The sequence below is a fragment of the Quercus robur genome, chromosome 7 (genome assembly GCF_932294415.1).
Source record: "Quercus robur chromosome 7, dhQueRobu3.1, whole genome shotgun sequence".
NCBI lineage: Eukaryota > Viridiplantae > Streptophyta > Magnoliopsida > Fagales > Fagaceae > Quercus > Quercus robur.
Genome location: NC_065540.1, coordinates 26,246,283 through 26,318,371, shown reverse-complemented (window position 1 = coordinate 26,318,371; position 72,089 = coordinate 26,246,283). Strand labels below are relative to the sequence as shown.

Sequence of the window (72,089 nt, the reverse complement as noted above, 5' to 3'; positions counted from 1 at the left end):
GTGTGTGTGAATAATCTATTGTAAATCTTAAGAGTGTTTGGTTTATTGACATTAAGGGTGTTTGGTTTTACATTGTAAATCTTTGATGAATTGGTATAATTTGGTGTTATACTTGATACTAATTTGATGAAAAATTAAGTAGCTTGAAGAAGTTGAGAAAAGAGAAGAGCCTAAGAAAGGGAGGAAATACATTCTTGAAAAGCATTGGATAAAGCTTGAAGATGTGAGCACAATTGTATATTTATTCTATTTACTGGTTCTTTTGTAATATTTATTAAACCAAATGTAAGAGCACATTATGATTATTGTAATATATTACTTCATAATATTTGTATTTATCTCATTTTTAATGATTTAATGGGTAATATTTTGATAGTTTCATCATAATTACATGTTTCGTCTTCGATTAGAGCCAATTTAGCTTTCAATAATTGAAATTTGAGAAATGTTTAAACCTGAACATGTTAACATTTGATTTAAAACAATCTCGTGCATCACACGAGTTAGTGACTAATTTATATGAAAAATTATCCTCTAGCCTATTGACACATACCACAAATCATGATCACTAGTCTTAGTGAAATGATGTACTGCTACCTATTTCTCATTTGGTTTATCACTGCGATCTTTGCACACTCCTTCATTAAATCATGCTTAAAATCTCTGCCAAAAATCCAAAACCCTCCGAGCCCACCAGCCTTATACTTCAAAACCCAAGACATTAGTTTTTGATGGTGTCTAAAAATAACCAACTCCTTGTTCGTCCATAGAGGTCGTCCATAGAAGGGATAAGAGACTAGCCACTCGTCCTTAGTCTGCAAGGGATACAAAGACTAGCTGCTTGTCCTTCGTCCATAGAGATCTCTGGATGAGATCTCCTACTGATGAACAACCTCCCGTCTAGCATTGCTTAGGACGAGCCTAACAACGGTTCTGATATGAAAAGGTAACTACTATAGCGGTTATGATGTTATACTCTCCGGACTCCATGAAAATTAGGGAAGTTATCCAACGGGTAACAGTTTCCTAAACCTATAAAAGGGCACGAATCTCCGACAAAAAGAGGTTAAGTACTTCCAGACACCATTTCTTTAAGTAAGAATCCTTTGTTTCAAAAGAAAAGACTAACTTTACCATCAAAGGGTTTGTGGCCGGTCAACCCATGGTCTCCTCTAATCTCTAGTTTCTTATCTTTCAGGCCCTCAACATCATCACTATCCGTGCTGTTCATTTCACTGATTCCTTGATCGTTATTAGTTGGCGCCGCCTGTGGGGAGAGATTGTTTTATAGTTTTCTTCTCCATGACAAAAGGTTGATGGTACAGACCAGATCGAGGGCTACTAGCCCAGGCCATCAGGGAAGCAAAGATGCTTCAAGCAACCCTCATCGCGATCGCCAATCTGCACCGGTCATACAGACATCATCTGTCCAACATGTGTAATCTATGGCGGCCGCAATGGTAGAGTTGACTCACCAAAATCAAGAGTTAGGAATGGAAATTAATCTAAGGGGGCAGACACGTGAAGAACGTGAAGGAGGAGGACAAACACAGAGTTCTGATGATAGAGAGAATACTGAGATTGAAAGTCAGTTAAGAGGCACTACTTCACGAATGGTACCACATTTGAAAGAAGAGATTGACCAAATGAAGAGATTCATGGAGGAAATGAAAGAGACTATGAGGAGGGCGAATCCGATAGAAGATTTGGTCCACAGAATTGATTCCCCCTTTACGGCTTCCATCAACAGTCACCTTCTACCATCAAAGTTCAAGTTGCCTTCCCTAGATTCGTATGATGGAACACGCGATCCGTTTGATCACATTGCCACCTTTAAGACCACCATGCATCTTCAAGGGGTTCCCAACAAAATAATGTGTAGAGCCTTCCCTACTACCCTCAAGGGCCCAGCATGAGTTTGGTTCAGCAAAATACCCCCGAATTCGGTAAGTTCTTTTGAAGAGCTGAGCAAGTTGTTTGTTAATAATTTCATTGGAGGACAAAGACATAAGCGTTCCTTGTCTAGCTTATTGACCATTGAGCAGGGAGAGAACGAGAGCCTACGGTCGTTCATCACCCGTTTCAATAGAGAAGCCCTGAGTGTGGACAAGGTAGATGATAAGCTCCTACTGGCGGCCTTCCATAATGGGGTAAATTCGGATTTGTTTATACGTAAACTCTATGAAAAAGAACCTCAGTCTATGGCTGAACTCGTCCATTCGGCTCAAAATTTTATGAATGCAGAAGATGCAATCATTGCTAAGAAGAGGAAGAGATCTGAGAGAGTAGAGGCAAACCCCAGTCCCCATCCTGGTTCATGTCCAAAGAAAGGACAGACGGAAGAAAGGAAAGACCGAGATAATAAGAAGCCAGGCTCTTCAGCGCGGAACCAGCAATATACCCCTTTGAACGTGCCACTTGAGCAGGTCCTTATGCAAATCAAGGATGATCCTTCCTTGAAATGGCCAGAGAAAATGAAGGGAGATCCCAATAAGCGCAATAGAAACAAGTATTGTCGCTTCCATAGGGATCACGATCATGATACAGACGAGTGTTTTGATTTAAAGCAGCAAATTGAAAATCTCATAAGGTAAGGGAAGTTGAGGAATTTTCTTGGACGAGACCATAGGGACGAGAAATTGAAAGGGAAGATGGAAGAATCATCGCGACCACCGCTTGGAGAAATAAGAGTCATTATAGGGGGAAGTTCGACAGGCCAGTCGTCTAAGTCCAAGAAAGCATACTTAAAGGTGGTGTAGAGCGTCCAACTTTCTGGACGATCACTAAGGGCAAGGTCCACAGACGAGCAAGTGATCACCTTTACGGACGAAGATGCTGAGAGAATTCATCACCCTCACAATGATGCTATCGTCATCTCCTTGCGTATTGCCGATTACACAACCAGAAGAGTGCTAGTGGACAACGGAAGCTCGGCAGACATTTTATATTACCCAGCTTTTCAGTAGATGAGGTTAGGACGAGACCAGCTCCATCCAGTGAACTCCCCCCTGGTAGGTTTTGGTGGAATGAAGGTACAGCCTGTGGGCACTATTTCATTATCAGTGGTAGTGGGGGCATACTAGCGACAAATCACCAAGGACGTGAACTTCCTTGTGGTAGATTCTTCATCCTCCTACAACGCCATAATCAGAAGGTCAACTTTAAATAGTTGGAAGGCTATTACGTCCACCTACCACCTATTAGTCAAGTTTCCGACAGAACATGGAGTAGGACAAGTGCAAGAAGACCAACTAGCAGCAAGAGAATGTTACCTGGCCATGTTGGCCATGGACGAACAAGTTCAAGCCATGAATATTGAAGAAAAGAGAATTGTAGCAGAGCCTATCGAAGCATTGGAAGATATTTCCTTGGATGAAAATAACCCTGAGAGGTGTACCAGGGTCGGAGCAGATCTAGAAGAGAAGGCTAAGAAGGACCTCATCCAATTCTTGAAGAAAAATATTGATGTGTTTACATGGAGTCATGAGGACATGTCGGGTATAGATCCTAGTGTTATTACCCACCGTCTGAATGTATGTCCTTTCTCCAAGCCAGTGCGACAAAAGAAGAGGGTGTTTGCCCCTGAGAGAGATGATGCTATCAAAGACGAGGTTCAAAAGTTGATGGTGGCGAAGTTTATTCGAGAAGTGTACTATCCGGATTGGTTGGCCAATGAAGTAATGGTTAAGAAGGCAAACGGCAAGTGGAGAATGTGCGTAGATTTCACCAACTTAAATAAGGCTTGCCCCAAGGATAGTTACCCACTGCCACGCATTGACTAGTTGGTAGATTCCACTACGGGCCACAAATTACTTAGCTTCATGGATGCTTTCTCTGGATACAATTAGATAAGGATGGACGAGGCAGACCAAGATAAAACATCCTTTGTCACCAGTCAAGGCTTATTCTATTATAAGATGATGCCCTTTGGCTTAAAGAATGTAGGGGCGACATATCAGAGATTAGTCAACCACATGTTTCGTCCGTAGATTGGGCGAAATGTGGAAGTCTATGTAGATGACATGCTGGTGAAAAGTCAAGACGAGGGAAGGCATCTAGACGACCTGCAGGAGACATTTGACACACTGAGACAGTACCGCATGAAGCTGAATCCTAGTAAATGTGCTTTTGGAGTATCATCAAGGAAGTTCCTTGGATTTATGGTCTCCTACAGGGGAATTGAGGCGAATCCTGATAAAATTCAGGGAATAATGGACATGAAGCCCCCGCAAAATACCAAAGAAATCCAATCTCTCATTGGACGAGTTGCTGCACTAAACAGGTTTGTCTCTAAAGCCACTAACAAGTGTTTGCCATTTTTTAAGGTTCTTAAAAAAGCATTCGAATGGACCGACGAGTGTCAAAGAGCTTTCGAAGATTTGAAGGCCTACCTTACCACGGCTCCTTTGTTGAGTTCGTCCGTTGTGGGAGAGGAATTGTATTTATACTTAGCAGTAACTCTGCATGCCGTGAGTTTAGCATTGATAAGAGAAGAAGACAAAGTGCAAAGGCCAGTGTATTATACAAGTAAGGCATTAAGGGAAGCAGAAGGACGATATCCACAAATGGAGAAATTAACCTTCGCATTGATAACCGCTTCCAGGAAGCTGAGGCATTATTTCCAAGCACATGTCATTAATGTCATGACAGATCACCCACTCAAGAAGGCAATGAATAGACTAGAAGCTGTAGGATGATTGATCTAGTTGGCTGTAGAGCTCAGTGAGTTTGACATTAGATATCAGCCAAGGCATGACATAAAAGCTCAAGCCCTAGCAGATTTCATTGCGGATTTACTCCAAGTCATGATGAGACGGAAGACATTAAAAGATGGGTCGTCCATGTGGATGGTTCGTCTACACGGCATGCAGGTGGAATTGGTGTGGTCCTACAATCCCTAGAAGGAGACAAATTGAAACATAAGGTTCGTTTGCAATACCAAGCAACAAACAATGAAGTCGAGTATGAAGCCCTTCTCAAATGGCTAGAATTCGCTAAGTCTGTGGACGCCAAATATATACTCGTCCTGGGTGATTCTCAGTTGATCATGGGGCAAGTGAATGAGATGTATGAAGCTAAGGAAGAACAGATGAGGAAATACCTTAGTAGGGTGATGCGCCTTATGAAAAGATTTGAAAAAGCTGACTTCGTTCAAATCCCTAGGGAGGAGAATGTGGAAGTTGATACCATAGCAAAGGAAGCCTCAGCAAATGAATTTATGGATGAATTTGATGAAACTCAGTATATGCCAAGTATAGATATCCCAGAAGTACAACAGGTGGAGAGCAGAGGAAATTGGATGACCCCGATTGTATCATACTTGAAAGACAGATGACTCCCAAAAGAGAAGGACGAAGCCAGGAAGTTGAGAGTAAGATCGGCTAGGTACGTTCTAATGGACGAGGTGCTATACAAAAGAGGTTTTTCTCAACCTTATCTTAGATGCTTAGCTCTAGACGAAGCAAACTACGTATTGAGAGAAGTTCATGAAGGAGCCTACGGCAATCACTCAGGACCTAGGTCACTTGTCCACAAGGTCGTCCGTGCGGGGTATTGTTGGCCAAACATGCAAGCTGATGCTAAGGCATACGTCAAGGTTTGCGACCAATGCCAACGGTTTAGCAATATCCCCAGACAACTATCAGAGTACCTCACCCCGATGATGGCATCGTGGCCCTTTGCACAATGGGGACTAGACATTTTGGGTCCCTTCCCGTTGGGCACAAGGCAGATGAAGTTTCTAGTGGTGGACATCGATTACTTCGCCAAATGGGTGGAAGCTGAACCGTTAGCAAGTATCACACAACAGAATGTTAAAAATTTCGTATGGAAGAACATTGTGTGTAGATTTGGAGTGCCCAAGGTATTGGTGTCTAATAACGAACGACAATTTGACAATGCACTCTTCAGGGACTTCTGCGTACACTTTGGAATTCAGAATCATTATTCCTCACCCGCTCATCCCCAAGCAAATGGCCAGGCTGAAGTAGCAAACCGATCCTTGTTGAAAATCATCAAGACTCGGCTTGAGGGGGCAAAGGGGGTATAGCCAGATGAGTTGCCTGGTGTTGTATGGGCGTACAGGATGACAGTGAGAACCCCTACGGGGGAAACTCCTTTTAAGCTAGCTTATGGAAGCGAAGCAGTCATACCTTCAGAAGTACATATGGCCAATCACAGGGTGATGATGTATCAAGATAAGGACAATGAGGAGCAATTCCGTTTGAACCTCGATCTAATAGACGAGGTAAGGACAGATGCAGAGCACAGGACAGCAAAGTACAAGAACCTCATGACTAGGCAATATGATGCAATGGTGAAGCCAAGGCGTTTCAACATAGGAGATCTTGTCCTGAGAAAGGTCTCTTTGGCAACCAAAAACCCAGCTCATGGGAAATTGGGCTCAAATTGGGAAGGACCCTATAGAGTTATCAACTGTAAAAGGCAAGGATCCTACTACTTGGAGGCCCTGGACGAGAGGAAATTGGAACATCCTTAGAATGTGGAGCACCTGAGGAGGTATTATTAGTAAAAGTGAGCCTGGACAAAGTATTACTATGGACGAGCTTGGACCTTGTCTGTTTACTTACGTTCTACTTATGTTTAATGCTGTTTGTGTTTGATACTACTACTTTATTATTTATGTTGTGTTGTGATTATGAACGAAGTTATGGAGTTTGTACTTATTAAATAAAAAGAAAGGCATTAACATGTATATGCCTTATCTGTAAACAATATTTATGTTATGTACAAAATGTTGTGTAAATTTCTAATCTCCATGCTAATTTTGTTCGAACTAACTCACAACAAGGCCGAAAAGCCCAAGATGAGGAAATTCTCCGGATGCGGAGATGTAACCTCAATGAACTAGGGAAATGTATGCACGTCCAAGTATAGATGAGAAAACTTTCCCCAAGAAATGGCACGTCCACAAAACGTTTGTCCCTGAAACAGACGGGATGAAACATAGTACACGTCCACACATGGACAGATAAATGCAAAGGCAAGATGTTTTGACTTATTGATTAAAGTATTCTAAAGCAATCCTGTTTATGGACGAATGCAAAGTTGTCTTATTTGCATGAAAAATGAAAAACCAGCAAAGTTTCAGGACGAGTGATATTGATAATCAGTGTTTCACCAAGACGAGTTTTATCTTAAAATTCAAGTACTTTCTAAGGTATTACTTTCATGGATGAGTAGAAATTTAAAACGAAACCACAAATAACTTTCGTCCATGTTATAACAGAAAAACAAGTAAAGCAATTGTTTAAGGGTGGACGACCAACGTCCAAACACCCTTGAAAAGTAGAGTTTCTTGTTGATAACTTGTCTGAAAACTATGGATGAGATTAATATAAAATTACAATAACGAGTCCTAAGATCAAAGACCAAACAAAAAAGTAAAAGGTCGTCTTTAGGCTGGAGGGGCGCCAGTGTTCTGGTCATCCTGGGGTGGCTGGGTTGTAGCATCATCCTCTATGTTGACATCTTCTGAGCTCGTCTGGAGGAGGGAACTGGTAGGAGCACCACTAAGATTAAGTTTGATAGAACTGAAGTCAATATTGGGGAAGTTCTCCACAGCGTCCAGCCTGAAGTCCTCAAACCCAGCTGCATAGTTGGTATCCAATAGGTCCGTAAACTGCTTGGACGCCTTAAACTCTGCAACTGTGTCTTCCTTGGCTTTCTTTAGAAGAGCACTCAACTCGTCATTCTTCTTTTGTAAGTGGTCAAGACGAGTGTCCTTCTCCACAACATCAGTCTTCAGTTCTTCAATTTGATTTTGCAGCTCCTTTGCCCTTTCATTGGCCTTAACAGCTGCCTTAGCCCACCGTTTGCTCTCGCCCTTCATTTCTTTGATTCTCCTCTCCAACAAGACCCTCGTCTTGTCTAGATTAGTTGCTTGCCTGGACGCAGCAATGAACTTGGACATAGTTTGAATCAAGGTTTTTGTTAGAGATCTTGTCAAAAAGGACAAGACAAAAAAGAAAAAGAAAGGAAAAGCATACATACTTTAAAAAGGTCATGAACCCCAGAATGCTCAAAGTCCTTCAAAGACATGATATAGCAGGCAGTCACGTCCGCATTAGTTACAGCCATCCCAAATATTTCCCAAGCTAGATCCTCGTTCCCAATAAGGTGTTGAGGTACTTGATGGGAAGGCTGAGACGAGGAAGGCGCCTTAACTGTGGACGGGGCTTGCATAGGAGAGTCCTTGGGTTCTGAATCAAGGATCTGGACGTCCTCAGGCTCATGAACAGGAATAGGTGTGGATTGGACGTCCTTAGGCTTAGACGACTTGTGTTTAACCTTTTTCTCCCTACGCCTGCTTGGAAGGTTCCCCAAGTCAACCCCTAGGGACAAGTTCTTTCTTTTATCACCCACTGACGGATGAGATTGAGGTGGTGCCTCCTGCCCAACTGCCTCATTTACAACTTCTTTGCCTTTGTTCTCCTTCATTGTAGCTATTCCTGAAAAGAAAAATGTTAAAAAAAAAAATGAGAAGGGAAAGGAGAGATGATCAGGAAAGCTTACGTCTGTGGATGGTGAGCTCGTGTGCAAGGGCTTCAGTAGACGGGTTAGGACCTAAACCCCAGGTGGTAAGACGTTGGAGACTAACCAGAGAATGGAAAGCCCTGTCAGTATACAGACAAACCTTTTGAATTCGCTCAATGTAAAACCTGTTTAAGTGAGGTTGCCTAGCACCTATAAAAAGAAAAAAAAAAAAAAAAAAGAGAAAACATTGTTAGACAGCTGTCTACAAGAGTAAATACAATGCAAAACGAAGCGACACCTATAAGCATACCTTCAGGACGAAGGTTTCCTAACTCTCTTGTATAGGGAGGAAATGGGTCTTGAGAAACCTCGAGGGGGCGTCCAGCCCAGAAACCTGAGACGAAGAAAAAATCCGTCTTCCAGGTCCTATCCGAGGAAACTATAGACTTAATTAACCTATAATCCTTCCCTCTGGCTGTGAATTGATAAAAGCCAAGGGACTGGTTAATCTCAGAAGGCTTGTAACAATAAAGGAACTCATCCACGGTAAGAGGACGGTTCCCCTTAAATACCTCCCTCCACAAAACTTGCATGGAGACAATTAACCTCCATGCATTGGGGTTAAGTTGACAAACACCTATACCTAACCTGGTAAGTAATTCTCTGGCAAAAGCGTTCAAAGGTAACCTAAGTCCACCTAAAAGATAGGCTTCATAAATACCTATCCCAAAATGTGGCTGATAGCACCGCTCCCCACGAACTGCTAACCTAGGTTTAAGGTCGTCTGGGATTTGGTACCACTTCTTAAGTAAATCTAATCTCTTATCATCCGTCTTGGATTCTATTCCTATAGCACAACTGTACACTACCTCAACCTCGTCCTGAACTACGGATGAAGGAGCACTTGTACCAGCCTGGGATCCAGACTCGGTCCTCATCTTAAGTCCTTAGAGAACCTCTAAAGGAACCCTAGAGACACCGGACACATACTCGTCTGTGGTGTTTCCTCCATTACTACTACTGCTATTACTACTATCACTAGAGCCACTAAAACTACTTGGGTCATGATACTCGTTTATGGCCTTGCCCAAACTATTACTAGACGAGGAAAGAACAGTCTCAAACATTTTTAAGAAAACTTAAAATCTGAGGACGAGAATTAAAGAAATACCTAAAATCTAGACGAGGAAACTAAGGACGAGAGGATACTTCTAGACGAGGCGCTAAGACGAGGATGCTTAAGGAAGGAAATCTCAGAAATGTGAAGGGTACTAGAGGAATTCTACTATTTATAGGCTGTAAACTTAGGTATAGGAAACGACTCAACCAACCAAAATACGACACGTGGCATACTCCTCGAAAAAATAACTAGATGTGTCAATTTGTCAATAAAATTGTGACACATGGCACGCCCAGTTGCAAGCATTAAATGCACATTATGAAAATAGCTTAAAATTATCCTAGAGACGACCCATGGACAAGGGGGCAACTGATGGTGTCTAAAAATAACCAACTCCTTGTTCATCCATAGAGGTCGTCCATAGAAGGGATAAGAGACTGGCCACTCGTCCTTAGTCCGCAAGGGATACAAAGACTAGCTGCTCGTCCTTCGTCCATAGAGATCTCTAGATGAGATCTCTTACTGATGAATAACCTCCCATCCAGCATTGCTTAGGATGAGCCTAACAACGGTTCTGATATGAAAAGGTAACTGCTTAGGTATAGGGTAACCGTTTCCTAAACCTATAAAAGGGCACGAATCTTTGACAAAAAGAGGTTAAGTACTTCCAGACACCATTTCTTTAAGTTAAGAATCCTTTGTTTCAAAAGAAAAGGCTAACTTTACCATCGAAGGGTTTGTGGCCGATCAACCCCGGTCTCCTCTGATCTCTAGTTTCTTATCTTTTAGGCCCTCAACATCATCACTATCCGTGCTGTTCAATTCACTGATTCCTTGATCGTTATCAACCACAACACCAACCTAGAGATTCTGTCTATGAAAAACCAAGCTATCCATGCCTTCGTGCAGGTATGTCCTACTAACCCTTCATCTAACTGGATCCTATCTGCCATATACGCTAGCCCAGATTTAGCTTCTCGCACTGAACTTTGGGAGGACCTCGCCTCCTTTGCCTTTTCTCATACCCTCCCTTGGCTTCTTGCAAGCGATTTTAATGAAACACTACACCACCATGAATCACTCAACAACTCCCCCCCCCCCCCCCCCAAACTGCAGATGTATGTCCATGTTCAATGATTTTCTAACTAATTGCAGCCTTATGGACCTCGGCTACTGTGGCCCAAGGTTCACTTAAATCAACAAGAGAGATAATGGCCTGGTTATAAAGCGCTTCGACAGAGCTCTTGCTAACCCCCAATGGAAACTCCTGTTTAATGACTCTTATGTTCGACACCTCACTAGAACCTCCTCTGATCACCATCCCATCCTCCTTCACATTACTCCCCTGTTAACCCATTCCCTCAGTGAATAACCTTTCAGGCTTGAAACCATTTGGTTCAACGACCTTGCCTTCCCAACCATCATCCAAAATTCTTGGAATAACCACTCCCACAATATCACCCAGGCTATGGAGGAATTCACGCACCGCGTCAAACATTGGAACGCTAACTCTTTTGGAAATATTTTCCCTAAGAAGAAGCGTCTTCTCGCTCAACTGAGTGGCATCCAAAAATCTCTATGCAACCGCCACTGCTCCTTTTTAAAAAACCTTGAAAACAAACTGCTAAGTGACTACAACCAGATTTTTTGGCTTGAAGAAGAATTCTGGGCCATGAAATCTTGCATTGAATGGACCCTCTTAGATGATCGCAATACCAACTTCTTCCATCTCTCCACCATTTGCCATTGTCACTACAATAGAATTTGGTGCCTAAAAGACTTAACCAAAAATTGGACCCATGAACCCCAAATCATCAAAAGCATGGTTCTAACACACTTTGCTACGTTGTTCACATATGCTCCTTGCTCCTTTACACCTACCTTGCCCAATCAACCACAACTCCCTTTCGACTGACATCCAACTCACTTTGAATAGAGACATAACCAACCTTGAGATCAAGCAGGCCATATTCTCCTTTAAACCCTACAAGGCTAGGCTCCGATGGCTTCCACCCTATCTTTTTTCAAAGATATTGGAACATTGTTGGTCCCTCTGTCATCTCTCTCATCAAAACCATCTTCCAATCAAAGAATGTGCCGAAAATCCTAAACTCAACGCTCATATGCCTAATTCCGAAAACAGAAAGACCCGAAACAGTTCACCAATTTTGTCCGATTGGCCTCTACAACACGTTATACAAAACAATAACGAAAATCCTGGTTCAAAAACTCAAAGCTTTCCTTCCGGACCTCATCCATCCGTTTCAAGCCAATTTCATCCCAGGAAGGAAAGCTAGTGACAACGTCATTTTAACACAAGAGATCATGCATACCATATCCACCTCCAAGCAAGAACGGCCTCATGGCCCTAAAAATCGATCTCAAAAAAGCATTTGATAGGATGGAATGGAGTTTTATTTACCAAGAAAGGGACAAAGCCATAGCCGAAGAAGTATGCAAACTGCTGGAGGCAGATTTCATTAAGTAAGTCTACTACCCCGAATGGTTGGCCAACGTGGTCATGGTTAAAAAAGCAAACGACAACTAGAGAATGTGCGTGGACTTCACCGACCTAGAAAAAGCATGCCCAAAGAAGAACTGTCCATTCCCACGCATTGACCTCCTCGTAAACTCTTCGACTGGCCATCAATTACTAAGTTTCATGGACACCTTCTCCAAATACAATCAGATCAGGTTGGATGAAGCAGGCCAAGAGAAAACCCCATTTGTCATGAGCCAAGGACTCTTCTGCTACAAAGTCATGCTGTTTGGATTAAAAAACGTGGGGGCGATGTACCAAAGGCTTATGAACAAGATGTTCGCACAGGAGATTAGACAAAATGTAGAAGTATACGTAGATAACATGCTCGTAAAGAGCACATGGAAGTTAGCCATTTCGACGACCTTTGAGAAACATTTGATACCCTTTGCTCTACAATATGAAGCTCAACCCTAGTAAGTGTGTGTTCGGCATGGCGTCAGGGAAGTTCCTGGGCATTATGGTGTCACAGCACGGGGTGGAAGCTAATCCCAACAAGGTTCGAGCTATAATGGAAATGGCTCCTCAGAAGAACATCAAGGAGGTGCAAAGCCTGAATGACAGGGTTGCAGCCTTTAACCGTTTTGTCTCTAGGGCAACGGATAATTGTCTACCTTTCTTCAAGGTGGTAAGAAAGGCTTTTGAGTGCACTGACAAGTGCTAGGGGGCATTTGAAGAATTGAAGGCGTACCTCACGTCCCTACCATTACTCAGTCTGTCCAAGCCAAGTGAAGAGCTCTCCCTCTACTTAGCTATATCCCCAATAGCCGTTAGTTCTGCTCTTATATGGGAGGAAGATTGAGTATAGTTACCCATATACTATACTAGTCGGGCACTCCGGGGAGCTGAAGGGAGATATCCCCCAATGGAGAAGCTAGCATTCGCACTGATCACAGTTGCCTGGAACTTAGGCCGTACTTCCAAGCACACACCATAGTAGTCCAAACAGAGAAGTTGTTGTGAAAGATGATGAACAACCCGGAAGCAACAAGACGACTGGTTTTATGGGAGATTGAGCTCGACGAGTTCGATTTCTAATACCAACCTAAGACTATAATCAAAGCACAGGCTTTAGCTGATTTCATTATCGAATTCACAACAGGAAAAGACGAAGAGGAGAAATCGATGGCATGGATGATATGGACAGACGATTCGTCTAACTAACGGGCCGAGGGAGCTAAGGTCCTGCTATGGTTACTAAAGGGAGATACAATAGAATGTGCGGTCTGCCTCCAGTTCTCAACGACCAACAATGAAGCTGAATATGAAGCAGTCCTCTCAGGCCTTGACTTAGCTAAAGCAACGGGAGCTAGGTCAGCTGTTATACACTGCGATTCACAAGTTATGGTTGGACACATTAATGGCGACTACGAGGCGAAAGGGGAACAGATGAAAGAATACTTGAGCATGTCAAAAGCAAGATGAATGAGGAATTCTCGGTTAAGTTTGCACAAATCCCAAGGGAAGAGAATAAACAGGCAGACCGTTTTGCCAAAGTAGCATCCACTGAGTATACGGACGTCCCTAGTCAGGTACTATCCTTCATCCAATATTCCCCTACCATTGACAAAATGGAAGTACAGGTTATCCCCCTAAGAATCGACTGGATGACATTGATTATATCCTACCTCAGGGATGGGACATTGCCAGAAGATCGCAATGTGTCTCGTAGGTTGAAGGTACAATCTTCATGTTTCGTCATAATGGGAGATGTCCTTTACAAAGAGGTTTCTCTCGTCTGTATCTGAGATGCTTGATCCCTGACGAAGCAAACTATGTCATCAGAGAAGTACATGAAGGAATATGCGGGAACTATTAGGGGCACGCTTACTAGTTCACAAGTTGATACGAGTTGGATACTATTGGCCCACTATGAAGAAGGACGCCCAGTCCTAAGTGAAGGCGTGTGACAAGTGCCAACGCTTCAGCAACATCATACAACAACCGATTGAGGAACTTACATTGATGAGCGCCTCCTGGCCTTTCGTCTAATGGGGATTGGATATAGTTGGGCCCTTCCCCATCGCCGTATGGTAGCTCAAGTTCCTTATAGGTGAGATCGACTACTTCACCAAATAGGTCCAGGCAGAACCATTGGCCACTATCACAAAGAAGAATGTTCGAAACTTCATCTGGAAAAGAATCATTTGCCGCTTCAGAATCCCTAGGGTCATCGTCTCTGACAATAGAAAGCAATTCGACAATGATGCATACAAAGATTTCTGTTAACAATTGGGGATCAAGAATCATTACTCCTCTCTTGCTCACCCTCAAGTCAATGGAAAAGTTGAAGTTACAAACTGATCCCTACTCAAGATGATCAAGACTCGGCTTGAAGGGGCAAAGGGCATATGGCCAAATGAGTTGCTCGGTGTCTTGTGGGCATATAGGACAATGGTTTGCACACCTATAGGAGAGACACCTTTCCGCCTCGTATACGGACACGAGGCCGTCATCTCGGCAGAATTGGGACTGACCAACCATCGAGTATCCCACTATGATGAAGGTAGGAACGAGGAAGGGATGCGCTTGCAGTTAGATCTTCTTGACGAAGTCAGAGCAATGACAGATTAGAGGATGGCTTGTTATCAGGACCTTATGGCAAAGCATTACAACACTAAGGTCAGGCCTTGTTATTTTCAGGTTAGGAACCTGGTCTTAAGGAAGGTAACAATAGCCATTAGAAATCCCTTACAGGGTAAGCTGGGCCCTAATTAGGAGGGATCTTACAAGATCGCCAACTACCATAGGAAGGGGACTTACTACTTGAAAACCCTTGACGGGTAGAGACTCCATCACTCGTGGAACACCGAGCACTTAAGGGAGTACTACCAGTAGTAGTCGGATGCAGCTTATTTTATCGCTTTCTTTTTGTTTTTCCATTTTTATATCAAAGGTTGAATGTCAAAAGATGTTAAGACTTTAAGGATGTCGAGTTTCTTTCTAGCTCTTTTTATTATTAATAAGATTTGGATGCATTATCAAAAAATGTTTCTCTACTCTCTACCCTTCAGTAGGCCATTAAAACCATGCTAAGTCCTACCTCTAGGGTTGACGGATGACCAAGGATACCAATGGGTACCTGGTCTTAGAAATTTTTCCAAGTCCTACCTATAGGGTTAATGGACAACCAAGGATACCAACGGGTATCTAGTCTTAGAAATTTTGCCAATTCCTAACTACGGGGTGGACAAACGACCAAGGATACCAATGGGTACCTGGTTTTAGAAATTTTACTAAGTCTTACCTACGGGGTGGACGGACGACCAAGGATACCGACAGGTACCTAGTCTTAAAGTCCTGCCTACAGGGTAGACTGATGACCAATGATACCGAAGGGTACCTAGTCTTAAAAATTTTACTAAGTCCTACCTGCAAGGTGGACAGGGGACCAAGGATGCCGACGAGTACCTGGTCCCAAAATTATGTTAAGCCCTACCTACGGGGTAGACAGATAGAATAAAATGACGATAGTACCAATACAACAGAGGCATGCACACGGGTAAAATAAAGACAAAATATAACAAGTATTGGTAACGGATAAACAATAAATATAGCCCAAACGAGTATATGTTTTTACATAAAAACCTCAAAAGAAAGGGGCATTAATTACTGTCTTACAAATAATTCTACAAAAACTTAAATACAAAAGGGGAGGAAAAATCAAGACAAAGGGGCATTAGGAGCGGTTGGGTCCACAGCGGGCAGGCCTTCAACAGTAGTCGGGTTCTCAATGGACAAGACCACAATAGCATTAGGATCATCAAGGGCAGGTTGGGCGATGACCACACCGTCAGTGTCCTGTTCAACCGTATGAACGGAGTCAAAGGTCTCATCACTGACGGTGTTGCCTCCTCCAGGCATCGGCAGGATTGTGTTGTCTATTACGATCTAAGAAAAGTCGAGATTAGGATAAGTAGCTTTCACTTGCTTCAAGAAATCCTCGAACCAGTCACCATAGTAGACATCACACGCATCAAAGAAGGGTTGAGAAATACGGAACTCTGCCATGGCGTCGGCTCTAGCTTTCTCCATCTGCTCATGAAGAGCAGCCAACTCTGTCGCCAAGTTAGTCTTCACTTTCTCTGCCTCCTCAAGCCGACTAGTCTCCACCACAAGCACCTTAGTCTTGGCCATCAACTCCTAATTGAGGGTACGGATGGCCTTCGAGTACTGTGCTCACTCCTTGTTCTCGATCTCCTAACACTTACGGAACTGTCGGATCACCCCCTCGTTGGCCATACACCTATCTTGAAGGGCCTTCATATGCACCAACACCTGAAACAAAGCATGACGGTTAAAATAAAGAGTAAAAATATAATTGAAGTACAATGTAAGTGATAGGGACATACCCTTGATAGGTCGTAGAGGCCAGAAGCCCCCAAGTCCTCCGAAGTGTGTTCGGCATATGGATCCAAATTCGTCTCCTTGATGATTGAGGTGACCATCTTAATAGCGTAATCCTTGTGAGTAACCAGCCTTGGGATGGGGTCGGGAGCGACGGGTCTTTTCCTAGTCATTAAACCCTTCCCGGCTCCTTAACGAGAGGGGGAAGAGGGGGCAACGGAGCTTTCTGCTGTTGCTTTCTAATAAGTGGACCTGTTCTCTTCTTCGGCGAACAGTCATCCTTGGCACCATTCTTTCTCTTAAGTGTGGCTTTAAGGGCCACGTTAGGAGTCGATCTCGATGCCTGCTTTTGCTGCTCATGAGCAGTAGCTGCTTTCCTCACCAACACTCTCTGCCTGCCTATGTCCATCTCTAAAAAGGCAATAGGGTGAGTTAGAAGGACGAATGAAATAAAAACAGAAGTGCATAGACAAACGAAGGAACTTACGGTGGCGAGAAGAAGCGTGCAACTGTCGGGCTATGGGCGTCGGCTCTAGACCACCACAAAATGCGTGAAGGGTATCAAGGGTGCCAGGTCCTTCCACTTCCTTTGTTCCAGAGGAATTGCCCAAACTCTCTTAAGGATATTCTCTTGTTTGTCAGTTATCTCGAGACAGACTTGAGGTGAAAGACAAAAAGAGTAGAAGGTTAGATACACAATTTAAGTTGACAGGGCAACAAGAAAGGGACACTAATGACTCACTAGATTCCTTAACAATACCCTAAGTATTATCAAACCCATCAGGCATGCCATCCCACTTTTCGGGCTTGCACACCCATTCCATCCCCTTAACAAAGAAATACCTATTCTTCTAATTTCTATTGGAATCTGGCATACCGGACACTAATCTAAGCAACGACTTCCTAGCCAGATAGTGATAGATGCCTTTTGATGAAGTGATTTGTTGGGACTTGTAACAATAAAAGAACTCGTCAAGCGTAAGTTGACGGTTCCCTTCACTTAGTTGACCCCATATCACCTCGGCACCTATGAAGATCCTCTAGGCATTTGGGGTGATCTGGCTGACAGATAAGCCGAGGTAGTTGGCAAGCTGACGGTGCAACTTCGTCAGTGGCAATCTCAACCCAGTGGTGAACTTGGCATTGTACATCCCCACGTCTGTCGTTTTCCCTGAGTAACATTTCTCAAACTTACCTGGCAAACGGAGGGGAATGTTGTCTGGGATTTGGTGATGGTTATGAAGGGTGTTAAAGACTTTCCTAGTCATGGTTAGGTAAAAGTCGTTTACCGTCCATATACTTAGTAGAATGAAGGGCCTAGTACCACTACTGTCTACTCAACCTACCAACCCATCATTATCCTCTTCAGTCCCCCGGTTATCTTCATCTTCTTCATCATCATCTCCTCCTCCCTCTTTGTCGTCTCCTTCCTTCCTTTCGTTACCCTCTTCTCCTTCATCTTTCTCGTAGCCCTCTTCCCCTCAACAGGAGAATGGGCGAACGGTTCCCTTGTTGAGGACCAGGTTAAATTCTCCTCGAGCTCACGCCCTGATGGATTGACCTCATTGTAGACCGTGCCCTCACGGATTGACGACGACTATTCACTTTTTGCTTCCCTACCACCTGACATCTATTCACCTACAAGCGACAAAGGAACCTATTTGACTGGTCTCTAAACAAGCAACGACAGATAGGAAAATAAATAAAAATAGAGGACAAGGTGAAGAAACTTATTGTATGACGATTATACGAAGTGACGGTTGTACAAAATGACAATTACTCAAAAATGACAGCGCGACACAGTAGCTTTGATCTCCAAAGACTCTCAAATAGCATAAAGCAAATTAGAAAAGAATGATAGAAGAATGAAAGACTATTTATAGAGAGAAGGGGCGCGGTATACAAAGTGACGCTTATGATTAGAAACGAGACCAACCAACAGGTGCCATGTGTCACCTACCATTTAAACTTGGGGCCGCCTATGCCATTTAATGACAATGTCTCCAATAAAGAACTTAATTAATGGTCATAAATACTCAGGTACTCCGCGACTTGTCAGCAAAAGCTAACGGTATCACGGAGTAAGGGGCAGCTGATAGGGGTATTTTAGGCAGATTCAGTACTCCTGGACACGTCATGCAAAGAAACCGACTATGCCTACGGGCCCGTCAGTTTCACAGACATAAACGGAAGGACTAGAGTGATGGCACAAAGAGGATGGGGCCACACTGAACCCTGACGGGGTAAAATGTCTGACAGGCAAATCGAAGGCCAACGGGGAGGATCGAGAGCTGATGGGTCTAGCATGACTTTACTTAACCCTCACGAAAATTCACACAAGGAAACATCTTGCTAATCATGCAAGATTTCAAAGTTGTGATTTACAAATATGTATTTTGTTGGCTTTTATTCCGTGCCAAATTTGATTGTAATTATATTCAATCTTTTGTACCTTGTATTTATTGTGGGATTTGATTGTATGGGTTGTGTGTTAGAAAGAGAGAGTGTGAAGACTTAAGCAATTGAAACCAGAAGAGTTCTCGCAGGTAGCTGCGACTAAGCATCTCGCGAAGAGAAGCATGTGCCTTGCATATGACTGGAATGCGAAGAGTCAGTACAAATGGAGACAGTTGTGTTTTGCGAGTAGCTCGCAGGTAAGGCTTTCCCGCGAAATACCTGCGAAACATTTTGTTTTGCCAGTCTATGCTATTTGATACACACTTTCTGTACCCACACTATACATACCCACATTACCCACAAATGTTGAGGAGTGCTTCTGAGAGAAAACCCTAGCCTCAAACTTTGAGAGATAGAGATTATCATACCCATATAGCTCTACACATATGCTTGTGGATTTCCTCAACTCTTACCTCTCCATTTCCATACCATTGAGAGGTTAATAGCCCAAACACTTACCACATCCTTTTAGAGTGTCAAGTGAGGATTTGGTGCTGCTGGGAAGCATTGGAAGAAGCCAGGATTTGGCGGATGCAATCTGGTGGATTGCGAGATCTGGAGAGCTAGATAAGACACGATTCTGAGAAGCCTTGTTGGAGTAGGAGCTTGGAGGGCTTAGGTACAACGGGTAGATTAGGCTTGGAGGGTCTCTTGCTAACCCATGTATCCCAACTGATTGTCTAATGGATCGATTATCGCTTGGAGGGCGGCAAAGAGGTTTTTCACCGAGTTCTTTGATTTCCTCTTCGATAACATATCGGCATGTTATCTTGTGTTTGCTTCTCTCTTCCCTACTCCTTTACATTCCATTTTACTGTTGTGTTGTCTTGATTATGGATTAGAGTAGCTTGTTTGTTTATCCGCTCGTATTTACACTATTCTGCACTTAGACCTAAGTTAGTGTAAAATCTATCGAGTCGTAACTTTAATTTAGGGGTCTAAACAGCTCTTGTGTTTTTAACACATTTTTGAGCTTTCAATTGGTATCAGAGCCCGGTCATAGGTTCGAGTCGTTGGAGCTGCATTGTGAGGGAAGGATTGTGAAGGATTTCAGAATTTGCTCCAATACCAATGGGCTTGGTCTCCGATCGAATGCTATAAAAGATTTGTGCCCCCACATCCTTCACCAATTGGTCGTTGGATGGATTGGTAAGGCACATGGTCTGTCAATTGGTATCAGAGTCGGTACACTTGATTTGGTTTCATTACCTAAATGTGATCCTGGACCCCTTGTGTGTTTTGCCATGGATAATGCTTTGTATGCTTCTATGAATGTTATTGATTGTAACATGCCATGTGTTTGTGAAAATGCTTTTATGAGTGTTTATCCTCATGATTGTGATGACATGTTACATGAATCTATGAGTGTTGTTGATATTCCTAGCATCAAACTCTTGAAGAAAGATGCTAAGAAGTTTCAAAAGAAGTTGAGCAAGTTATTTTGTGAAAACGATGATTTGATTGCTAAGATCAATGAATCCAACAAATTGATTGAGAAATATAAGAATCTTGCTGAAATTTCTCATGAAAAGCTGAAAGAGTTTGAATGTTTGAATATGGACTTGGATGCTAAACTTGTTTTTTCTAACAAACTTGTTAATGATCTTAAATCTGAAAATGAATCTCTTAAGATGCATGCCAAGTATTTGATTGCTGAACCTGTTGCTAAAATGAAAGAAAATATATGTTGCAATCATGTTGTGGTACCCGATTGTGTGCCTATTGTGTGTTCTACCTTAAAGGACAAATCGGTGTACATTCCTCCACACAAAAGAAATCAAAAAGTGAAGAGAAAGGCTCTTAAGCCTAAGCCTCTGTTTAGGTCCCATCCTAGGGAATTGATTGGATCCAGGTTTGTTCCTACTTGCCACCATTGTGGTGTGATTGGTCACATAAGACCCCAATGCCCCAAGTTAAAGAGAGAACAAATTCATGTTGCTAGATCCCTTCTCAAAAGGCCCAGTGGACCTAAACACATTGTTTGTCACCATTGTGGTGCCTTTGGTCATCTAAAACCTCATTGCTCTAAGTTTCAAGCTCTTAAAAGAATTAAAAGAAAAGAGAAACTTGAGCTTCTTAGAAGTTATGCTAAAAAGGATAAACCGGATTTGAGTAATAATAGCATGTTGTTAAAGAAAGTGTTTAATGCTCTTAACTCCTTGTCTATGTGCATCTCCGGTTCTCATTCTCCCAACCCTCATCTCACTTCTCATGAGACACTCATTCCGAACAATCGTTGTGTTTGGATGAGGAAGGGTTCCTATGGTTGAACTTTTACTCTTTTGGTCTTTGATCTAATTCTTTCAATCCATGTTGGACCCCTCATGCATTAGATGCTTCATTGTTATGCATTTGTGCATCTTGCATCTCTTTATATGCATTGTTTTTTTTGTTGTTTTTTGCATTTGATCTTACTTTTCTTGTTCTATTTTTGAGTGTGTTCAAAAAATTCAAAAACCATAAAAATTGAAAAATCTTCAAAAAGTTTGATCGTTGGTGTTGTGTATATCACATATGAGTTTGGCCTTGTACCTTCGTACTAATGGCGTAGTGCATTTACAAGCTTAGCTTGTTCTGTATGCACATATATCTTTGTGGGAGAAATCTTGATATCTATGTGTGATTGTTGTAAATAGATCTTCAAGCTTGTCATGAATGATTGGTCAATAATCTTGATGGTCTTGATACTTGCATAGACTTGTGTCTATATCTCTTCCCACTTTATTTTTATGTTTTTGCTATAGAGCTCACCAAATGTAAATCTCCAAATGAAAAGAGATAATGAGCTGCAAAAGTCTGTCGCACATGCTAGTATTTGACTAGAAAAAAGGGAAAGCGACTTTTGTATTAAAATGTATGGTGCTCAAAATGCCAAAGGCTAACTCTACATGTTGAAATATCAAAAATTTCAAGCACCGATCTCAAAAAGAGATGTATTATCCAAAAAGGATCAATTGTTATGATTTATGCAGAAGCCAAATGAAAAGTTTCTAAGTTTTGTAATCATTCTCTTGTGGGAGGTCATATATGTTCATTTCTATAATTGAGATAGTCCACTTGATTTCGTACCAGTTGTGTATGACTTGATTGAATTGATCATTGAAGCTTCACTCTGGTTTAAGGACTATTCCACATTTGATACTCACCCACAACACACAAGGCTTCGATTCAATTAATGCTTATCTCATTTGTGTGATTGTACATGTTCAAATGTGATATGTATGCTCAAGTACTTGCTGATAAAACCCAAAAATATTTTTGAATGTTTTATATGTTTTTGAAAGTGATTTTATACTTTCGTGCTTTTAGTTTTTGTTCAAAATGCATTTTTGTATTTGTCTTCAAAAAACTGGTTCAGAGGTCTTTTCGCGAGAAGCTCGCGACTTAGAGATTCCCGCGAAATGTGCTTAAGGAAAATTTCAGAGTCACATTTTCATATAGAAAGTCTCGCTATTACCTCGCGAGTAGTTTGCGACTAAACTCTTCTTGCGAAATGTTTTTGGGCAAAAACTGGAAAATTTTCAAGTTCATATAGAAGCTATCGCGACTCTATCGCGACTGTTTCGCGACTAATAGCTTCTCGCGAAAGCTTTAGTATGTCTCGCAACTAATCTCGCAACTTTCTAACCCGTGACAAATGCGTGTTTTCAGTTTTATAAGGCAAATATGACAGGTTTTCAAAACATTCTCATTTCCCTCGCTAAGCCTCTCTTGAACCCCCCCCCCCCCCTTTAACCCAAAATCATTTTTCACTTAAACCCCATTGTTTTCAAGCAAAAATCTCTGCAAGATCACTTCAAGGTATGTTTTCCCAAACATTGTCTTCATTTTTGTCTTAGATTATGCAGATTTTAGCTTAGGGTTTTGAAAATTGGGGATTTTCGAAAACTGGGTTGGGGTTCTTAATTTTGTGAAAATTTTTCAAAATCTTTGATTGGGTTGTGTCCCATTTGATGTTTGTGTATCTGTGTTAGCCCTATGTGGCAGTTTGAGCATGTATTGAGGCAAATTTCATTATGTTCATGCATTTTTCATCATCTGTGTACTTTGTTGCATGTTAGGTGTTTGACAGAATGTCCTAGTGACATTCTTGTGTTGAATTGGACTCAAATGAGTTCCAATGCTTGGTTTTTGTCTTGATTGATCATGTTTATCATGTTTTGGTCAATGTTTGTGTGTTTTACACACTTTGTCCGTTTTGTGCCTCAATCCCATGCCATGCACTCTATAGGCACACCCCATGAATCACATGTTGCACACACATGCATCAGCATATGCTCAGCACAGACACACACATGCACAGTGACTTACTTCATGCACTTTGCTGTTGTTTACATGGTTAAACTCTTATAGCATGCTATTTTGTGTCTGTTTGCTCTGTTTTGAGTTGTTTTTGCTTTGTTTTTAAGTTGTTTTACCTTTGTTTTGAACTAACTTGAGTTTAATCAAGTTGTGTGTTCTGTGTTTGTGTTTTTGCACTTCTTTCTTTTCTATTCTATGTTCTCATATGCAGATGTCTCCGTTTAAAAGCTCGGCTGTGAAAGGAGGCTGCAACAAAGGGAAAGAGCTGGTGATTGATGTTGATGACCTTTCACCGAAGTCAAAGAGAACTCGTTTTTCAACAAGAGTGTATGATCCTGACTTGTTCAGATCTTATGCTACACTCCTAACACATTCGTTTCGAAACCAAGTTCACATCTCTTCAGACTCAACTGGACCAAATTCAGAGGAAGCTAGAGGAACATGACGACTAGTTATTCCATGACAAAAAGGGGGAGATGGTGTCGGTGTTAGGGGTAGTGTAGTGATAGGGGGAGGAGAAGATAGTAACTACTGTTTGGTTTACTGTTTTTACTACTTTCTGCTTTCATTTAAAGCTTTAGTACTCTGTTTTTAATTTTAGTTTATATTCTCTACTTGTGTTTGTGTTTACCTTATTGCTTTGTAGCATTTTTTAGTACTTTTAGATATTGATATTATGTCTTGAGTACTTCACACGGGTGCCCTAGTAAGATCTTGTTCCTAGATGCATATACGTCATGTATTTTGCATTGGTCGTGTGTTGGACATACAAGTAATCATAAGTGATTACTTTTTACTTGCATGTCTAGATGAACACTTACTTGCTAAATGTTCATTGTAGTCATTCTTTAATGACTGAATTTGTTTGATCAAGTTTTTGTGTACATGATATCTAATGTTTACAAACTTGATTACACTATGCTTGCTCGTGTACATACCTTGTATTCAACTTGTCATAAGCTTAATGAAAGTTTTGTTTGTGTGCGAGTGTTTTAGGTTACAGGTATAAACATGCAAGTGCTTACCAGTTTCTAGATTAGGTGTGAGTGAGTTTTTCCAATGTTCCCAAACTCACGTTTAAGTTTAGAGTTTGTTTTAGGAGTTTTGTCACGGAATAGCTAAAGGGGGAGATTGTAAAGTTGTGATTTACGAATATGTATTTTGTTGACTCTTATTCCGTGCCAAATTTGATTGTAATTATATTAAATCTTTTGTACTCTGTATTTATTGTGGGATTTGATTGTAAGGGTTGTGTTAGAAAGAGAGAGTGTGAAGACTTAAGCAATTGAAGCTAGAAGAGTTCTTGTCGGTAGCTCATGACTAAGCATCCCGCGAAGTGAAGCATGTGCCTTGCACATGGCTGGAATGCGAAGAGTCAGTACAGATGGAGACAGTTGTGTTTCGCGAGTAGCTCACAAGTAAGGCCTTCCCATAAGACACCTGCGAAACATTTTATTTTGCCAGATTATGCTATCTGATACACACTTTTTGTACCTACACTATATATACCCACATTACCCACAAATGTTGAGGAGTGCATCTGAGAGAAAACCCTAGCCTCAAACTTTGAGAGATAGAGATTATCATACCCATATATCTCTACACATATGCTTGTGGATTTCCTCAACTCCTACCTCTCCATTTCCATACCATTGAGAGGTTGATAGTCCAAACACTTACCACACCCTTTCAAAGTGTCAAGTGAGGATTTGGTGCTGTTGGGAAGCATTGGAAGAAGCCAAGATTTAGCGGATGCAATTGGGTGGATTGCGGGATTCGGAGAGTTAGACAAGACACGGTTCCGAGAAACCTTGTTGGAGTAGGAGCTTGGAGGGCTTAGGTACAGCGGGTAGATTAGGCTTGGAGGGTCTCTTGCTAACCTATGTATCTCAACTGATTGTCTAGTGGATCGATTATTGCTTGGAGGGCGGCAGAGAGGTTTTTCGCCGAGTTCTTCGGTTTCCTCTTCGATAACACATCAACGTGTTATCTCTCTATTCCCTACTCTTTTACATTCCATTTTACTGCTGTGTTGTCTTGATTATGGATTAGAGTAGCTTGTTTGTTTATTCGCTCGCATTTACACTATTCTGCACTAAGAACTAAGTTAGTGTAAAATCTATTGAGCTGTTACTTTAATTTAGGGGTCTAAACAGTTCTTGTGTTTTTAACACATTTTCAAGCTTTCAAAGATGAACCTGCTACAGATTCATATTTCCCTCATATGGAAAGACAACCTATAATCTCGGAAACCCTTGTACTAGATCTTTGTCATAAGGAAAAATCTCCACTCTCAAAGGATCTTGGTTCCCATCAGCTGCTATATAAGCACCGGACCTCCACTTTCCTCAGGTACGCAGAAAATCCCTAACTCTCTCACTAAAGAGTTCATAGAGATTTCTCATTTGCTAACTTAACCTTCGGAGGGTTTTTGGCCGGTACCACACCAATGCCTTCTGTTTGGTCCCTTTGTTCTTGTTCACAGGTACCCATTGGAGTGACTTGGAGCCTACAACTCACTGACGATTTCAGCACATCATCAATAATGAATATCACTCCACAAAGAATGGAGACAAAAAATTGATTAAATATAAAAAGGGTGATGTAAAAATAATGAATATTTAAGATGATGTGAAATCTCCATGACTTCGTTACCTCCCCCTTGCTGTCAAAGTTAATTCAATTTTCATGTGAGTATCTTTACTTTAACTATAATTCCAGATTATTTTTAATGTTTAGAAATTAATATTATTTGTAATTATTGAATTCAAAGTTTCTTTATGTCTATATATTTATGTGTGTGTTATTGTGAATTTTTCTTTCAATTTTTTTTTTAATTTTATAAATTTGGGTAGTTTTAATTTGTAAATTCGGGATGATTGCTTGGGGTTAAATTAAAAATATTAGGACAATTTTAATCATAATTCATGCAATAGTAGGGTGTTAGACGTTGATATTAATTTTATATTTATTTACATTAATTAACATAAACATCTTAGCATGTTTAGTGTTGATATTAATTTGACATTTTGAGATGCAAGCGCTTCATTATAATTAAGTATAAAAGTTATTATGACGGTAAGTTATAATTATTATTTGTCGTTCCTCACCCTACTTCACCTTAATTGTTATTTGAATAAGTAAAAGTTATGTCTTAGTCTGAATGGGTATAGCATTTCTCTTCAATCATTAATTAGTGTTTCTCAATAAAATTATTCATGTTATAAGTTTATGACCAAAATCGTGCAAAACCCGGCCCATTTACTACTAAAAGCTTTTAGAAATTTAAAACTTGCCATAATCTTTAAAATATTTTTACTATTTTATTTGTTATTACATTTAATTATATTATCAATATATATATATATATATTTTAATTAATATATAATTTCTTATTAAGCCATGCATCGCACTGGCATAATATTAGTGTGTGTGTGTATATATTTGTGTTATTGGATTCATGTCTTGTGCACAGATTGGTTTGTAAAACAGCCCAATAAGGTTGCGGTGAGCCAAGCTCAGTCCAACCAACAATCAACCATCTATCCTTGGAGGCCTAAGATCCCCTATCATTACTGGACCTGGGAACCATCCAAAAAGGGAACCCATAACAATTCTTTAGAGACATGATTTGTCTAGTAGAATTTACAAACACTAATTCTTAATAATCGCTACAACCACAATTATCCCAATAAGGCCCAAATCCATACAATGGCAGTGCTAAAGTCCTATAAGAAACTAGTTTCTAATACCAACGTATACCCCAATTGCTAGTGCCCAGATCATAATCAAACTGTAACAGGTCAATTCCTAAAACGTAATCAATCCATTATATCTCATATCAAACTTGAATTTTACAATATTTTAGTTTAATAAAAACAAAATCACGCATCGAAAAGCTTGGATCTTTTCATCAAACATTTCAAATGCTCGATCCAGTAGAACATAATGATTTGATAAATAAAATTAATTTATTCAAACATTTTAATCATTTCAACAACAAAGATAACTTTAAATTTTCTCCCCTTTAAACAAACTTTGTCGAAATAATCAAACAATAAATTTCATAATAATAAATAATATTTTTTAGTCAACAATAAAAACTATTTTGAGCTAGCAAAATCACTAGGTTAGGACATAGGTAATTACCTTGTTAAGTTATGATTTTTCTTATAACATTTGTATTGGCTTTCTCCATGACAAAAAGTGTTGTAATTGCATAAATTTATTTTCTTATATTTTTGTGGGATTTATTTGTATTGGGTTTAGTATTAAGTGGTGGATATTTGATCAAGACAGTTAAAAGTCACATGAGGAGCACATGCCAGAAGCTGAAGAGTCAAGTGCCAACTGTGGAAGTTGAAGAGTCATGTGCGAGTTGTGCCAGCTATAACTTGCAACTCAGGTGACCCCCGAAATTGACTCGCAAATTTTCCCTGTTAGTAGAAATGTGACTTTTCGTATTCCCTCTCCACTCATACTATATATATACCCCTATTACCCATAAAATTAGTGAGGGGCCTATTGAGAGAAGAACCTTAAGAGAGGTTTCTTCAACACACCCATTTTATTAGAGAGAGAGCTACTCATTCTTAGAGAGAAATCTTTGTAGTCTCTTTTCCTTCCCTCTCCCATTGTTATACCCTTTGAGAGGAGATTAGTACCCAAACACAACCCACACCCATTTAGATTGTTGAGAGTGATTTGGAGCTTTGGGAAGTATTGGAAGATGCCAAGGATGGCGGATGCAATATGGAGTTTATTGCGGGATTCGGAAAGTTAGAGAAGACACGGTTAGGCTTAACCTTGTTGGAGCAAGAAGCTTGGAGGGATTAGGTAAATCGGGTAGATTACGCTTGGAGGGTCTTTTACTATTCATGTATCCAAATTTTATTCTCTAGTGGATCATTTTACCACTTGGAGGGCGGTGGAGAGGTTTTTCGCTGAGTTCTTCGGTTTCCTCTTCGATAACACGTGCCGGTGTTATCTTTGTGTTCGCATCTCTCTTCCTTTACACTTTGCCTTTTAATTGCTACTGTGTATGTGATTAATTATCGTTTAGAGTGTTTTACCAATTTGGTTATAGTTTATATTCATCATTTCACACATATATTGTTTGTGTATAAGCTTGTATTGGTATTGTTGAATTTGGGGTCTAAACATTCATTAATGTTTTACGCATTAATTGAACTTTCAATTGGTATTAGAGTAGGTACAATTGTTGTAGTTTAAATACCTAAGTGTGATCTTTGACCCCTTGTGTTTATTTGCCATGGATAGTGCTTTGTATGCTTCTGTGCATGTTTTGGTTGATGATGAATGTAGCATGACACGTGTTTGTGAAAATGCTTCTATGAGTGTTTATCCTTATAATTGTGATGACATGTTACTTGAATCAGGTGTTGGTTATATTCCAAACATCAAACTCTTGAAGAAAGAAGCTAAGAAGTTTCATAAGAATGTGAGCAAGTTCATTTGTGAAAATGATGATTTGATTGCTAAGCTCAATGAATCCAACAAATTGGTTGAGAAATGTAAGAAACTTGCTGAAAATTTTCTTGAAAAGCTGAAAGAGTTTGAATGTTTGAATATGAACTTGGATGCTAAACTTGTTTTGTCCAACAAACTCGTTGATGAGCTAAAATGTGAAAATGAATCTCTTAAGATGCATGCCAAGTGTTTGATTGTTGAACCTATTGCTAAAAAGAATGAAAATATTTGTTGCAATCATGTTGTGGTACCCGATTTTGTGCCTATTGTGTGTTCTACCTCAAAGGACAAATCGGTGTACATTCCTCCACATAAAAGAAATCAAAAAGTGGAGAAAAATGCTCTTTAGTCAAAGCCTCCGTTTAGGTCTCAACCTAAGGTTTTGGCTGGATTAAAGTTTGTTCCAACTTGTCACCATTTTGGTGTGATTCGTCATATAAGATCTTAATGTCATAAGTTGAAGAGAGAACAAAACCATGTTGCTAGATCCCTTCCCAAAAAGCCTAGTAGACCTAAACACATTGTTTGTCACCATTGTGGTGCTTTTGGTCATCTAAGACCTCATTGCTCTCATGCTCTTAAAGTAATAAAAAGAAAAGAGAAACTTGAACTTCTTGGAAGTTGTGCTACAAAGGTTTAATCGGATTTGAGTGAAAATAACATGTTGTTAAAGAAAGTGTTTAATGCTTTTAACTCATTGTCTATGTACATCTTTGGTTTTCATTCTTCCAACCCTCGTTTCTCTTCTAATGAGACACTCATTCCAATCAATTGTTCCGTTTGGATGAGGAAGGGTTCCTATGATTGAGTTTTTGCTCTTTTGGTCTTTGATATAATTTTTTCGATCTTTGTAGGACCCTTTATGCATTGATTGTCATATCTTCATGCATTTTGTGCATCTTGCATTTCTTTATATGCATTGTTTTTGTTTTTGATCTTAGTTTTATGTTTTAGTTTTGTGTGAGTAAAAAATTCAAAACCACATAAAAAGTGAAAAATTCAAAAAATTTGATCGTATATGTTTGAGCACATATCTCATGTAAGTTTAGCCTTGTACCTCCATACTAATGGCTTAGTGCATTTACGAGCTTAACTTGTTATGTATGCACATTTATCTTTGTGGGAAAAATCTTGACATCTATGTGTGATTGTTGTAAATTGATTTTCAAACTTGTCATGAATGATTAGTCAATAGTCATGTTAGTTTTGATACATGCATAGACTTGTGCTTATATCTCTTTCCACTCATTTTTTATGCTTTATAGCTCAATCAATGTCAAATCTCAAAAATAGATAATGAGCTGTAAAAGTTGTCGCACATACTAGTATTTGACTAGGAAAAAGGGAAAACGACTTGTATTGAAAATGTATGGTGCCCAAAAAGCTAAAGGCTTGTTCATCAAATTGAAATATCAAAAATTTCAGGCATCAATCTTAAAAAGAGATGTAAAGATAAAAATGATCAAATGTTATGAATTGTAAAAAAGCCAAATGAAAAACTTCAAAGAGTTGTAATCATTTTTGTAGGAAGTCATATATGTTCATTTCTATAATTGAGATAGACCACTTGACTTAGTACTAATTGTGTATGACTTGATTGAATTGATCATTGAAGTTTCATTCTAGACTAAAGACTATTCCACATTTGATACACACACACAACACACATGCTTAATGTTCAATAAATGCCTTATTCATTTGTTCGATTGTACTTATTTATATGTGATGTGTGTGTGTTCTCAACTATATATGGATCAAACCAAAAAGATTTTTGATCATTTTATATGTATTTGGAAGTGATTCTTATCACTCTTTGTGTTCATGTTTAGTGCTTACTTTGTTTTTCATTGTTTAAATATGTTTTATGTTGAAAAACAGGGGTCAAAATTTTTGGCTACTCTTGCAAGTAGTGAGTTTTGGCAACTCGCCCAGTTGCGAAACACAAGTCGCAAGTTCATCCAGAAGCTTTCGTGACTCATTCGTGACTCGCGAAAATTTTCGCGGCTTAGCTCACGACTTGCCAATCGCGAAATGCCTAGAAATAGCTTTTTAAAGGGCCTTTCGTGGAAAACCTATTTTAAACCTCTCCCATCCTCTTTAAAACTTTTCTTTCAATATTTTTACATCAAAACCCAACCAATTTGAAAGTTTTTCATTCCATTAACATCTCTAAGGTAATTTTAAACTCTTTTCATTTATTTGGATCCTTAGATTATGTTTTGGAGAGTTTTGTGCTTTTGGTTGGGATTTTCATCATAGGGGTTGGGAAAACTTAATTTTTGTCAATTTTTTGTATGAGCTTGGTTTCTTTTGATGATTTTCTTTGGATGTTGGCCCCTTATGGCAAAAAAAACATGTATTAAGGGTGAATTTCATGATGTTCATGCATTCTTTTACATTGTTGTTCATAGTGTGCACACTAGGTGTTTGATAAAATGCCTCCTAGGCATTTTCTCACTTGTTTGGACTCTAATGAGTACCAAACTTTGGGAATTCTCATGTTTCCTCATGAGGAAAATGTTTGGTTCATTGGTTGTGTGTTTAACACACCTTGCCCCACATGTGCATTTTTCATGCATTGGTCATGCATTGCACATAACCACCTCTCGCACACACCTTTGCTACCCTTGTCATGCATTAGTCATGCATTGCACATAACCACCTCTCGCACACACCTTTGCTACCCTTGTCATGTATTGGTCTATACCTTATTTCTTCATCCTAGCATGTCATGTTTACCTTATGCTTAGTAGTATTTTGTTTTGTCTTTTGTTTGAGCTTCATTTCTCATTCATCTTGCAACCCTCATGCATCATTCTCCTTGTTCATACCTTCATCTCTTGCCCTTTTTTCTCCTTGACCCTTTGTCTATTCGTGTCAAAAAGGGGGAGAGTATACTTTTGTGTCAGTTCTATATGACTCTTATGCACATTCTTAGGGGGGGAAATTCTATTTCTCGTGTACATTTGTAGGGAGAGAGATATTCCATAGGGGAGATGCATATACCAAGGGGGAGAAGACATTGAGTTAATAAGAAAACTTTGTTTTGTTTGTTTTTCTTTATGTTTGTTTTCTTGTTTACTTTATTTTGCTTTGAGTTATATTTAGTATCTATGCTTTGTTGTTCTCATTGCATCATATTTGTGTTGGACATGCATACATCCTTATGCTATTGTGCTTCATTGAATGCATGTTCGGATAATCATTTACTTTGCTATGTGATCATTGTAGTCATTTCTTTATGACTGTTTTGGTGTATGATCAAGTTACTCATATGGTTCACATCATGTTTACTTGATCACAATTTACTTGTTACATTATACTTGTCCTTTTATTACTTACTTTACCTTGATGGTCTAATATGTTTTGTGCAAGTGTTTCAAGTTATAGGTATATATGTTCCAAGTTCATCACAACTTCTAGCTTTAGGTGTGAGTTAGTTTTGGCACTGTTCCCAAACTTACGTTTAAGTCTAGAGTCTATTTTAGAGTGTTTTGTCATGGAATAGCCAAAGGGGGAGATTGTTAAGTTATGATTTTTCTCATTACATTTGTGTTGGCTTATTCCATGACAAAAAGTATTGTAATTGCATAAATTTATTTCCTTGTATTTTTGTGGGATTTATTTGTATTGGGTTTAGTATTAAGTGGTGGAGATTTAATCAAGACTGCTAAAAGTCAGATGAGGAGCCAATGCCGAAAGCTGAAGAGTCAAGTGCCAACTGTGGAAGTTGAAGAGTCATGTGCTACCTGTGCCAGCTATAACTCGCGACTCAGGTGACCAGTGAAGTTGACCCGCGAATTTTCCCTGTTAGCAGAAATGTGACTTTTCGTATTCCCTCTCCACTCATACTATATATATACCCCTATTACCCACAAAATTGGTGAGGAGCCTATTGAGAGAAGAACCCTTTGAGAGGTTTCTACAACACACCCACCTTATTAGAGAGAGAGCTACTCATTCTTAGAGAGAAATCTTTGTAGTCTCTTTTCCTTCACTCTCCCATTGTTATACCCATTGTGAGGAGATTAGTACCCAAACACAACCCACACCCATTTAGAGTGTTGAGAGTGTTTTTGGAGTTTTGGGAAGTATTAGAAGATGCCAAGGATGGCAGATGCAATATGGGGCTTATTGCGGGATCTAGAAAGCTAGAGAAGACACAGTTAGGCTTAACCTTGTTGGAGTAAGAAGCTTGGAGGGCTTAGGTGTATCATCGGATAGATTAGGCTTGGAGGGTCTTTTGCTATTCATGTTTCCCAACTTTATTCTCTAGTGGATCATTTTACCGCTTTGAGGGTGGCGGAGAGGTTTTTTACTGAGTTCTTCGGTTTCCTTTTCGATAACACGTGCCAATGTTATCTTTGTGTTTGCATCTCTCTTCCCTTACTCTTTACCATTTAATTGCTACTATGTTTGTGATTAATTATGGTTTAGAGTATTTTACCAATTTGGTTATAGCTATATTCATCATTCCGCACATATATTGTTTGTGTATAAGCTTGTGTTGGTATTGTTGAAATTGGGGGTCTAAACATTTATTAGTGTTTTACACACTAATTGAACTTTCATACCTCTTAAAAAAGATTTCAAGATCTCAGTATTTCTTTCAAACTCTTCCAATTAGGTTTCCTAGAAAACACACAAATACCATAGCACAGTTTTTATGATACAATTCCGCGGATGCCTCCACTTAGGGATGTAGAATTTATTTAAAATGCCACAAAATAGATTCAAACCATTTGGCAATAAATCAAATCCATATATTTTATTTCTAACCTATGCAATAAAAATTTTATTGATTTAGTTTTTTTTTTTTAAAAAATGAATTTTATCAATTTAGTTTCTTCTCTATAACCTGAGTAATCATGGACTTGGTTTCTAATCTTTCACTCCTTGGGGTCATGATGAGTCAAAATCGAATCCTTAATAAATAACTAAAAGTAAATAAGTTATAATATAAGGACAATATGGAAACAAAAGTCGAAGGTTGATAACCAAATATACAATTTAACTTAACATTATTAAATTCATTACAACTTAAGAAGTGATAATTTTATTAACATGGTGGCCAAAGCTAAAAATTAAATATTAAATATATAATTAAATTAATGGAACAAAGTGAAGCAAAACAACAAGGAATAGCATGATCAAATTAATAATTATGAGTTTTCTATTGTAGCGATGAGGGAATTTGCAGACTAGCAGAGTGAAAAGAAAGAATATCATAAGTTAACACGCGGTTGGAAGAAAATCTCGAGTTTTATAGACTCGATTTCAGTATAAAACTCGAGGATTAAAGACTCGATTCCCACTTGGTGAGTTGGAAATATGATGCCAGATAGATCTCAAGTCTTATAGACTCGAGTTCTAAAAAGCAAAACCAAGTCTTTAAGACTCGATTTTGGTACTTGAAGAACGATAGACCTAAAGAAGAACAGAGGAACGATCTGATGACGAAGAACAACGATCTGACGATGAAGAACAGAGGAACAATCTGACGAAGAACAGATACGAAGAACAGAGGAAGAAACAAGAATGCTGGAGCTTCGATTGGACGATTGAACGCTGGGTGGGCGATTGGACGATCTAGTCTTCAGATTTGCATGAAGAAGAACGTTGGGTCAGAACTTAGAAGAACGCGAGGAAGAAGAAGTTAAAATGGTGAAACTTAAGTCTTAAAAAATTGAGTTCCACGTGGATTTTCTTCCACATCATCTCCCACCACTTACAAATTGAGACTTAAAAACCCGAGTTTTATCTTGGAACTCGAGTTTTAGACACTCGAGATGCTAGTTTACAACATTTTTTTGAACTGTGACAACTAACTAAATTTTTTGATATTTAATGTTATTTGGAAAAAAAATTCTTGTAGTGATATAGCTAGATGTTTTAATGGGGATTGGGTAAAAGAAATAGAATTGATTTGCACATGGCTTGGTTTGAAAATTTGGGCATCAATCTTTTTTCAAAAAGTATATGTATATTAGTGGGCCTCAGGGATGGGCTTTGTAAATAATGAGATGAGTGCTTTGAGTCAGAACAAAAAAAGGCCTAGTTACCGCAAAAATTAACAAAATCCTTAAGATAAAAAGTCTGAAGCCCAGAATAAGTTAGAACTAAATAGAGATGATGATCGAAAAAAAAATGAACTGAAGCCCAAATCAAGTTAAACATTGGGATTTAGGGTTGTTTGGTTGGAGGGTGGAAAAGTGGGAGAATAGAAAATTGTGGAGGATAGAAAAAATTTAGTTTTCTCTCATGTGTGTTTGGTTGGATAGATGGAAAAGTGGAGGGATGAAAAACTCTTTTGTTTGGTTGAGAGGGAAAGGACAGAAAAGTTCAAAATATATGAACATTGGTTGGGGTAGTTTTGTCCAAAGTATGAGCAAGTGTTCTCATTCCATTTTTCCTCCCATATTGGGAGGATTGAATTTTTATGGGCCTAGAGAGAAAACTTCTAGCCCTATGGGCTCAAGGGAAAAAAGTTTCGGAGTCGCCACCTAGTTATATAGTTTAGGAACCATGAATATACCTTATTATCAGAGTATGAGTTCGGAGTTTAGGTATATTCTTGAGAAGGTGTTAAACACCCAAGATTGCTCAACCCTAAGATTGGCCTTCCATCATTGTGTCTTACGTCCTAACCTTATTAAAAACGTGTTTGACACTTGCATCTATACTCAAACACACACTACAATACATCTAAGCATACAACCATGGCATCATTCATCCCAAAACACATATCCATCCTTAAAGCGAAAGAGAGCCAAACACAAAGGAAACCCTAGAATTCATCTGACATATGAAAAACCCTATCATACATCTATGACAAGACAGCAAGCATATCATCATAACAAGGCAAACATAGTATAAACCCTAATTATACATCTAAGTATGTTCCATCATATCATCAAAGTGAAACCCTAACACAAATGCATGGACATTGCTAATGCATGACTTACCCTTTACTATCTCTTAGCAACACAACACCTATGGCATCAAAGCATGAACATGTGAATGAACAGCATTAAAACAAAGAAACCCTAATCTAAACCCTAATCTAAACATGTGATAACAAACAAACATGTTAAAAGATAAATAAACAGTTATGGGGTTTAAAACATATGAAAATGAGGCTACACAGAACAAACATGTGAATGCAAAAACAAAACAAACAAAAAATTAAGGTTTTTGGGTAATGGCAACACATGCTAGAACAGGTCTGCGTACGCATGAGTTCAGTCTACGTGTGTAGGCTAGATCATGCAAACGTAGATCCTTACCCAAAAAAACTTAATTAACACAGAAATAGAGCAGAAGCCAAACAAAATAGAAAAACATAAATCAAGCAACCTAACAAGCTTAAAAACATGAAGAAAACCTAAAACTAACCTAGACAAACATGTATAAACATAAACTAAACAAAGAAATAGATTAAAGGTAGAAAAGAAAAAGAAGAGTTCAAAAGAATACCTTAAAGCAAAAGCTCCAAGGCTTGATTTTTGACCGTTCCCCACAGTCAAATCTATCGCCATTCAATAAAGTAGTGATTAGTAATCTTAAATTCAAAGGATTGGGGCCAGAAAGGGTCCCAATCAAATAACAAAGACTTGAGGGTGTTTTGTGAAAACTCCCTTTTAATTCACTATTTTCTAGTGAATCTTAGGTTTTTCCTGTGGGATTTCTGTGTGTTTTGAAAATGTACCATGTAAGACTTTTTATTGTTGAAAAAATGGGGTTTGGAATGGCTCCCAAACGATGTGGGATTCATTCCAATCCTCAGCCATTATTGAAGAAAACTTGTCTTTCATATGCTTCTAAAACCCTAACTGCGTACGCAAGAATGTGCCTGCGTACGCATGCTTTAGTGCGTATGTAGGCCGCAACTCACGTGCGTAGGCCGAGGGCCACTTTGGTCATTTAATTTTCCAAAAATAGATTTTTTCTCATTTAAAAGGTTATATTTTCCATTTTAATACTGCTTAAGTCAATTTAACATCTGATTGTCTCTAAACTGGCCTTGGTCCTTAGAGTTCGAGCATCATTGGGGAATAAGGGCCTGAGTCATAAGGGGTACAAAATGCGGTGTTTACAGGCTCCACCAATTTTTCCCTCTTCTCCTCTCCCAACCAAACACACTCATTACTCATTTTCTCTCCTATTTTCTCACCCCCATTCTCTTTCCATCCTGTTTTCACCCCAAAACAAACACACCCTTAAGCTAATCTCGTCATATTTAATATTGCAGCCTTTCTAATCCCGATCGTTCCTCCATTTATTGGCAATGAAAAATGAGAGGAATGAAATCTTCTTCTTCTTCTCCTTTTTTAGTTTTTTAGGATAGAATGAGAATCTATTAGCTTTAGGATCTATTAAGTGAGGAGAAGAAGAGAAGTATTTTTATTATTATTATTTTTTAAAAGCTTGTTGGAGGTCTTTTTCTTTGCATTGCCACATGTCACTCTCAAATTGGCGTCACATATTTTAACTAGATAGGGGTTGATCGGTTGAGTTTGCTACTTTTATCAACACGTATTGTGGTGAAAGTTAGCGGCATTATCTAAAGAATTGTGTACAAAAGCATTAACTTGCAAATGAAAGAGTTAGATTACAATAACAACCAAGCAAAGAGAATGAGCTTTAAAATATGACAAAAGAGAGCAAATTTAGAGTGATGTAATAGGAGAGAGAGAGAGAGAGAGAGAGAGAGAGAGAGGGAGGGAGGGAGGATTCTCCACGTATGATCAAGGTTCTAAAAAACTCATTTTAGCTTTTGTTGTATTTGACACAAGAACGTTGTGTTTTTGTGGGATAACTAGATAGGGAGATTTAAGCTTTTTTTTTCGGATTGAGATCTTCTAGAGTTCCTAGGGTACTCTACCATGTAGAGTTTTTTTAATCTGAACCTTTCATTTATAATAAATGGTCTAGATTTTGCCATATCATTAATCCACTAACAAATCTCCTAAAATAATGGTTTAAAAAATAACTACTCATAAATGATAATTATTGCCTTATCCCATCAACTAGAAGTTGACTCAAAATATAAGGAGGATTAGAGAACAACACGAAAATCTAGAGCATTGAACCTTCTAATTAAAACACTACTAAAACATGTTGATAGTAAATTTTCCAGAGACAAAATTTCAATGATCAGTTGTATTTGGTGAAGACATCAAGTGACTTCTTGATCATCCAACGCTCTGATGGAAATTTTGTTACTTACTTAGTTCCAGTAACACACAACCTTTGGTTTGTCCATACCGTACAAAGTTGTTTTATGTCTACAAGTTAGATTTCAGCAAGAAAATGTTAGAAAAGACGGAATCTTTGAAGGATCAAGTTGTGTTATATATATATATATATATATATATATGCTTCTTGATCTATGTGCATAATAATCAATTTTCTAAATAAGCAAATTTCTTTTGCATTTAATGCTGCAATGTCATAGCCACTATTTGCATTTAAGGTAATAACTATCATTTATGAGCAGTTATTTAATAAAATCATTATTTTTGTAGATTTATTAGTGGATTAATGATATGACAAAATCTAGACCATTTATTATAAATGAAAGGTTCAGATTAAAAGAACTCTACATGGTAGAGTACCCTAGGAACTCTAGAAGATCCCAATCCTTTTTTTTCTTCTTCCTCTTGAGCTTCTCCTATTTTCGTGTTCCCAAATGCTTGGCTTTTATATAGATCTTTGAGAGTGTCTATAATCCTCAGGTGTTGCTCTTAATTAATGGATCTTTTGAGTTTTGATAAGTTTGAGTCGTGGATTTCATGGGTAAGTGAAATCTTTAGCTTAGTATGGATTTTGGGCAATCTAATCAGTGGCTAACTTTCTTTGAATATTTTCAGCCTAAAGAAATAACTAAATTTGTCGGAGGAAATAAAATAAGGGATTAGCATGAAATATGGAGTGAATAAGGAATTTGAGGTAGTTTCTTAGCCTTTGTCTTGCATGTGTTGCACTTATGGGCTCATGGAAATGCATGTGTTCCAAGCCCACACGATTCTTCTTTCTTTTAGATTCAAACATGGGAGATTCTGGCATTTTACCCTTAATTTTTAAAAAAATTGGCAATATGCCCCTGTTTGCAAACTATATAGGGGCATGCCCCTGTTTCGATACTCGATTACCCTAAAATCGAGTTCAATTAAATATTCGATTCATAGAAAATCAAGTTATGCCCGATCAAACTTTAAAAAAAAAAAAAAAAAAAAAAAAATTTGCATGGAACTCGAGTTTCAAGAAATCGAGTTCAATGCAAAAATTTTTACAAGTATGATCACCCCATATTCAGGGAGCCCTATAGTGGCGTTTTTAATCTCTATAGTGACGTTTTAAAGCCCTATAGCGGCGTTTTCCTGCAAAAAATTTTACAAGTGTCATTGCCCCATTTAGGGAGCCCTATAGTGATGTTTTTAAGCCCTATAGTGGCGTTTTTATGTAAAAAAAATTTTATAAGTCCCCATATCAGGTTCAAGGAGCCCTATAGTGACGTTTTTAAGCCCTATAGTGATGTTTTAAAGCCCTATAGTGGCGTTTTGGAACTCGACTTCCGTAAAATCGAGTTCCATGCATTTTTTTTTTTTTAAAGTTTGATCGGGCATAACTCGATTTTCTACGAATCGAGTATTTCATTGAAACTTGATTTTAAGGTAATCGAGTATTGAAACAGGGGCATATCCCTATATAGTTTCGAAATATGGGCATATTGCTAAATTTTTTAAAAATTAAGGGCAAAAGGCTAGAATCTCCTTCAAACATGTATCAAAATTCTCTCTTCAATCCTCCAAATCACATCTCCATAAAATTCTCCAAATAAAATACATGAGCTTGGGCCATGTATAAAACTAAGATGCTGAAAATAGATATATTGGGCCCACAAAGAATTTGGTCTTTGCTTCGTTCAAGATTGTAAGATATTCGAAAAAATAGCCATCAATAGAGGTGTAATCGAGTCCAAATCTTCTATCCCACTCTTCCTGCTCCACTATATACTCCACAAATAAAAACATGCCACATGTCTATCTAATTTATTACATCCTAAATTTATGCCTTCTATTATTTCAATTTCCTAAATATGATGGGTTATTTATTTATTTATTTTAGGAAATTGAAATAATAGAAGGCATAAATTTAGCATGTAATAAATTAGATAGACATGTGGCATGTTTTTATTTGTGGAGTATATAGTGGAGCAGGAAGAGTGGGATAGAAGATTTGGACTCGTTAAATCATTACTTGGTTTTTCTATCAGAGTCCTATAGACATTTTAATTGACAAATAATATACTACTTTTTGTTAAATAGAGTCGTCAACGATTTATTTTTCTCTTAGCCATGGAAATCCTGAGACTTCTCTTGACCCAATATCAGTAGTAAAATAATTTAAATATAGTGGCCAATCACATATTAAATAACCGATTTTGATTTTTTTTTTTCTCTTGAGGGTTGAAGACGAGAAGAAATGTGAAGTCAATCTTCTTATTTTATTGGTCAATTAAATACTTGAAATTCAATAAATCCTTTATTTTCTACTTTTTCTTCATGCGAAATATGTGAGATAAATGGATTTTTTACTATAAAGTTATAATAATTATACTTAATTTAATTTGATATACACAGTGATTCTTAATTTTGTTAAGAAGTCTCAACTTTGTCAAAACCAAATTCCCAGTATATACTATAAGATATGGCCGATTTGCTCATTAAAAGTCTCAATATTGTATATCAACAATGATATTCTATTTTAATTAATGGTAAACCCATGGAGTTCTTCACTCCCACAAAAGGACGGTATCTTTTTCTTCTTTGTTCAAATGTGTTTTCCTCCATACTAAGGAAGATAAATTGCTTATTTGATAAAGAATACTAATTCACCCTTTAATTGAAGTGACACCTTTTGATGTTCTATATAGAAACGTCCAGGATTCAAATCCAACCTCCCCATTATAACTATCGAAGTTCGAATGATCAAAAAGCATATTAATCCACCCACTCAATTCTTGTCTTCTAATGTAAGCTCTTTTATTTATTTATTTTTTAATTGAGAAGTTAAAACTTGCTTTTTTATTTATTTATTTTTTAATTGAGAAGTTAAAACTTACTTGATTATTTATGCATAATACATAAATTGTTATTATTACTTTGATGTTAAATTTATTTTTTATTTTTTATAATCTGCTTTGATGTTAATTTACTTGCTGTTAAATATTTTAGCAACGCGATGTGTTATACCATATTGTGTATGCTAGAGTGGAAGCAGAAGGGAGCATAGGATAAGAACACCTAGAACACGAGAGTTACGTGGTTCAGTCTTGTCGGCCTACAACTACGGAGGAATCCCTTAAGGGTAGGGGTGTCAAATGGATGGGTTTGGGGTGAGCATAATTGGTTTGAGTATATAAAACCCATTTACCAATTAAAACCCATTTAACTAATTGTTTCTAATCCAAATCCAACCCAACCCAATTATTATGGGTAAACCCCAACTCACCCAATTACCCGATTATCAAAATTACCAAAATGCCTAAAGTGAAAATGACCAAAGTTCAATGCAATCTTCTGAAGCTTTTTCTTTCACCAACGTGCTCAGTCTCTCGACGTTCCTCACCGGAGCCACCACTTAGATCTTGACTACGATGATGAGTTACACGGTTGGAGAGATGTCGGACCGAAGGATAGAGATGAGGCACAAGGACTTGAAGGAGATCATGGAGGTGATCAAGGAGTATTTCGATAAAGAAGCCACCTCTGGAGACCAGGTCTCCGAGATGCTCTAGGTTGGCCGAGCTCAACTCGATCAGAGTTTCAGACAGCTCAAGAGTGAGTCACTGAGTTCCTTCATTTTCTGCTTTCCCACTTGAAAAAACTTGTTTGGTTACTGAGAAAATGTAGGAAAATGTTTTTAAATTAAAGTTTTTAAATAATTCTTTTTATTATAGAGACTGTGTATCATTCAAATAGTGTGTTGAGTAACTTAAGCTCGAGTGACCGGAAACGTCTAAGGGCTGTTTTTTTTTTTTTTTTTTTTTTTTTTTTTTGTGGGAAGGGCTGAGTTGAATTTAGGTATATTATTTTTGGGTTAAATGGGTTTTTAGTTAAAACCCAATAATTATTGGGTCTAATTGGTTTGATGCCCATTTAACCCAACTAATAATTGGGTGGGTTTGGGCTTAATTAGAGTGGGTGGGTTTGGGTTTAATTAGAGTGGGTGGGCAAATGGGGTTTGGGCTTACTTTGCCACCCCTACTCAAGGGCTACATCTTTATTATGTAAGAGTGTAGTACAATAACTTGTATTACAATGGACCCTAACATGAGTATATATAGGCGATTAAACCCTAGACTACTAGTACAAGTAGGAGCGGACTTAGGCCTATTAATATGTATAATATATCTCTAACACCCTCCCTTAAACTCAAGGCTAAGCTTGATGAAGGCTTGAGGTTGGATAAGCATGAGAAGATCCCTTGGAGATGCCTTTGAAGAAACCACGATGAAGAATGTGCCAATTAACCAATTTCAGAGCTTCAAATGAAGAAACAGAGTCCAAAATCGGAATCTATGCGAAAAACTGAGCAAGATAGGTCTTCTCGAAAATTTTAACTTTTGGTCAAAGGTCAACGCAAAAGTCAAACAAAAAAAGGTTCAAAGTTAATGATTAGCCACGGTTTGAGTCGGTTCCAAGTTTTTCGGGTCAGGTCATGGATCGGACTGTAGAGTCCTTGACATCATTCTGATGATGTGGCGTTGACTAAGATTAAGGCCTGTGTGGCTGATGACATGGCACGCTTGCGTGTCGATGACGTGGACAAGATGATGTCAGTATGACATCATCAGGGTTTTCGGCATGTGACGGCGTCTATCGGCTTGTGGGGGCGAGACAGAATTCTGGAGGCGCATGAGGGCATGTATGAGGACGTATAAGGGCTAGTTTCTCAAGTTACGTAGATTAGTGGACGACAAGGCTGTCATGGTGGCGCATGTGCTATAATCTGATCTGTAAGTCAAGAAACTTTGGCGGCATGTGGAGTCAAATCTAGAGCTAGTGATCGCGCATGTGGCTACCGATGAAGTCTGGGATCCTGGGTTTTTCTTGCGATATGCCATGGGGCATGTCTATGTGGTTGGTTTCGTTAGGTGAAGGCTTAATGTGCACAATTCTAAGAATGTAAGTCACGGTTTGCTTGGTTGTTGGATTTTGACATGGCATTGAGCCACGGTGGCTGCAAGAAGCCGTGGAGTCCTCTTAAATTTTTTTACATGTCAGGCAAACCCAATGTTTTCTTGTTTTTTATTCATTAATCTTCTATACTATTAATAAAAGAATTCCTTTGTTTCGTCTTCCAATTTTGGTCTACCAAAATATCCTCATACAAATTTTGAAATAACAAGCCCTTTAGTTTAATTTTTTTCCTACAAAAAAAAGAGGTTAAAACAGTAATACTATCTCACGTACAAAAGGGGGGGGGGGGGGAACCATTACTTTCACCACGCATTTGAATTCAAATGTCTGATTCTTATTTGTATTTGTTATCTATTTGAATTCAAATACTAGTTATCTTTATCCAAAAAAAAAAATTATTTCTTCCAAAAAATGTTAAAAGAGTAAAACTATCTCACGTATAAAAGGGAAAAAAACACCAATATTCTCACAACTCATTTGTATTCAAATGTCTTATTCCTATCTGTATTTGTTATCTATTTGTATTTAAATACTTCAATTATCTTTATAAAAAAATACAAAATTACTTCAAAAAAAAAAAAAACATGTAAAAACTAATCATTATGGATTATACTTTTGAATATAAAAACTAATCATTTCAGGACTGTCATGAATCCTCTTGAATTCCTAAGCATTTCTATATTTGGTGGTAAATACTAAATAGCTCAAGGGTGTGGGCATATGGATTCCCATTTTGAGGGTTTATATGGACTCCCTGTTTTTTTTTTTTTTTTTAGAGAGTTTCAACTTATGGCGTCTGCTCTTGATGATAGTTTTTTATCATCAGACCATGACACCAATTAGTTTTTTGTGTAGGTAGGGATTAAACCCTAGATCTCTTATACAATCATAAAAAATTTTACCGGTTGAACTAACTGGAACCCACCCCTATTTAAAAAGTGAGGTACCCACAACTCTGTGAATTGGAAAATTTTATTTTTTAAAGTTACAATTATGGCCCCAAATTAATATCCTTTAATTAGCTAAAATATGATTCAAAAAACAAAAAGGCTAAATATATAATTTTTTTTTACAAAGTATTTATGCTAAGTAATCATCTTTTTAAAAATATTATGGTTTATTCATCTTTATGGATTATACTTTTGTCTCTTAATTAATTGAAAACATTATGGTTTATTCATCTTTAAGGATTTTATATATATATATATATATATTTTTTTTTTTTTACATTCAATTTTGTCTCTTAAAATAAATTTTTTGGTCTTTTAGGAAAACAAATCCTAAGCAGTGATATCCTAATAAATAATTAAAATAATTATTTTAGTATTGTATGCGTTGATGTTAGACAATTATTTTAGGATATTTGATTTTGATCACCTTTATATTATTATTATTATTATCTTTTGTTGAAAACTTAAAACTTAAAAGTTATCATGGGATGAAAGTATCTCTTTCAGTTAAGTAGTTATATGGTTGAATTTTAAAATAGGAACTTAATGAACAATACTTAAAAGTACTAAACTTATGTTTTATCCATCTAAATATATATTAAGAAAATGAAATAACTCCTTTTTTTCAAGAAGAGGAAATAATTATAATAACATTCTTTGAATAAAGATATCATATTCCAGAGAATATTTTTATACTCCAAACCAAAAACTAAAATTGGGCTAACTTTATTTAGAAAAAAAAAAGGGGCTAACTTGCGTTGTACTTTTTTATTTATTTATTTTTAGAATACTAAATATTTTTAACACACACATGGAGAGAGGGGAGAAGTTTTTTTTTTTAGAATACTAATAAGTAAGTATACTAAGCGTTGTACTTGAACTCTTATATTTGGAAAATTATTGTGTATTCTCGGAATACCATAAATGTGTACTCCCTCCTCTCACATGAATAGTGAGTTTCACTAAATAAATTCATGGTAAGACTCATCATTCATGTGAGAGGAAAGAATACATATTTATGATACTCCGAAAATACCTAATAATTTTTCCTTATATTTTGCTTGAATCTAATAAACTCTTTTATTTTGCCTATTATTATGCATTTATTTTATCCTACCTAGAATTAGAAAAAAAAAGAAACCGAGGATTTAGCGTGAGAGTGAGGAGGTGGCACGTGGGACCCCCAATCCTCCGCCCACGGTTTTTCTTTGTAATTTAATTGGAGTAGATCTCTCTCTCTCTCTCTTTTTTGGTTTTGGTTGGTCCTGTCTCTCTCTATTATTTTCATATTTTGATCTCCCTCGGTTTTCTTTGTAAGTATCAAGTTTAATTTATTCTTTCTGGGTTCGACTCATTTTCTCTTTTCTTTCCTTTTAATTAATTAATTATTTATTTGTGGCAAACGGACTTCGATTCATAATTCTTCTTAGTTTTATTCCTTGATTTCTCGGATTCGAATTTGAATTTCTCACTCACTCTGTGATTTATCTGATTTCAATTTACTTTCACTCGGTTTCTCAAAATTTTATGTCATACTCGATTGACTAGATCTACTAATTAATTAGAAATTCTCAAAAAATCTGATTCTTTTCATTCTCTGACTAATGGGTTGTTATTGTTTGTTTGTAAAAGTTTTGAGCTTTAGATAGACATTTAACCCAAAATTTTCTTTTGTTAGTTCACTATTGTGAATAACATTTTCTGGGTTTCTGTTCTCAAAGAAGTTTCAAAATTTGAATAAAATATTCAAAATTTTCATTAGTTGTTTGGTGTTTGAGTTTGTGGGGTTCTCTCAGAATGGTCACAGTTAATGTTGGAACGCTCCATAATGTGTTGGACCACGTTTATGGTGCATTTATGCACAGAACAAAGATAAGCCCACTATTTTTCTCTAGAGGATGGGGTGGCTCAAAGCTTGAATTGCTGGAGAGAATGATCAAACAGCTTTTCCCAGAAGTGGTTGGTCAGAATTGTCCTCCCACATTGGTGAAACCTGTTTGGAACACAGTTTGGGAGACCAAGACTGCTTGTTTAAGAGAAGGGATCTTTAGGACCCCTTGTGATGAGCAGCTCCTAAGTGCATTGCCTCCTGAGTGCCACAATGCAAGGGTTGCTTTCCTTACTCCCAAGTTTGTGCCGCCACAGAAGATGGCCTGCGTGGTTCATCTTGCAGGTATATTGGTTTTATTTTCTTCCACAGTAATTCAGAAATGGGACTTTGCATTGAACTTTAGCTTAATACTACATTGTCGATGGAGAGTTTAACCGTTTAAGCAAGTTTCTTGTTTTATTGCTTTGTTTATCTGTCACAAAGTGTTTGTTTTGGTGCTGTGGTTAATGTATTAGCTTGTGCATGGTTAATGGTAGGATTTTTTATTCTCAATTGGTCAAGCCTTAATTTGAGTTTACATTGTTTTACTGGAGAATTCATCAGGTTTTTATTAGCCTTATGATGATTTGCTGCAACCATATAAGGTTTTGACATGCAGCAAAGTAAAGAGGGCTGGTTTAGATTGATTGGATTGGCTTTACGCTGGCTGAAATCCCTACTCTAATTATGCATTTCAATAAAGAAGTAAAATCTGGTGTTTAAGTAATGTTTATACGGGAACAGTTCAAGCTTTAATAGTTGACTTGGTAAATGAATGGCTTCCATTTGTTTCATGAGCTAGGTTTTTGGATTAGCTCCATTGGCTATCAATTGGTTGGAACTTTAAGTTTTGGTTTAAATGCATGGAAACGACTCAAAGCTTTAATATTTGACTGGGTAAATAAATGGCTTCTGTGCGTTGAGCTAGGCTTCTGTGCGTTTCATGAGCTAGGCTTCTGGATTAGTTCCGTTGTCTATCAATTGATTGGAACCTTTAGTTTTGATATAATTTGTTTCCTTTTGAAATGTTTGACTCCTTTCATTTTTGCTTTTGGTTTCCTTCCCCCCTCGGATGCAGGGCCAAGGGGTTATCCAAAGGGAAAATTCCTCAATGAAGTCTAACTTTAAGGATAATGTGATAACTACACTTAGTAAAGGTTAACTAAAGTATTTTTAATATTTTTGGCAGATTTATATGTTTTTGCATTAGGTTTTGTTTATATTCCTCCAATGTATGTTACTGCTGGAAAATACTGTATCCATTGGGAAATAAGTATTGAGGTTTGTCCTCTTGGCAGTTAGAATGTAGTTATTAGTCAGTTGGTGAAATGTTTAATTTTTGGTTTATTAATTCCAAACTGAAATGCAAATATTTTTCATTTGAGCATGTGTCTTCCATCACTATTGTGAATTATTCAAGTAATTAATTATTCATGGGAATTTCTATACTAACTACAGTTGATATTATAGTGACCTTTCTGATACTTTGAAAACTACAATTTTTTTTATTCCTTCTGCACACATTCACTTGAGTATATTCTTGTTTGTGCTACTTTCCAGATTCATTTCTGAATTTGTTATACTAATTTCAGATATTAACAATGTTCATTATTTCCTAGTATCCTGCCGAATCTCAAAATTCTATTTCAAATTACACCCTTTACCACTGAAGGAACCTCCACCCTTTGGTGCATTTGACATTTGGTAGTTAGCCATCTGGACTACAACTTGTAGCCTCTTTTTGCAGGCACTGGGGACCATACCTTTGAACGGAGACTGCGCCTTGGTGGGCCTTTGTTGAAGGAAAACATTGCAACCATGGTGCTTGAGAGGTAAATGCCAATTCTGTGTATTCCTAGAAATTGATAGAAGTGCTTCTGTTTAAATTACTTAATGTAAACTAGGAGCTTTTGAATAAAGGTAAATATTTAATTGCAGCCCTTTCTATGGACAAAGACGCCCTATGATGCAGTTTGGTTCAAAACTTTTGTGCGTTAGTGACTTGCTTTTATTAGGAAGGGCAACCATTGAAGAGGCCCGCGGACTGTTACATTGGTTAGACTCTGAAGAAGGGTTTGGCAAGATGGGTGTTTGTGGATTGAGCATGGGTAAGGCTCAAACTGAATCCTTTGCTAGAGATTAAAGTTAGCTAGATCTAATCTAGCTTTGAGATCATATCTTTTGTCGGTCAAATTTGTCATTTCAAACTTTGAATTAATTTGTTGGCTTACATAAAAATATTATTTCAGTGTGTAAAAAGAAATGTATATATTGTTAACTCTACAAGTGGAGCACTCACACCCCAAAGATAAGTCTCTTTTTTCCCTCCAAACTTTGATGGTTTTTGGGAATTCAGGAGGTGTACATGCTGCAATGGTTGGATCACTTCACCCTACACCTGTTGCAACCCTTCCTTTTTTATCACCACACTCTGCTGTTGTGGCATTCTGTGAAGGAATATTACAGCATGCTACTGCATGGGAGGCACTAAGAGAGGATCTTGCAGCACAGAAGGCTGCAATGACTCTTGAGGAGGTGAGAGAACGGATGCGAAATGTATTGTCTCTCACAGATGTCACACGCTTTCCGATTCCCAAAAATCCTGATGCTGTAATATTTGTTGCTGCTACTGTAAGTACCAGATCTCAATATTACCTTCTGAACGTGTCATTTAAGAAAATTTATGAGGACTCCATAGTTGTCTTCTTTATCCTTATTAATTGTCTTATCTTTATAGTACTTATAGGCATGTTTTCTAAGCATGGCTGACAAGGAGTTGGCAATTTCCCTCTTTTAATAATTTGATAATTTATCTCGTGAAAAAGAAAAAAAAGAAAAAAAAGGAAAAGAAATGGATAAAAAAGATTGCTGTTAGATAGAATTGAAGCAACCTTAGAAGCTCGTGTTCCTCTCTCTCTTTCTCATCCTTGCAGTTGACTGTCATTGCATTGTAACACCTAGGAAAGAATGTTCTGTACTCTTTTCCTTCTTTTTCTGGGTGATTTTTGTCTTGTGTGGGGGGGTGTTTAAGAGCCTTTGGCTGCAATTGGTACAAAGTTTATACCATCTGAAATTTAGTGTTAATCAATCCATGGAAGTTAATATTCTGTAGGTAAGTCTTGTATGCATTAGGAAGTTCTCATTATAAACTGTAGTTCTCTTGGGCATATAAATCTTGATGCACCCAAGCACAATCCACATGCATCTCTTTACAACAGCCTCAAAATTTACCAAATGTTTGGTTAGAGGGAGAGAGGGAGATGGTCAAAATATACTAAAATTAGCTCATTCTAGCCTACTTTCCCCCTTTCTATCTCCCCTTTCCCTGTCCCAAACATACCTTTTGAGACCAAAAAAAAAAAAAAAAAAAAAAATCACAAACACAAAATAATTGGGCACAATCATAGGGGCTAATTAGGAGTTTGCAGCTTTCAGAAAAATGAGAAGTTCAGCTGCTTTAAGAAGCAGCTGGTAACCTGCCTTAAAAGCATAAGGCACCTTACAAATTCACAAAATGCTGAAACAACTCTGAGTTAACAAACCAGATGCAAGCAGCCTTTGCTTTTTAAAACCTGAAGCACCCACAATAAAGGGCCTTCTCTTTTTCCCTGATCAAGAATTCGAGATCCCGTGCAATAGTTATTGCATGGGATGCAATACCTATGGACAGTTGGGAGCACAAGTTAAGAAGTTAACTTTTCTTCACGGCTGTCCAATTAAGCAAAAAAGAAGTTAACTTTTTACCTTTTTTCTTTTTGCGTTATCTGATGTCTGTGGAGAAAGTTAACTTTTTAACTTTTGCTCCCAACCATCGATCTGGTATTGCATCCCATGCAATATCCTAGCTACTGCGCAGGATCCATACCCCTTATTGCTTATGATTGGTGTATCTTCATTGTGTAATTTATTGTTCTTTATTTTTTATTGCTTCCTCGCCAAATTTAGCTTTGGCAGCTATATTCTTAAACTGCAATCATGCTTCAGGACGATGGGTATATTCCAAAACACTCTGTGATGGAGCTTCAAAAGGCTTGGCCTGGTTCAGAAGTGAGATGGGTCACTGGTGGGCATGTCTCATCCTTCCTTCTACACAATGGTGAGTTCCGGAGGGCAATTGTTGATGGTCTTAACAGATTAGAATGGAAAGAGTCTCCATCATGAGAGTGGTGTCACCATATGAGAAGATACTGCATTTATTCTCTTGGTAATCTTCTTCACCTCACTAAACCTGTAAAATGAATCATAACTGATATTTGAGAACCCCCCCCTACCCACCCACCCAACCCCCCCCCCCCCCCCCCCCCCCCGACGGTTCCAAAACAATAACCAAAAAAAAAAAAGGATAGTATGAGGTGGGGTTGTTTTGTGAATTACTATTTAATGTGTATCAAATTCAATGTGTACTATCATCTGATAAACTTCATTTGTAAGTGACATTGAAATCAATGTTAAATGGTGAAAATGCTGATGAAACTTTAACTCAAATTTGGTTTGGAGAAGTGTGGATTTGTTTGGTTACAATGCTGATGAAAGTGAGGGTGGGATAGAGCTGATGAAAGTTCTATCCCACCCTCACTTTCATAGCTTCCAATTGACAAACGGATGTCAATAATAAATGTCATTAATACAATACTGATTCTTTGGATACAAGTTGGCCTACATTGCTGATGAAAGTTCTATTCAATTCTGGTTTGGAGAAGTGTGGATTTGTTTGGTAAGGACATGTTGTCCAAACTGTGATTTTCATTTTCTCCTGCCATTGTTACGGACCCATCAAGAATAGAAATTCATATGTATAAATGTCACGTTGATGCTTGTTTAGTACAGTTTATTTTTCAGTTTTTCAAGTATATTTTCCATTTTTTGAAAATGAATTTGTTGGACAAATTGCACCTAAATGTTAATAGGTCTTTTTGATTTTTGTGGTTTCTTCTCTATTTTTATTGTTATAGCACTTTAGCATAATGGTAATATTTATTTAGATTTAAGTGTTTTTATTTTTTATTTTTTATATATATATTGGATACCCAAATCTTAACGGATTAAAAACAAACTATTACCGAAGACTTAACAGCTTTTGTAAAACTGAGTACATTGTCGTAGTAGTAGTAATTTAAAGATTACAGTGGAACCCACTTCAGTTTCTGGGCAAATCATTATAAGATCACTTGCAGCTTGCAAGTGGAACACCACTCAAGCACTGGTTATGGAAATAAGTCGAATAATCGAAGTTTAATTTGCAATTTACCACCTATTGGAATCTGGCCACAAAGCCTATTATAACTCACATTAAAGAACTGTAACTTCAGTGCCGTAATCTCCACAGGAATGCTTCCATAGATCTTTTTTGGGTTAAGATCCAAAGCAATCAATCTCTTGGCGAGCACCACCTTGGACAGATTAAACTCCAACAAGTTCCTCAGACAAGTCCACGATCTGTGTACTGTTGTTTGACAGTGGCAGGTTGGATAGGACCAGTGAGATTGGGAAACTTGTGAAATTCAAGAGTGTCGAGAAAAGGAAGGTCACCTACTTCAGGTGGGATTTGGCCAAAGAGATGGCCAGAGAAGGTGGGGAGGTAGTTAATGCGGTTAGAGGCGGAGTCACATGTGACACAATACCGGTCACAGCAATCGGTGTTTGGGTCCCAAGAGGCAAGTACGTAGGGGTTGTTGAAGGCTTGTTTGATTTGGAGTAAGACTTTTTTGTATTGTGGGTTGCATAGTTCGGAGAAAGTAGAGGAGATGAGAAGGGTATAGCAGAGGAGGGAGAGAAGGCTAGTTGTACTACCCATGTTTTAGTATTCTAGACGAGAATGGTGGTGTGAAATTTGTTATTGAAAAAGAGAGATTTATTATTGGGCGTGGGCTGTCTAGCGGTCACTCTCTTAGGCATTGTTTGGTGAGGGATTAAAAAGTTGGGGGATAGAAAAAAAATTTAATTTTTCATCTGTGTGATTGGTTGGAAGGATGGATAAGGTGGATGAAAACCTTTTTTGTTTGGTTGAAAAGAAGAATTAGAGGATAGAAAATGTAATTTGCAAAAATTTGCTCCATTACCCTAATTACATAAAAAAAAATTTAATACTTTAAAAGGGAAAAAATTTTGTTAAGCCCTTATTTAGGAGGAGGGAATGAAATGGAATGGAAAAAAATAAAAAAATAATTTTAGAATATTCTTTCCTTCCCTTGTTTGGGAGTTTTAATAGAGGGAAAGAAAAATTCATTTCCTTATTTGGGAGTTTAAGTGGGAGGAAATGGAATAAATAGGAGAGAATACTCATTCCTTTTTATTCCCTTAAAATCTCAAATTTTCATTCTCCCTAAAATTGGGAAAAATAAGAGGGAATGAAATTAGATTTAATGAATTTTTTACCAAAACTTCCAAAATACTCTTATATATTCAACTCTTTATTTTAATATATGGGTCTAATAGTAATATTATCATAAAATGATTTCATTTCATTCCCTCTATATTATTCCTATATAAGATAACTTACATTCTATTTATTTTCATTCATTTATTTTAAAATATCCACTTAAGGTTACTTAATTTCATTCCATTTCATTCTTTTCTTTTGCTTAAATACATTCCATTCTATTCATTTTCATTCCCTTATGATTATTCCATTCTATTCCATTCCCTTATGAACTCTTAAATGAAGCTTAGGAGTATAAAATAAATAAAAACTTAAGGCAAAAATGCAAAACTGACCTTCCAATTTTCACCATTTTTCATTTCAGTTTTCTAACTTTCAGTTTTGTTAATTCAGTCCTTTAACTTTCAATTTTTGTCAATGCAGGGCTCCGTTACAACTCAGTTAGTAGTTGCCGTTAGAACTTTGAAACGATGCCGTTTTGCATTTTTTTTTTTTTTTTTTATAAATTCAGAATTAAAATAAAATAAGAAAAATCTATAAAAAAATAAAAATAAGGGGAACGTCGTTCCCTTGAATCAAAACAAAACAAAGAAACATCTCTGGGCTCCTCATCTACCACACCAACTCCTACAAATCCCTCCGCTCTTCAATCGAGCCGCCAAAAAACTCGAGACCATGAAAATCGAAACCCCAAATTCCTCATCCTCCTCCTCTGTTGCAAAAGTCAAAATCAGCAACAAGAAATCCAAGACCAAGAAGATCGATCGTGTCGAGACGAGTCTCAAGGAATCCAGTCGCGACCTTTCTCTCATCAAGTTCAAATCTGGTGCGGTGGTCGCGCTTGTTTTCTTCATTGTTTTTGGGCTCCTCAACTCCTTGTTTGAAGGCAAGGTTGTGGCCAAATTACCGTTCAAGCCCTTCGGGATTATCATGAAGATGAGCCATAGAGGTTTACATGGCGACGATGTCATCGATTGTTCAATGCCATTTTTGTTTTAGGGGAAGGGGAATGGCGTCGTTTTAGGAGTTCTAACAGCAACCATTAACTGAGTTGTAACGGAGCCCTGTATTGACAAAAATTGAAAGTTAGAGGACTGAATTGACAAAACTGAAAGTTAGAGGACTAAAATGAAAAACGGTGAAAGTTAAAGGTTAGTTTTGCATTTTTGCCAAAACTTAACATTGAGTTAAAAAAGTTGGCCCACCAAAAATTGCCTCCTCTTTCTCCTCCCAACCAAACAACCTCCCTCATCCAAAGCCCTCCTAATTTCCCTTCCCTTAATTCCGGATCCGGATCCTCTCCATTTCTATTTGAAATGGAGAGGGTCCAGTTAAGGGACCAGATTTGTTTAAAATAAATCTAAGGCTTAAATTGTGCCACATCAATTAAAATTCAAGCCACTTAACTCTTCAAGTTCAACCAGGGTTAACAAACTTAACTCTTCAAGTTCACTGAATAGAAAAGCTCTGTGTTAACTCTATTGAAAAAGAAAAATGCACAACAGAGATGGACGCTAAGAACACAAACTAGATTTGATGGGGTTGCAAGGTAGACATGGGCGAACGGTGGCTCACTCCAAGTCGATGAGGTCGGGTCTGGTAGTGCTGTGCTCGCTGGGGCTGGTGGCGGTGGCAATGGTCATTGGCGGTGACTTGATGGGATCTGGTTTGGAAGATGAACTTGTGGATCTTTCCCCAGATTTGCTTTGATTTTTTTATTTAGGTAGGTGATATTATAGCAAATCTGGGGATATATTTTTTTTTTTGATGCTCAAATCTGGGGATATTATAGCAATAGGCATGGGTTCTTTTAATGTACTTGGTATATCATGGTGATACAGAAATAAACCAAGGCAGAAGATTAAAAAAATAAAATTTGAGAGAGACGGACGCTTGGCTTAAGAGTTAAGACTTAAGAATTCAAATAGCACAGGAGTTCAAAAAAAGCTCTATCATTTTTCATTTGGCTTTCAAGTACCTGAACAAGAAACTCTTTCTCGTTGCTTTCTACAAAAATGGCAGCAAGTTTAGTAATTAGCATAATGAGCCTATTGTTCCGATGGAGAGAAGAACACTCTACCAAAACTAAGCTCTTTTCAAAACTAGGCTTCACAACCTCAGCCCCACGCCCCAAAAACCCAGCCTCTCTCATGCCTATTGCTTTGATTTTTTATTTAGGTAGGTGATATTATAGCAAATCTAGGGAAAGATCCACAAGTTGATCTTCCAAACCAGATCACATCAAATCTGGTTGTGTTCTTAGCGTCCATCTTTGTTATGCATTTTTCTTTTTCAACAGAGTTAACACAGAGTAAACACAAAGCTTTTCTATTCAGTGAACTTGAAGAGTTTAACTCGGGTTGAACTTGAAGAGTTAAGTGACTTGAATTTTAATTGACGTGCCACAGTTTAAGCCTTTGATTTATTTTAAGCGAATCTGGTCTCTTAACTGGACACTCTCCATTTCAAATAGAAATGGAGAGGATCCGGATCCCACTTTGACCTATGCTACCAGTACACCAGAACCCCAGCCCGCGTTCTCCTGCTCTTCCTTCACTTTCATCTTCTCCCATCAGAAAACCCAAAAAAGACCAAAATCCATAAGCCAAAAACTCTTCCTCCCACTTCGGCACACTCTAACTAGAACTAGCTTGATTTTTGCATTTTTGTTATAAATAATAATTACTTTTTCTTATCAGTGATCCACCTTACAACAATTAGCAAACATGTTACATTGTCACTATCATTTTAGTTGGGTCCGACTGCACTGAACTTTTTTTTTTTTTGGTTGTGATTGTCACTATCATTTTAGTTGGCTCCGACTGCACTGCACTTTTTTTTTTGGGGGGGTCTCAGGGACAGAGAGAGAGAGAGTGGTGGGCCTACCTTGGTGTGACAGCCCAAACAACGAATGAAGTGTTCGGGGTTATGGTCAAGGTCTCGCTGTGGTCGTTGCCGGTCTGAGTACTGGCCGCCTTTGGGTTGGACGACGTCGTCGGATCGGTCGGCGTGACTGGGGTGAAGGATGAAGAACGAAAGGAAGATTGGAGAAGAAATGTGAGATGTCGTGTTGAAAAATCATGTTGTGTGAGTAGCAGAGAAACGAGCATATCGTGGGAACAGTCCAGCTTATTACTTTTTGATAATACCACTCATCGCGACTAAACATTAAACATGAAAGCGGCATGTTCTCTAACTAATCGCGGCTTTTGAAATTAAGCTACAACTTACAAAGACTCTCATCAACTATTTGTGTTTTTAAATATTCTCAAAATGGATAAATTCCTGTAACAAGATAAACCTGTGCCTAGCTGTACGTAAAACACCGAATCTGCTCCCTAATCTCTTAGCACAACGCGGCGAAGGACATGTTTTTTTATTACGTAGTTCTCCTGTCTGTTCTCGATCTTACTAAATTTGCAATAAAGCAAACTTATTACTAGATACTACAGCTTTTGAAAAACTTAGTACATTGTAGTAGTAGTAGTAAATTGAAAATTACAGAGAGACCCACTTCAGTTTCTGTGCAAATCCATTATAAGATCACTTGCAGCTTGGAAGTGGAGAGCCACACAAGCACCGGTTGTGGAAATAATTCGAATAATCGAAGCTTTGCAATTTACCACCCACTGGAATCTGACCACAAAGCCTATTATAACTCACATTCAAGTATTGCAAATTCAATTTGGTCAACTCAACAGGAAGACCTCCAAAGATCTTATTGTGGTTAAGATCCAAAGAAGTCAAACTCTTGGGGAGCACAACCTTTGACAGATTAAACTCCAACAAGTTCCTCGACAAGTCCACGATCTCTGTCGTCTTGCTCGATCCGAAAACCACAGATGCATCGCCTTCGAGTTTGTTTCGCGACAAATCAATAGAGCCAAAGTCCATGTGGGCGAGCGAGGTTGGGACTGGACCGGTTAGTTGGTTGTGAGATAGGAACAGGTATAGTCCCTGAGGAAAATTGCCGAAAGAATAGGGGAGTGGTCCGGAGAGTTTGTTACGGTCCAAGCGAAGTCAACCGAGCTTTGGAAGCTCCGAAAGTGAGGGTGGGATTGAGCCAGAGAGTTGGTTGAATGAGAAGTCAATGGAAGTGAGGTTTTTGAGTTTGCTGACGAAATCAGGAATTGGGCCAGTGAGATTAAGCCAGCTGAGTCCGAGGAAGTTGAGGTGTTTGAGATTGACAATGGCAGGTTGAATAGTACCAGTGACGTTGGGTTGTTTGTGGAATTCAAGGGTTTCGAGGTATGGAAGGTCACCAACTTCAGGTGGGATTTGGCCAGAGAGCTGGTTGTCAGCAGTGATGGTGAGGGAGTTGATGCGGTGAGAGGTGGAGTCACATGTGACACAACACCAGTCAGTACAGCAATCGGTGTTTGTTTTCCAAGAGGTAAGGACGTAGGGGTTGTTGAAGGCTTGTTTGATTTGGAGCAAGACTTTTTTGTCTTGTGGGTTGCAGAGCTCTGAGAAAGTAGAGGAGATGAGAAGGTTGAAGCAGAGGAGAGAGAGAAGAGGCCTACTTGCACTGCCCATTTTGGAAGGTGAGAGAATGGTGGTGCATGTGTGAGAAATTTGATGCTGAAAAAAGGGTTGATTTATAGGGTGTGGCGGTCTAATGTCTACGTTTTTGTGTTGGAATGATGTAGTAGCTGACGGAAGCTTTGAGATCTAGTGCCAGGGCAAGTCAAGGCAAATTGCAATGTGATCCCACTCAAACAAGTCAAATAATGCTTGATTCAGCCATAAAAAGTCAAATATTGTTGAATGTTTAAAATAGGCTTGTATTAAGCCTTCTATCTTATCTCAACTAGATCAAATAAGTAGGGTTACTTAAAACCCAATCTTTTACCTGCGTGCGATTTGGGTCTAATTTGACTTAACAACACATGGTTTCAAATAATATACTTTATCATATATGGTCTAGTCTATCAACATGTGTTGATGTCCACTTTGGCAAGAAGGCCTAATAACAAGAAAAAACCCAACAATATGGGAGACAATAAGGGAGAAGAATTAGCAAAGTGAAAAGAAAACCATTAAACCCAAATGGCAAGAATAATGGTCTAACTATAAGATATTCAAAAGGCCCTAAAAGAAGCAAGCGGGCCCAAGAGAGCCCAAAGAAAGAAGTAAACCCATGAGAATTATGAAAAATGGAAAGCAAGCAAAGATGGGTGAAGGAGCCCAAAGGAAGGAACTAAGTAAATGGGCTTGGTGGAAAAGCCTATAAACCCCGAAAGTAAAGGATATGGTAATTTGGGCCGGGGAGGCCCAAAAAACTTAGCAAAAGCCCATGGGAATGAAGGATTGGAATGGGTTGGGGATGCCCGAGGAAATGAAATGGGCCGAGGATGCCCAAAGGAATAAAATGGACCAAGGAAGCCCTAAAGGGATGAAATGGGCCAAGGAAGCCCAAAAATAGCGTGAGTACAAGCCCAACAATAGTATTGGGCTACTGGAACTGAACAGAAGGAAAGTGTATAACAAGCCCAAAAGAGGCCCAGTAAGCACAAGTCAAATGATAACATGGTAGAAACAAAGAGGTGACATGGCAAAGGTGTCAGCCGACCCACAAAGAGGATATGGATTGGATTGAAGAAGGAAATGTCCATGCCCAAGCAAGACCTAGCCCAGGGAGGAAGCAAGATATAAAGAATGAAAACCCAGTGACTCATCCATGCCATAAGAGGTTAAGAATGAGTAGCAGAATGTGCAGCAAAGGCCAAATGAGCCTCCAGGTCATGGCAAATGCATGAACAACAGACAAGCTATGGACACAAATGGAAGTGGAGCACGCACAAGGCTCAGGCATCACCCACTTGTATATAGTTAATACAGGAGTGGTGGACCATGGGTCAGAGCTATGAGAGGGTATGATCAAGTGGTGGGGAGAAGGGAGGAGCCTATTTAAGGGTTCCTGCTTAAGCTCTTTTGGGGGAAGTGTCCTGCTGGGATGAGATACCACCCGAAAGAGGGAAAGATAAGCTAGAACCACTAGGTGCATGCCATTGGGGTTAGCAAGAGAGAATGACCACCCTTATTCAGATGGGAATGCCACAGAGGGCAAGAAAACAAAATAAAACTCTTTTGTCTAGGAATGGAATGTGGTACGGCTAGTACAGGTAAGTGGTGATGGCTGGGTAGTTGACAGACCAGTGGGTGGTCTAGGAAGGACATCTATATTAGGACAAAAGTAGTTAAGGGATAAAACAGTAAAAACTTGTCATGGTAGGTAGTATAAAAAAGGCCTTAGCTATGCACACTAAGGACAAAGAAGGAGTACAAAAGAAGGGGGAAGGAAAACACAGAGAGATAAACAAGAGAAAAACAAGTAAGAAAAGGGGTGAAAGATAAGAGAGAAAACATGAAACTTAGAAAGGAAAAAGGAATTAGAAAGGAAAAATAGAGGGTGAGCAAGAGTGTGATGGTGGGCATTGACCAATAGGCTATTCCCTCCTTTCTCTCTAATAGCTTGCTCTCTAATGAGGATTAAGGAATTCGAGAATAAGCCATCTAGGCCCATTCTCTCAAAGTGGGCAATTTCTATGGCAGGACTTCCCTATGAGATTGCCTACATTGAAGAGTGGTTCCCTTCTTAAACTTGACTCCATTGAGAAATCAAGCATGACATACTAATTTTTCTTTCTTTTGTTGATCAAGCATTAATATTATTTCCTTTTCTTTTTATTGTTGTTATTAACTCATTCCTGCTGCATTTATATCACTGTATTATTTCCTCATTTACTAAGAAAATGATTTAGTTTTTGGCTGATAGTAAGCACATTCTTCTTATTTTTGTCATATTACTTACCTTCCATATCTCTTTTTTTGGTAACAGCATCCTTTGCCGTGGGCACGTGTACAAGCTTGCTTGGGGTCTGTTGCAATTAAGCCAGTCCTGACTCTCCTACACCAAAACTATTGGGCCGTTGTGTGGTAGGAGATAGTCCATTCTAGAGTTGCAAAAAAAAAAAAAAAAAAAAAAAAAGGCCCACCACATTTAAATTGGCGACTCCACTAGGGATTTGGGAAAAAGATAGGGAAAGTAGACAAAAGCCCTTGCAAGCATGGGCGGAGCCATGTTGAAGGGTGGGGGGGCCATGGCCCCCCCAAAATTTTGAAATTTTTAAAAATATATATATAATTATTTTAATGTTTTCAAAATTTAGTCTACAAAAATAAGAGTTGGCCCCCCCTAAATATTTGAATTAGTCCAATGATGATTTAAAAAAAAAAAATGGTCTAATAGTTATAGAGACATAACTTTATTTTTTGCAATTCTATTTTTTATTGTAAAATGTGTTTTTATATCTGTTAAATATTTGAAAAAGTTTGGCACCAAACATGTTTAAATTTATCTTTTTCAACATGTTATGTGGCGATTAACAAGTCATTGACTCATTAAAAAATTATTGTCACTAAAACTACACATGAAATGTCTCTTTAGTTGCCACACAATTGGTCAAAACAAAATAACTTCAAATATGTTTGGAGCCTAATTTGTTCCTCAAGTTTTGGATCATTCTTGTGTTTGAAAATTACATTAGTTCAATTGAATAATTTTATTTACATTAGTATAAAATTTGATAATTTTTATAGAAAATGAAACTTTTTAAGAATTTCACTATGAAAATTGTGAAAATGTATTTTATTAATTTTATGAAAGATAGCCATCAAACATAATTTTGATTGAAAATATTAATCTCTTTTTTTGTTGGGTGTGTGTATATATATAACTTATCAAATAAAAAGGTGTGTGTATATAATAAAAAAAACATGTGTATTTATGTGTGTGTATGGGGTTGTCTTGATAAATATATTAGTGTTGCAACTTGGCCCCCCCAAACAAAAATTTCTGGCTCCGCTGCTGCTTGCAAGCTATGCCCTCGAGATCAAAGGCAACGCGAAACATGAGTATCGTGCCCTCACAGGCAAAGTCAAGGCCAACAACGCCCCACCAATACCAGCCCAATCAGGAGGAAAGTGACAACAGAGCAGGGGTTGAACCTCAACAACAGAAAAGGGTCCCCACTGACAATGCCAACATTTTTATCAAGGTGTTGCAATCATTGCAACATTCGTAGCAGCAGATGATGGAAGAAATCCGCTAAATGAAGCTGGATAAGACGAAGAAAAAGGGAGCTAGCACAACCCAGAGCATGCAGCAAATAAAGAGGAGACCCAAATCAGAGGTGCTCTGCAGAATACGGGATAGTGTTTCATCACTATGGCTGAAGTTACAGTGCTCCTAGAGCATGAAAGGGCTAAACTGCCTAAGGAAAGGTTTTACGTGCGAAGACCTCCTTATCCACTGAAACTGCTCAGCAAGCCATACCCTGAGAGGTATGGGCCATGAACTTTTGCACAATATGACGGCAGAAAGGGAAGTGTCATCGAACATGTGAGCAAGTTTATTGATACCCTTGGCCTTTATGCGGCAGATGAGGACCTGTGTCTTCAGAAATTTTCCAAATTGCTGTGTGACTGTGTGTACACTTGGTACATTGGTTTGAAACTAGGGTAAATCCTAACTTGGGATAACATGGTGGACGTATTTTGTACTAAATACTTTCATGGAGAAGAGACAGTAACGCTCACGACTTTGCAAGCAACTAAGCAAAGAAGTGACGAAGATTTGATGGAATAAGTCAAAAGGTTCAGAGATATAGCACTTGACTACTATGACCATTGTGAAGAAAATATATTAGTAGAAATGTGTATGGGTAACATGATCAGGGAATACAGAGTTGTTCTAAAGAATCTAGAAATCTCACAGTTCGCATAGTTGTTGTAGAAAGCCAGAAAGACTACCCAATTAATAAGGCCAAGCTCTGATAGGCCTAAAGAATGGAGAAACACTCCACAAGCCATGGCAGCGTCCACCAGCGTCCATCGGGATGGAGTATGAGACCCTTCTATCGCTATCGTGTACCCCAAAGGAGCTATATATGGATTGCAAATGGAGTCTTTAAGCCTAACCAAATTTCTAGAGAACCCACTAGAGAAGAGTGGAGAGACTCGCGTTTCCGTCACTTGCACAATTATGTGCAACATTCTACTACAAAATGCTGGGCATTCTGCAGACTGGTGCATTGAAGAATCAAAGAAGGAACTCTAGAGTTATCTTAGCCGGAAGTCCAAGGAACCCATTCCTGAATCACAAGGGGAAGGGAGTAGCAACAGTTGTCATTTGCGCAGATCTAGGGGAAGACGAGGAGGAAAGGCCAGCCCTGCCTGCCGCAGCGATTACCACATTGGAAAAAAGTTCCAAGTTCAAGAACTTGTTTGACCAATTGGGGCTCACAGTAAATGAGTGAATGATTGCCATAGAGGCATTGGTGAGCATTGCTTCAGGGGCAGGAATAGAGTGCTTGACAGCAAAAGCCACAGATGACAGTGCCCTCTTACAAAAGGCAAACGAGATCACTTTTAGTGATGAAGATATGGAAGTGGGGTATTCAGATCATAGGAAGCCCCTCTACTTGGCGGCATTCATAAATCAAATCCCCATCAACAGAGCCTTTGTGGATACGGGTGCTTTCGTAAACCTCATCCCGCTGAGTACATTACAAGTGGTAGGAATTTCAGAGAAAAAGATATAATGATGCCTAATGGAAGTAACAGGATTTGGGGGAAGAGGTGAGTATACTTTAGGCCACATTTAGTTGGGTTGAAAGTGGGGCCAATAGCCTCTTTGGCTCGCTTCCACAAGGTAAAAACAGAGGTCTCATACCACATACTATTAGGAAGACCGTGGTTGCATAAGCATCAATTGGTCCCATCCACTTACCATCAGTGTGTAAAAGGAAGGTTGAACGATAGGATGATACAAATAGCAGAAAACTTGTCGCCCTTGAACAAGCGGAGACTCATCTAGTAGAAATTATGTTCTACGATAAGTGGGCGTCATCTAGGGAAAGCTCAGTGTCAAAATCACAAGGCACCTTTGTTCCTAGGTGGGAAGACGTTAAAATGACTCAGAGCCTAATCTAAGGAGACTATTAATATAGATAAAGAAAAGGAAAGAAGCACCCATTTTGGAATCAGATGATGCATCGCAATGCGTCGAGGTCCAAACCCCTAATGGCAGAATCATCTACAAGTTATAAAGGTGCGCAGGGCCCGCATGCGGTATGCAAAGGGGCATAAAAGCTTGGTGTGCTGTGTGACTCAAGAAAGTTCAGAGGAAGAAAGTAATAAAGTTCGGAGGAAGAAAGTAATATAGAGAAAGAGGAGGAAATTACAATAGAAAAGGATACATAGGTAGTAGTAGAAGAAGGATTAGAAGAAGTTAACCTGGGAATTGATCCATGGGAGCCAAGACCCATCTCAATTAGTTCAAAACTATTAGAGGAAGAAAAGTCAGAATTAATATTGTTGTTGAAAGAATTCAAGGACGTCTTCACATGGGACTACAGCGAGATGCCTAGGTTGGACTTCGGACTGGTGGTGCATACGCTTAACATGGATCTTGAGGCTAAGCTAGTGGCTCAGCCTGCTAAGGTGTTTCATACCGAAATAGAAGAGCAAATAGCAAATGAGGTGCAAAAACTGCTGGCTGCTGGTTTCATTAAGCCCATCTGTCACCTACGATGGTTGTCCAATATTGTACTAGTAAAAAAGAAGAATGGTCTGATAAGGTGTTGTGTAGACTTTAGAAATCTCAACCGAGCCTACTCGAAAGATGAATTTTTGTTGCCAAACATGGACTTGTTAATAGACTCTGCAGCAAGAAATGCCATGTTTTCCTTCATGGATGGATTCAGCAGATACAACCAGATTCAAATGGCGCTAAAGGACTCGGAGAAAACTGCTTTCAGGACTCCTATAAGCGACTCCAACCTAGTGGTCTGCCAGGCCAAAGGAAGTTTCTCTTTAAAGGAGCTCAGCTTAGCCCCGTACAGGACAATGGCCTAGAAGATGGAGAAAAAATTCTCAACATTTGAGATAGAGCACGCTTTGAGGAGCGAAAATTGGTACGCGGACTCGTTGGTCGCATTAGAATCAGAAATAGCATTTGAAGGAAGCAACACCAGGGTAGAAGTCAGCAAGCGAAAGGAGTCCATCATTAAAATGCTAAAGGAGAGATTCCAAAAAGAAAGCTGTGAAGAGGATTGGAGGATTCCCATAAAGGAAGCCTTGATGAAGGAAGAAGATATGGCAGAATTGAAAGCGTTGAAAGACTACGCCCTAGTGAAAGGAGAATTGTACTGCAAGATGCCGGGAGGGATCTTGTCGAGATGTGTGGGGCAAGTGGAGGCCTAAAGAAAATTGAGGGAAGTACATGACAGAACCTACGGGTTTTGTAGAGAAGTCAGCCTCTACCACAGACTCTAGAGGGCAGGTTTCTATTGGTTGAGCATGGGTAAGGATGCGGACCAAGTCCATACCTGATGTGAGGCTTGTTAGCTTGCAGTAGATAGGGAGGAAAGTTATGTTGTCTTCACCAATGAAGATTGGAGGAATCCATTTGTGCAATACCTGGTAGAGGGTATCTTGCCGCAGAAATATAGTGAAAGATATAAGCTTAAAAGGTTGGTAGTACGCTACTTCTTGCACAAAGGAGTTCTTTTCCAGAAAGGATATGATAGAGACGCATTATGAAGTTTGGGTCCCAAAGAAGAGGGGGAAATGATAAAGGTGGTACATGCAGGAGAATGCAGGGAGCACCATGGAAAGAAAAAGTTGTATAGATGCCTACTGCAGATGGGTTATTACTGGCCTACTATGAAAAGAGACACAATAGAATTTGTGAAGAAGTGCCACAGTTGCCAAGTATAAGCCAACCTGATTCACACTCACCCACAGAACTTGCATAGCATGGTCACCCCGTGGCCCTTCCACACTTGGAGGCTTGATTTAGTGGGACTAGTTAATCCACCATCGCATGGGTACATATGGATCCTAGTGCTATGGAGTAGTTTACCTAGTGGGCGGAAGCAATATCACTCTGGAAAGCCATAGGAGGAGCAGTGACAAATTTTATCAAAGAAAACATAATTGTCAGTTCGAAATTCCTCATAGAATCATTAGTGACAATGACATGCTCTTTGTCAACAGTGAGGTAAGAAAGATGCTAGAGTTCTACCAAATCAAACACCACTAGTTGTCACCCTATTACCCCAAAGGGAACGGCCAAGCAGAGGCAACAAATAAGACTCTCATCATGAGCATTAGCAAGATGAATCAAGAATATGCTGGGGGATAGGAAATGCATCTGCCAAACGCGTTTTGGGCCTACTGAAGCTCACCTAAGTCTACCACGGGGTTTTCCCCCTTTTCCTTACTCTACGGAATGGAAGTGATGAGCCCAGCTGAAGTGATGACACCTTCCTTAAGGATCATGTAGGCATGAAAGAAAGAAAGAAAAAGAGAAGGAAGTCTTCGTGGTAGAAAGATGCGAAGACCTGGGGGGATTGGATGAAAAATGGGAAAAGGCCCAAGAGCACAGCTGTAGATATAGGCAAAGAATGATTGAAGTTTATGGTAGGACAACCAAGGAAAGGGTGTTTACAAAAGGACAGCTCGTACTGAAAATAACGGATCACATCAGTCGAGCTATGGCTAGACCATCTAAATTTACCCCAAAATGGGAAGGACCCTTTGTGATAAGGGAAGCTCATGCAAGTGACTATTACCGCTTGGCCTAGATGGATGGAAAAGATCTAATGTACCCCATTAATGGCAAATGGTTAAAGTGATATTATGCCTAAGAAACATCGTGCAGTTGTTCCTTCTTCATGTTTAGTTTTTTTTTTTTTTTTCTTTCCTCCAAGTGATCACCCTTACAAAGGATGACGCCACAAGAAGGTATTGTAGAATGTTTTAACTTGTGAAAAGTAATGAAAACCATGGAGTATTAGCAAAAACATATTGTATCATAATCATAGTAATAACCATAGCAGATGTGGTAGCAAATGTATCATAATAGATTACAAACCTATAATATATAAGTCATGTTAGACTTATCAAATAAGTGCTAGAGAAATAAGGAAGTTACTGGGTAGAATGAAAAGGGAAAGAAAATAGACATGGGGGAAGTAAACAGGAAACTACATGATGTAACAAATCTCACCAAAGGCCTAAGATAAGGGTTAAATCTCCAAAGTGGCTAGGGCTAGCAACACAAGAAAGGAGACACTCACGACATGCCTCCAAGTCTGCCATCTCTTTCTTTAAAGCCTCAATATAAGCATCTACGGCATCCACAACAGGCTGAACCTTCTTCGTAAAGAAAGCCGAGCAATCTCTCGCAGGTGATCTAGCAGGAACCCTACTACAAAGCCAATCCTGATCAATTCCTGAGCTGAGGCTCTTCACTGCAAACATGGTGTCAATGAAGTTATGCTCAATATCGTTCATCACGCTCCCTAATAGCTTAAGGAAGTGCTTTCTCATGGATCGGCCAAAAGGAAACCCTTGCATGAGATCCCTACAGTTAGTGTATACTGCCTCCGAATGGGAAACACGCTCCTCAAGGACTCGAAAGCCATGGAAATCAACATAAGGAGGCCTAGCACCCTAGAAATCCACAGGATCAAGGTCATTGGTCTCAGGCTGGTCAACCAGATGAAGAAAGCAGCAGCCTCACTCACTGGATCAAGAATTATGGCAAAACTACTGCCAACCTCAAACTGAGAAGATAGAGGCACTTCAACAGGAATCGAACTTGGGAAGGAACATGAAATATAGTGTGAGGGACGGACAAAAATGAAGGAACAAATTCGTAATAAAGACTAAGGAAGATATGGGAGAAAGAAAAGGAAAGGAAGAAAGTACCAAGACTCACAGAAACGGGGGCTGCAAGTGTGGCAAAAGTGGGGGCTGTAGGTGTGGCAAGAATAGGGGCTGTAGGCATCACAATGTCTGCTGCAACCTCGTGCTCCTTAGGAATATTTGTGGCTAAAGGAATGAATATGCAAAATGATTAAACATTGTATTAGGAAGTTATATAAAGGATCGGACAAAAGAGAAGGTCTAATAAGGGCAAGAGACATACCCATGGCCTCAGTCTCGTGCTCACTACCATCTTCCTCATCTGAATCAGAGACCCTATTCTTTGCAATGGGCTCATCCTCATCATCCTCGAGTCCCTCCTCGAATCCCTCATTAGAAGATAAATTCGCACTAAGCCCATGAGTGGCAGAGCTGGGAATAGAGGAGGGAGTAACCGCCAAGGAAGAGCCATCTTTATGGCTTGAGAGAAGGTAGCGAAGGGATCACTAGTAGAGATGACAGGAGGAGTGGCAGGAGAGGCGCTCCCAGTCTGAGATGTATCCGTAGGAGTGATACCTTTTTGAGATGTAGGAGCCTCGACAGAAAAAGGAGTGAACTCACCAACCCTCTTAATCTAGGCACTCTCCTCAATAGGACTAGGTTTGGGTGAAGGAATTGGAGCCTCGGTAGGAGCTCCCTGTGCAGCAGCAGGAGTATAGACTATGGGCTTAGCCATAATATCTGCCTCGTCAAAGAAACCCTCCATGGGTGTGCCCATGGTAGCAGAGACCTCCTTACTCGTAGGGTGATCAACAAAAAAGGGCTCAGGGTCAGCCTAAAAACAAAAGAAAAAGAATAAAGGAATGAAGGATGAGTGGTGATATATATATATATATATATTTATATATATAAGAAGAAAGGAACAAAAAAAAGGAGCATGTGGTGACACGTGACATCAAGAATGCATGTAAAAGGAAGGGATATACCTCCAACTCGGGCTCATCAAGCAAGATGGGGTGGGTGGTAGAAGTATTCTCCTTATGCTTAGACTGCCAAGAAGTAATAAAAAGAAAAGAAAAGAAAAGAAGGAACGAAGAGAGGAGAGATAAATAAGTATGCATGTGGGGTTGGCCACAGGAAGGCCTCATGAATAAGAAAAGAATGAAGAAGAAGTAAGGTTAGAGATAACATACTCTCCTCTTGGTGGTGGCTGACGAAGGTGGTGGAGATATCTTCCTTTTGCTGCCTCGGGTCTTGCTAGAGGAAGGAGCATTTGTGGATGGCCGTGGGGTAGTAGGCTTGGGCTTGCCTGCAGTAGAGCACCTACTGGAACGAGTACGAGCAAAAGGGGGAGGAGAACCCTCAAGAACTATATTACTTATGGGAGGAAAGCCACCCTCATAGGGAATAATATCAGAACAAGTCTCGGAAGAGTCATCACCTCTCTTGGCAGACTTAGGCTTGGCAGACCGAGACAAGGAGCCTTTCTTCGCAGGTGTTAGAAGGTTCACAACCTTCACCTTTTTCTCCCAACTCGTGCGGTACTCACCAGCATACAAGTATCATCCCTTTTTCTTTGCCTGCCACTCAAATATAGCAAACCGACTTTGCTTCCTAGTGTACGTCACCACAGATTTGGTAGGAAGAAGTAACCGAGGATTGGCAAAAATGATAGCATGGAGACCAACGGGAGGAATGAGAGAAAACCCATGACTACCCAACAACTCCTGCTCAAACGAAGTCATCACAACCTGCTAGTACCCATGCATGGTTGCGGTACAAATGCCCTCCCTTTATGATCTCAAAATGGTGACTGCTGTAAAATTCTTGCTCCAAAACTCAAAGAGACTATGTCGCAAGAATGGCTGAACAGAAGTAGCAGACTTCATGATGGCAGAAAAATCATTGAGAATGTCCTAATCTAACCCAAACTACTTCCTCACTCTATTAGCAGAATAGTGCATAAACTAAATGCCCTCGTCAGCCAGATAAGGCAGCCACTCTGCATTAGTGGCTACCAAGTATGTGATCCCCCTATCATCAAAGGTAGTCAACGGGGTGGTAGTCCTAACAGTATCAGTAAAAGGGCTCATGACTGAATCAGCATGTGTAACCTGTGCCTAGATTCCTGTATGCTCTCCATCAAAAACCAACTCCTTTATCAAAGAACTTCACAACAAGATGCCCAAATGGCTTCAACCCAACCTAGAGGTAAGCCAACGAAAAGTTAGATATGAAGCGATCACAAAAATCAGTAATAACCTTCAAACATGAATGATACTTCTCTTTAGCAAAAAGGATGGACTTGCACTTTGCCAAGTGCCTAGCACAACGCTCCCACAATAGATGCTGCAAGATGATACTGTGGGCGGAAGTGGTGACTATGTGGCAGGAACCTGCTTGCTTCTCATCACTCTATAAGATATCTAGTTGCACATACAGATGACCAAGGAACATAGGGGCCAATTGTAGACTTACCCTGGCGTAATTTAGTACTTCTACTACTTGTTCATCCATAAAAAAACGAGCAAAGGATATGCTGTGGCTTTCTCACAGTTTATTACATTCCCTATGCAGCTTGTTGAATTATTGGCTGGCCAGTATTTAAAGAGTTAGAGGCTGCCCCAGGGGCTGTTTCTTATTTTTGCTATATTATGGTTATCTCATATCTGGGACTGGAAGGAGAGAGACAGTTTCATTGTCCTCTGAATTCATTACTGCTAACTAGTAAGTTTTTATTGTAAATGTCTAATTTTGTATACAAAGATGTTACCGATTTTTAGCAACTTAAATGTCATTGATTTTAGGAAGACAATGGCACATAGAAAAGATGAGCCCATGGTTCCTTTGAATTTTTGACAAGCTGATGTGATACAGAAAATAACTTAGAGAAATTGATTGATATGCAACGCCAGAGAGGATTTGGACCCAAACCATGCCACATTATGTTAGTCACGGCCTTCATTTTTTATTTATTTATTTTCTAAATTTGATATCCATACAGTTGGCTCAAATTCATCATAGTTTAACTTCAAAAACTAATTTGTAATATGATATTAGAGTGAAAGTGTCTATAAGATCTTAGATTTTGAGATGTTGATAGGTTTAAATATATAATCCCATGTCAAGATGAAGTTCAGAGTGAACAGCGTTAGTAGCCAAGGTATCAAAGCAAATGATGAAGCATTGTTCCTTTCCTAGGGGTCAAATGAGAGGTGGTTAACATTAAGAAATAGAAATATTCATCAGTTCATCCAGACCAAAACACTATGCTCTTTACAAACTTGACGTCACTATTGTCCCCAAACATATCTTTACCATCTTGCGCTATCACCACTGCCACCACTGCCTGTTAACATTATCTTGATGTAGAACAAAATGCGCACAAAAGCACTCAATTTCATCTGATTTATTCTAAGGCATCTCTACATATATTGGATATATGCTGTTCCTTTATTTCAAAATCTCTAAAAGCATGAACATGCAAGTTTGCATTACTCCTTTTTCCATTACAGATGCTTGTGCAGCCAAACATCGAAATTGCATCTAAAATATGCTGGCAAACTTTAAGCTGCAGTAATTAGAGTATTTTGGCTATCTGAGGTATGATTATGCAGGTATGAGGACCACTCATCCAGAGGTGTGATAGAAAAGTTCACACTACGATTAATGACATTAAGTTGACACAGGCTCATCTGGAGAGCAAAATACTGTGGCATAATGGGATTTGTAAACTAGTAGATAAACGTATTATATTAGTCAAGTTGTCTTTTCTCAGAAAAAGTTCCTTCAACAGATCAATTATTAACTTAGAATATGTTTTGAATTCTCACATATGAAATTCATCACTTATTATACATAATCAAGATTAGCTTACCTTGACAGTGAAGGTACTCCAAACCAATGAATACCTTTGCAGGATAAAATTCACAGTCATTAATGATTTCAGGTCAGTTGGGAATTCTGAATAAAACTTTGCAACAATTCACAGGGAAAACAAGACCAGGATAGATTGGAAAAAATAAATGTCAGCAATATATTGTATCCATTTGCTTGCACAAACAATTCTTTAAACATTCTGACATTTGTAGAAGGATTTATCAAAACAATTAGTTGCAGCCTATAGGACAGTACTAATAAAAATCTTACTAGGTCAAAGTAGATGACAAGTTTTTATCCTTGATATCCTGTCTCTCTCTCTCTCTTTGTGGTTCTAGGTTCATTTATTTTCTTGGCAAGTGCAATGTGAAGTTCTATTTGGAAGAAAATATCAAATTTGTAATGATCTTTAGTCTTATATGTTCTAATTAATTATTGACTAAGACAATTATATTTTCATAAGTAATCACAGTCAATTTTCTTGGCATGTGTTTGTGAAGTTCTATTGGGAAGAAAGCATCAATTATGTAATGATGTATAATCTCCTAAGTAATTATTGGCTAGAGTATGTATAAATTCCTAAGCAAGCACAACTTTTCTACGCCATGAATGCTATGCCACTGCCTTATTTCTTTTACTTTCTTCCTTAAATGTAATATCACTGCCTAATTTCTTCTGCCTTCTTCAAAGACCTTGACTCTCTCTCTCTCTATTATATGTATACATACACATGTATGTAACTATGTATATATAGACATGCTGGTGTTTGTGCTTGTGTGGGTGGTGTAAGCCTTTATTAGATAAGGTTTGTGGATTGGATTGGAAAGAAAAGCAACATAACATTTGATGTTTCTAAATTGTGTGGTCGTTGGAGATTGTCAAACCAGCTTTTGTTTGGAAGCTCCATTTAGCTAAACTCCATAAGATCTTTATGGATTCTCACTGAAAGCCATGTAGCTGAAACTTCATCATTTCTCACAATATCTCTTCTTCATTTGTCTTAATCTTCCAAAGGGGAACAATTGTTGGTGGATTGCTTGCTGGAGTTTGTTACATGCCATTAATGGGAGTTTCCACTGAAGTGAAGCAAACCTATTAAGTAAAAACCATTACAATGTGTTGGCGTTATATATGTTAGTCTTAGGCGGTGTCTAACCTAAAATGTGTCCAAGTTATGACACTTTGTACTCTAGTACATAGTTTGAAAACAAGACGGCAAGGTCATTTTTATGATTTTGGGAGAACAATGATCTCAAATGAAAAAAGAAAATCAGGAGGCATTTTGAAGAATTATTCTCAAGAGATTGATTCAACCAATGCTGACTTTTTTCGTCTTCTAAGCATATTACATGGACTGATTGATTGGTGTAACCATATCTTAATTTCAAAGTTTTAGGTTTAATATATTTTTTGGCAGCTTCAAGTTCTTAAGGACATATAAAATTTAGGCTTCTTTTCTTCTGGGGTAGTTTTTATATGATCTTAATATGCTAGTTCCAGTCTCATCAATTTTGCCTCATGCAAAGTATAACCCCAATAACTCTCTTTCATAAGATTACTACTAAGGCCATGGATATGATTAACGGATAATGTCAAGATCATAAAATGATTACATATTTTGAAACAAAGGAAACTAAATTCCTTGAAATCTATTCTCTTTTTACACTTTCTTGGTTATTCTTGTTTTCTTAAAGCATTGTATTTTAGTATGTCTAGAGACTTTTATTTGATGAAATCTGAGGATAATTATATATCCACAAGGTATCAATATATACTGGAAGCATATTTGTGGAGTATGAAAACGAATGGCGACTAAAATCTTAAAGTTTTAAAATTTAAGCTCCTAATAATTTTAATTGCTCTTCATAATGCTTTCAATTTCAGTACTTTAGCATGTTAGACATGCAATGCTTAATAGTCAAGCGCTTTAACTGGTAAAAACGATTTAATTTATTCAATCACCAACTACTTGCAACCTAACGCAGTGGAAATGCTAATTTAGTAGGTGTTTTTATCCCCCTAGTGATTAATCTCACCCTCTGAATTGTTTTAATATTTTCTTTTTCTTTTTTCAATCACATACAACATAAGCAATATCGATATCATTTTAATTACCATCAATTACCAACCGTGATTACTATTTCCACCACCATAATGATCAATGACTCAATATCACTAGCTACAATCATCGTGATCATTAGGGGTGTGCAGAAAACCTACCGACCCGCCAAACCCGATCCAACCCAACCCGACCCGTCTGGTTGGGTCGGTTTTTAAGGTTTGGTGAGTTGGGTTGGGTTACAAAAAATTTTTTTATGGCGGGTCGGATTGGGT

The 72,089-nt window shown here is 38.6% G+C and overlaps 4 protein-coding genes and 1 pseudogene across 5 annotated transcripts; 2 read left to right on the top strand and 3 right to left on the bottom strand.

Annotated features, from left to right (window-relative positions):
- Positions 1-45,141: 45,141 nt before the first annotated feature.
- LOC126692949 (uncharacterized) lies at positions 45,142-50,050 on the top strand. Of its 2 annotated transcripts, XM_050388773.1 has the most exons (6): positions 45,142-45,221; positions 45,705-46,081; positions 47,526-47,610; positions 47,717-47,886; positions 48,135-48,409; positions 49,763-50,050. In XM_050388773.1, the coding sequence occupies exons 2-6, from the start codon at positions 45,706-45,708 to the stop codon at positions 49,937-49,939; spliced, it is 1,083 nt and encodes a 360-aa protein (XP_050244730.1). In that variant the 5' UTR covers positions 45,142-45,221; position 45,705; the 3' UTR covers positions 49,940-50,050. The 2 variants fall into 2 exon arrangements, with proteins under 2 accessions (XP_050244730.1, XP_050244729.1); XM_050388772.1 differs by lacking the exon at positions 45,142-45,221 and having other exon boundaries at positions 45,247-46,081.
- Positions 50,051-50,880: 830 nt separating this feature from the next.
- Positions 50,881-51,658, bottom strand: LOC126692951 (polygalacturonase inhibitor-like; annotated as a pseudogene).
- A 1,174-nt stretch (positions 51,659-52,832) lies between these two features.
- On the top strand, positions 52,833-53,156 carry LOC126691220 (uncharacterized). The gene has a single exon (XM_050386281.1). It carries the CDS (start codon positions 52,833-52,835, stop codon positions 53,154-53,156), a length of 324 nt encoding a protein of 107 aa, XP_050242238.1.
- A 2,243-nt stretch (positions 53,157-55,399) lies between these two features.
- Positions 55,400-56,731, bottom strand: LOC126692950 (polygalacturonase inhibitor-like). The gene has a single exon (XM_050388774.1). It carries the CDS (start codon positions 56,691-56,693, stop codon positions 56,178-56,180), a length of 516 nt encoding a protein of 171 aa, XP_050244731.1. The 5' UTR covers positions 56,694-56,731; the 3' UTR covers positions 55,400-56,177.
- LOC126691219 (polygalacturonase inhibitor-like) lies at positions 55,701-56,051 on the bottom strand. Its single transcript, XM_050386280.1, has one exon. The coding sequence runs from the start codon at positions 56,049-56,051 to the stop codon at positions 55,701-55,703; it is 351 nt and encodes a 116-aa protein (XP_050242237.1).
- Positions 56,732-72,089: the final 15,358 nt, after the last annotated feature.

Coding starts and splice junctions, on each gene's coding strand:
- LOC126692949 (XM_050388773.1), top strand. CDS start 45,706: ATGGTCACAGTTAATGTTGGAACGCTCCATAATGTGTTGGACCACGTT. Junction 46,082..47,525: donor CTGCGTGGTTCATCTTGCAG/GTATATTGGTTT, acceptor CTCTTTTTGCAG/GCACTGGGGACCATACCTTT. Junction 48,410..49,762: donor TAATATTTGTTGCTGCTACT/GTAAGTACCAGA, acceptor ATCATGCTTCAG/GACGATGGGTATATTCCAAA.
- LOC126691220 (XM_050386281.1), top strand. CDS start 52,833: ATGAAAATCGAAACCCCAAATTCCTCATCCTCCTCCTCTGTTGCAAAA.
- LOC126691219 (XM_050386280.1), bottom strand. CDS start 56,051: ATGGACTTTGGCTCTATTGATTTGTCGCGAAACAAACTCGAAGGCGAT.
- LOC126692950 (XM_050388774.1), bottom strand. CDS start 56,693: ATGGGCAGTGCAAGTAGGCCTCTTCTCTCTCTCCTCTGCTTCAACCTT.